The sequence below is a fragment of the Tenrec ecaudatus genome, chromosome 1, assembly GCF_050624435.1.
Source record: "Tenrec ecaudatus isolate mTenEca1 chromosome 1, mTenEca1.hap1, whole genome shotgun sequence".
In the NCBI taxonomy this organism is placed as follows: Eukaryota; Metazoa; Chordata; class Mammalia; order Afrosoricida; family Tenrecidae; genus Tenrec; species Tenrec ecaudatus.
The window spans coordinates 160,170,693-160,239,496 of NC_134530.1; the positions used below are offsets into that span (position 1 = coordinate 160,170,693).

A 68,804-nucleotide genomic window follows, 5' to 3' on the forward strand; every position below is an offset into this window, starting at 1 on the left:
CCCTGAAACCTTACGCATAGCTTCAAAACACTCAGATGCTGAGCCCTGAAGAATGGAAGCAGAACGTTGTCAGAGAGTGCCACAGGATGGGCCCCTTGGGTGGGAAGACACTGGAACTGACTGAGGAGGAGCTGCTTTCTCAAAATAGAGTCCACCATGGTGACGTAAGCGGGGTAAAGCCTGTGGGAGTGGAGCTTTCTGGATCTTCACTTGCTGAGGGAGCAGGACTCAAGGAGAAGCAGCTGCTACACTTTGCTAATGATCACAACTTGGACTGTGTGAAGTGTGAATCTAGAAAACTTAGAAAGGTCTGCAATGAAGTGGGATGCATAAAGATTGCCACCCTAGGCAAGAGCTGAAATGGACTGCTATCGTCCATTTTGAATCAGAAAATCATATGATTTACTGTGCCAAGAATGACACAGTCGAGGAATGGCGTGGCATTCATTGTCAAAAAGGACATTGCACAATCTTGAAGTATAAGATTGCTGTCTGTGATGGGATTATCTCTATCTGCCTTCAAGGAAATACAAGCCATACAACTCTTGTTCAAAAGAGTTTGTAACTTTTATTGGTACTTCATCCACTTACACAGTTCAATAGGTCAACCAGATCATGAAGAGTTGTGCCACAACTTTATTTACCACAATTTTAGAGCATTTTCCTTCCCCTTGTACTCATTGTTAATCACGTGGTTCTTTTTTTCATTTTTGAAAAAATACAAAAACTTCTCCAATTCAACACCTTCTATGTGTATAATTCAGAGCCACTGATTATACTTTTCATGTTGTCCAACCATTATTGATGCCCCTCTCCAAATTGTTCCACCACCATTAAAATGAGCTCAGTGTCCCCTAAGCAAAAACTCTAACTCTTCCACCCATGGTCACCATAGGTCAAGTTTGGTTTCTTTCTTTTTAGTACTTTTCTTGATACCATATATTCACATGTGATACACTTCCATAGTTAAAGCTTTTCTGAAAAGAACTATATATATCACAATCAACTCTAATGATCCCACCCTCCTGCATCTACTGATTGCTCCCCAATAAACCATTACATCAGTTACTGTCTCTGTGGATCCACCTCTGTGCTTCCTAAACCAGAAGCTTAACTGAAACAATAAAAAAACAAAATGAAACAGAAAGAAGAAAACAATAATAATAAAGAATAAGACAGAAGAAACCACCTGTGGGAATTCCGCCCGATCGGATCCCATCACACCGAGGCAAAACACTAAGGATGTGGAACAGAACAGCAAAAGGAACAGAGAAACAAGGTCCCCAGGGAATACCAAAAACAGACTTTGGGGCAAGGGCTTGGCGTCCCCATGGACTCGACTGGAAACACTCCTAAAGGCCAACAAACAGTCCTTGAACTAACTACAAGCTTCTCTTTCTTGTGTTTTGTATTTTGTCATTGGCTTGTTGTTTTATTTTATTGCTCGGTTTTGCTCTGTCTTGTTTTTGTGCATGTTATTATCTCTGTAGGTCTGTCTAAAGAAGATAGGCTGGATGATCAATCTGGAGCAAAAAACAACCAGACTGACAGTTTTTGGGGGACATGGGAGAGGGGGAGGTGGGGGGAAAGGTAGTGGTGTTAACAAACCCAGGGACAAGGGAACAACAAGTGATCCAAATCAGTGATGAAGAGGGTTAGGAGGCCTGGTAGGGTATGACCAAGGGTAATGTAACCAAGAGGAATTACTGAAACGCTAATGAAGGCTGAGCATTATAGTGGGACAAGAGGAAAGTTAAAGGAAATAGAGGAAAGAGCTAGGAGGCAAAGGGCATTTATAGAGGTCCAGAGGCATGTACATACGTAAGTATTTGAGGATGTGGAAATCTATGTGCACATATGTATAGATTTAGTATTAAGGTTGCAGATGGACATTGGGGCTCCACTCAAGTACTCCCTCAATGCAAGAATACTTTGTTCTATTAAACTGGCATTCCATGATGTTCACCTTCCCAACAATCACTGAAGACAAAGTGGGTGCATAAGCAAATGTGAAGAAAGTTGATGGTGCCCGGCTATCAAACGATATAGCATCTGGGTTCTTAAAGGCTTGAAGGTAAACAAGCAGCCATCTAGCTCAGAAGCAACAAAGCTCCCATGGAAGAAGCACACCAGCCTGTGTGATCACAAGGTTTTGAAGGGATCAGGTATCAGGCATCATCAGAACAAAAAATCATATTGTGAATGAAGTGGAGAGCAGAGTGGAGACCCAAAGCCCATCTGTAGACAATTGGACATCCCCTTACAGAAGGGTCGCAGGGAGATGAACCAGTCAGGGTGCAGTGTGGCAATGTTGAAAAAAACAACTTTCCTCTAGTTTCTAAATGCTTCCTCCCTCACTATCATGATCCCAATTCTACCTTACAAATCTGGCTAGACCAGAGGATGTACACTGGAACAGATAGGAACTGGAAACACAGGGAGTCCAGGACAAATGATCCCTTCAGGACCAGTGATGAGATACCAGGTGGGTGGTGTGGAAAGGGGAAACCGATTGCAAGGATCTGCATATAGCCTCTCTGGGATGGACAACAGAAAAGTGAGTGAAGAGAGACATCGGACAGTGTAAGATATGACAAAATAATAAATTATCAAGGGTTTATGGGTGGGAGCGGGGAGCGAGGGGGAAAATGAGGACCTGGTGCCAGGAGCTTAAGTGGAGAGCAAATCTTTTGAGAATGATGAGGGCAATGAATGTACAAATATGCTTTACATGATGTATGTGTGGATTGTGATAAGAGTTGTATGAGCCCCTAATAAAATAATTTTATAAAGAAAAAGAAACCACCAACAATATTTTTAAAAGCCAGAGAAGAAATTTCTTTCTTGGTACAATCTAGAAATATGTGAGCATAGAGCAAATTCAGGTTGGATCAAAAGAGGTCAACTGACCCAAGTATCACGTCATGGTTCGATTCACCATAATCAAGTTTACAATAATATCTGGATAGTAAGCTGTTCGAGTCTTTCAGCTGTGACTAGAGGGAATCTACCAGAGGCCCAATCTGACCCAACTATTCAAATTTATGCATCAATCACAAAAGCTAGTGGTGAAGAAATTGAAGAATTTTACCAATGTCTTCAATCTGAAAGTGATCAAAATGCATTGATAATTATTGGCAATTGGAATGCCAAAGTTGGAAACAGGAAGGAACAGTAGTTGAAAATATGATCTTGGTGATACAACCAAAGCTGGAGATTGTATGATAGAATTTTGCAAGGCCAACAGTTTGTTCACAGCACATGGACTTTTCCAGAAGGAATAGACAGAAATGAAATTGACTACATCTGAGGAGGGCTATCAGCAGCTAAAGCCAAGTCAGAGGATGACTGTGGAACAGACCGTCCGTTGCTCATATGTAAGTTCAGGTTAAAGCTGAAGAAAAGTCCACGAGAGCCGAAAGATAGCCTTGAATCTATCCCACCTGGATATTGAGAATATTTCAAGAACAGATTTGATGCACGGGAACACTAACAGAAGCCGTGGTTAGCTGTGGCAAGACATCGCAAAGGGTCATTCAAAAGAAGGGAAAGGTCAGCATGGACATCAGGAGAGACTGAAACTTATAATCGTAGAGTAGAAGCTGGAGCAAGTGGAAGAAATAATGAAGTTACAGAGCTGAACAGAAAATGTCAAAGGGCAGCTTGAGAAGACAAAGGCAAATACTATAAGTGTGCGAACACCTAGAAATGGGAAGCCACAAGGAAGGAAACACTCTAGGGCCAAAACAGATCAGCCAAGCCCTCCATACCCTGAGAGAGAATCAGATGCTTTGGTAAGCCTCTCAGGGTTGGGGTGGTTTGTGACACACCCAATTTGTAGAAGGCTATGGAGGACAGTGGGAACCCAAACCCCATCTGCAGACTCGCCAGATAGCGCCTCTGGCCAGAGGCGAGGGACTGGAAGCTTTGCTGGCAGAGTATTGTTAACTCGGTTATGGTGGGTGGAACTACAGTATCATGATACCTGCTGAGACCTCCTCCTGACCCAATCTGATTTTGCTCTAGGTTTCAATATTTCTCACTCTGACCTTTTTTTCTTTTCCTGGTGAAACTGCTTTATTAGAACTATTTATAAGTTCCTCTGATCCTCCTTTTGTCGCTCTTCGCCGGGCGCACGACTCGAGCTTGGTATTGGCCGCTCTGCCCGCTTCTGGTGCCACCTGCGCCCCATGACAGTGATCTTGGCGCCCTGCGGGTCGTCCACTCTCACGTCCCAGCGCCTCATGCACCTGCTCAAGGGGCTTCAGGAGACATTCGCGGCCCATCACTGCAACCTCCACCTTCCAGTCCGAATCCTCTTCGCCTAGCTCAGCAGCTCCCAACCTGGGGGTCGAACGACTCTTTCACAGGGGTCGCCTGAGACCGCTCCTCTCTCTGTCTCGAGGCGGGCCGCCCACAAGCAGAGATGCCCAATACGAGTACCTGGCAGAAGACTGCTACCCATGCTACCCCGTGCTTCAAGACACAATGTCACGTATTTGCCATTAGAGGAAGGGTGAGAACCACTGTGTAACTACAGGAAAGAAAGAGAAACACTCTTGTACAAGGGGGTTTGGAAAAGCTCATGGAAAAACTGAAAAGATAATGGAATTGTTCCATGAAGTTTTCCCCTCCAACTGTTGATATTAGATCCACATGTGCACTTCCATAGTTGTTGCTTTTCTGTTTTTTAGTGAAGCTGCTTTAATTTTTTATTATTATTTTTAACATTTTATTAGGGATTCATACAACTCTTAGCACAATCCATAATACATCAATTGTATAAAGCACATCTGTACATTCTTTTCCCTCATCATTTTCAAAGCATTTGCTCTCCACTTAAGCCCTTTGCATCAGATCCTCTTTTTCCCCTCCCTCCCTGCTCCCCCCGAAGCTGCTTTTAAAGAGTTGTATAGACACCGTCACAACCAGTTCTAGTGCTCCTCCTCGTTCCCATCTTCATTATTTGCTCCACAGCCCCTCTCAGGCTGGCCATCCCCAACAAGCCATCAGTTATTGTCTCTGAGCCTCATAAGCTGGGAGCCCTAACAGAAAGAAAACAATACAGAACAGAACACAAAGAAAAATATAATAATTTATTGGGGAACGTTTTCAATTAGCAATCATCACATTTTGGATAAACCTCACTGGCTATGATATGGTCGCTGCCCAAAGCTGCAATAACAGTAATATAAATACAAATGTAAACAAAGTAAGAAAGAAAAGATCACCAGCAAGATTTTTTAAAGCCAGAGAAAAAAGCCCAAAGAGTGTTTTTGGGCTTCATGGCGGAAATGGAGGTAGCACAAAGCAAAGAAGTGAAGCTACTAGGCCAGTGGTTCTCAACCTTCCTCATGCCGGGACCCTTTCAGAAACTTCCTCATGTTGTCGTGACCCCAGCCATCAAATTACTTTCATTGCTACTTCATCACTGTCATTTTGCTACTGTTATGAATTGGGCGACCCCTCTGAAAGGGTCATTCAACCCCCAAAGGGTTCACGACCCACAGGTTGAGAACCACTCCTGTAAATGAGTCATATTTCCAATTAGTCAGGAGGACACTCTTCGATTTGTAGGATCAAGCCAATCGGTGAAATTGACTCCCAATTAGAATCAGCTGGAATGTGGCGTCCTTGTCCTTCCTGTTCCTCTCCAGATACTTCCCAACAGTGGCAGCCTTCTTAATCATCAAATGAAAGGCCCTCAGGCAGGCCAGGATCAAGTCCTTTGGACTTCAGGATCCTCAGAATTTTTTTCCTGCCACAAGTCGCATTTGTGCTGCAACACCTTGTGAATCTCACCAATCTGGGAAGGAGTCAGGCCCTTCTTGGCCAGTTTATAGATCTGCTCCTTCATGTCATTGGACGATAACTTCAGCCGGGGAACGCTGCAGCGATAGGGCAGAGCCGACTGGGACAGGCCCTTCCTGGGAGCATGCAGGTGAGCTGTGAAGGCAGCAGTCAAGCTGAGACAAAGTGAGAGTTTCTTTATGGCTCCAACGTTTGTCCAGCTTCTGACACAAACCACTTGTTCAAAATTAACAAACAAAAAGATGGTTCCTTTTTTCCCTTCAATCTATCAACAGCCTCCTAGGCAAGCGTCTCCACCTTTGAATGTGCTGGGCACTCAAGATACTGAGTGGGAAAAGCTGCCTTTGTAGGCGTGTTCTAAACCCATTTAAAGATTCAATTTTAATGGCTGAAGGCAACTGGGCTTACAAGCTCTCCATTTTCATACTTCCCAGTAATCATTTCTACCAATCATTGTATCAATAACAATAGAAGGAAGAAAAGAGCATAAACCTAGGACAGCCATATCCTAAACTCAATTCTTAAAATGGTTAAGTTCGATCCTTATCTATCTCATCTTAATCCTTATCTAAACTATTCCATTGGTATAAAATATTGCCTTAGGCCTCTGGCTGCATTGCTGTATCTGACCTCTGGCTAGCTGAAAAAGAAAAGCTACCATGAGGCAGAGGTCAAACAAGCATCTGTTTTCTGTCTTCAGGATTTGTTTCTCTAGTACACCACTCCTGGTACCATAATGTGGTAGTCTGGGTTGACAAGAAAAACAGATTCACAGACAAAGAGTAAGTCAAAAGTATTGGTACAAATCATAGAACCTTATGAAACAAAAATTATCACAATAAGAGGCAACTGTTTCTCAACACATCCATTTAGGCAGTGTTGTCTCCAACCCCTCCCCGAAGCATTCTGGATTCTAATTTGCACCATATCAAAACCACAGTTTTGGCATCCATGCACTTAAATCGGGTTCCTTTCCAATGTTCTTTGAGTTTGGGGAACAAAAAGCAGTTTGGAGGGGCAAGATCTGGGCTGGGATGTAGCTGGGATAAGATTTTCCATTGAAATGTTTATAGGACAGCCTGTGCCACCCCAGAAAAATGAGAGGGTGCATTGTCATAAAGAGAAGGGAAAAAAAATCCCTCTGCAAAATGCTCTTGTTTTCCTAGTCTTTTTCTCATCAGCGCAGCTTCCAATTTACCTAGAACTTCTTCATAATGACCTCCACTGACATCCTGTGTTCTTTGAGACAAACCGTCGCTTACCCATTGTCACCCCCAAAATATGTGCTATAGCCTGAGCAGACTTTTCTGCCTTGAAATTTTTTTATTCCCCCCCCCCGCAATAAGAATAACAAAGTAAAACAAAAAACTTCAATCAAAAGAAAGCAGAAAATATTAAAATTTAGAGCAAATTAAAATTGATCTTAAGGAAGATCCAATGATGGGTTGCTAAATTTTAACCTAACTTGATCTTAAACAAGCCACTGTCCAATGCAGTCTGCATGTTAGCAAGACTATTCACATCCCTGGTTCATGGTCAGAGGGGATTCAACAAAGGCTTAATCCACGTGTATTTCCTTCTTTTTTTAAAAATTGAAACAGCTTTAACATGTGCCTAAAGGGAGATCAAATGATAGATATTACATTTTGCCATAACTACGTCTGTTATCATCAACTCTGTCTGATAACACATCCCTCAACTATGATGGGAAGGGAGTCCTTGGAGGCTCGATCTAGGTGTGAACCCTGCAAATGGATTTTGAGCTTCTGTCATCCATGTTTATGTGACAAGGTACCATCGAGTCAACTCTGACCCCTATGACTCTATGCCCAACTGAACAAAACACTGCCCGGTCCTGGTCCTGCACCATCCTTAATCGTTCCTAAGCCTGAGCCCATAGATGCAGCCACTGTGTCCGTGCATCTTATTGAGGGCTTTCCTCTTCTTAGCTGCCCCTCCGCTTTACCGAACTTGATGTCCTTCTTCAGGGGCTGCTCTCTCCTGACAACACATTCAAGTATCTGAGACACAGTCTTGCCATCCCTACCGCTAAAGGAGCACTCTGACTGCATTTCTTCCAACACAGATTGGTTTGTCTCTTTCGTGTTCCCAGGTACTTTCAGTATTCTCCAGCATCACAATTCAAATACAGCGATCCTTCTCTGGTTGTCCTTATTCAAAGTCCAACTTTGACATGCATGTGATGCAGTGGAGAACACCGTGGCCTGGGCAGGCGCACCTTAGTCCTCACACTGCCATCCTTGCTCTTCAGTACACTAACGAAGTTAATGCAGCAGATTGACGTAATGCAATACGTCTCTTGTGTACGTACTGTGCGCTAACCGATGATGCCACCAGAGCTCTGCAACATGTCTTTCGATGTCCTGACTGCTGCTTCCGTGAGCACTGATTGTGGATCCAGACAAGACAAAATCCTTGGCAACTCCAACCTTTTCTTCACTGATCAGGATGTTACTTATTGGTCCAGTTGTGAGGACTGGGGCATTATTTATTTTAATTTAATCATTTTATTGGGAGCTCCTGCATATATAACAATCACTAGTTTAATCACATCAAGCAGTATTGTACAATTTCTACCACAATCAATTTGGAAACATTTTCTTTCTTCTTGAACTCCTTAATATCACCTTCCCTTTACGCCCTCCCTATCTCCCCTCCCCAGAAACGCTTATTTTAATTTTCCCCCCTATAATAGTTTGTGGGGTTTTGTGGTATTTTTTACCACGTCTTGCACAGTCCAATATAACCATTCACATGCAATTCTGATGTTCGATCCCATTGAGTGGGGCTGTGCCGTCACCAGTGCGTGCAGCTCCCTACTCTGGCTGATCTAGGTCTTCTTGACATTGAGCTGTAATCCCCACTGAAGGCTACAGTCCTTGATCTCCATCAGCAGGTGCTTCAGTTCCTGCTCACTTTCAGCAAGCAAGCCTGTGCCATTTGCAGTCCGAAGGTTGTTAATAAGCCTTCCTCCAACCCTGATGCCTCAGTCTTCCTAATATAATCCAGCTTTTCTGAGGATTTGCTCAGCCCACAGATTGAATAAGGATACAACCCTAACACACACTTTTCCTGATTTTTGTTGTTGTTGTTAAAAGATCATTTTATTGGGGGCTCTTACAACTCTTATAACACAATCCATACATAAATTGTATCAGGCATATTTGTTTATATGTTGCCATCATAATTTTCTAAACATTTACTTTCTATTTGAGTCCTTGGTATCAGCTCCTCTTTGTTCCCTCCCCCCCACCCCACCTTCATGACCCCATTGATAATGATAAATTATTATCATTTTCATATCTTACACCAACCACTGTCTCCCTTCCCTCATGGTTTCTGTTGTTCGTCCCCTTGGAGGGGATAGGGACCTTTCCTGATTTTAAACCATGCAGTAGTCCCTTGTTCTCCTCATACCACTGCCTCTTGATCCATGCATGTTTCACATGCACAATGAAGTGTTCTAGAATTCCCATTCCTCTCAAAGTTATCCGCCATTTATTATGGTTCGCACAGTTCAATGTCTTTGGCTAGTCAATGAAACACAAGTAACCATCTTTCTGGTAGTCTCTGCTTGGCGCCAATATCCATATGACATCGGCAGCAATAGCCTTTGTTCCACGTCCTCTTCTGCATCCAGCCTGAACTTCTGACCGCCCCTGTCAATGTACTGCTGCAACTATTGTGGGATGATCTTCAGCAGAGTTTTACTTGTGAGCAGTATCAATGATATCGTTCTATAGTTTGAACATTCTGTTGGGTCACCTTTCTTTGGAAGGGGCACAAATATGGATCTCTTCCAGTCAGTTGGCCAAGGAGCTGTCTTCCGAATTTCCTGACATAGACCAGTGAGTGCTTCCAATGCTTCTTCACCTTGCTGAAACATTTCCATGGGTATTCCATCAATTCCCAGAGCCTTGTTTTTGGCAAATACATTCAGTGAAGTTTGAACTTCTTCCTTCAGCACCATCATGTGCTACATCCTGAAATGGTCGAATGTCATCTAGTTCTTTGTGGTACAGTGACCCTATGTATTCTTTCCATCGTCTATTGATGCTTCCTGTATCATTCAATATTTTGCCCATAGAACCTTTCAGGATTGCAACTGGAGGCTTGCATTTTTTCTCGATTTCTTTCAGTTTTAGATATACTAAGTGTGTTGTTCCCTCTTGGTTTTCTAATTCTAAATCCTTGTGCATTTCATTATAAAATTTGGCTTGGTCATGAGCTGCTTTTTGAAATTTTCTTTTTAAAATTTAAATCATTTTATTGGGAGCTCTTACAGATATCATAACATTCCATGATTCAAATAGATCAAGCATAACTGTATGATTGCTACTACAATCAGTTTCCAAACATTTTCTGACTTCTTGAACTCTTTGATATCAACTCCCCTTTATCCCTTTGAAAACTTCTATTCAGCTCCTTGACTTCAGCCTTTCCACCGCTTGCTTTAGCTACTTTATGATTAAAAGCACGGTTTTATCGGTTTATTTATTTATTTTTTTAAAAGCACGTTTTATTCGCTTTTCTCACACCTCCCTTGATGTTCTCTTTCTTTCCTGACTTGATGTCCTCCCGCAGCTCATCAGGTCGTCTGTCATCCATAGCCTTCTGCAAACCAGGTGCTCTCATTTAAGCTCGGCTGCCATTCCTTCCTTTAGGTTAGGATTATATTATCCTTTGATCATACAGGCTGGTGTGCTTCTTTCATGTGGATTTAGTTGATTCCTCACTTAGATGGCTGCTTGTTTAAAAACAAGACTTTAAGATCCCCCCTCCCCCGACTTCTCCCTTCTCTTCTTTGGCACTGCCTACGGAGGAGGCATCCATGTCCCACCGGCCTCGTGGTTGCCCTCAGACCCCTGGTGAAGCCTACAATTTTCAAAAAGAGCACTAAGAAGTCCGACCAGTCCGACTGCTATGTCAAGATTAAGTGCAACTGGTGCAAGCCCAGAGGCATTGACAACAGGGTGTAGAGAAGATTCAAGGGCCAGATCTTGATGCCCAATATTGGTTATGGGAGCAAGAAGAAAACCAAGCACATGCTGCCCAGTGGCTTCCGCAAGTCACTGGTCCACAACATCAAGGAGCTGGAAGTGCTGCTGATGTGCAACAAGTCTTACTGTGCAGAGATCGCTCCCCACATTTCCTCCAAGAATCACAAAGCCATTGTAGAAAGAGCAACCAGCTGGCCATCAGAGTCACCAATCCCAACACCAGGCTGTGCAGTGAAGAAAGTGAATAGATGTCCCATTTGTGAGTTTTATTTGTGTTAAATAGAACCAGAAATGAAAATTGAAAAGAAAAATAAAGACCCCCCAATGCTATTCTTATTGCTAGCTGGACACGACCTAGTTTCTTCACCACACTTTGCTCTAGCACCCATCTCTTCAAGGATCTCTCCATGAAGGCAAACACCAGGCAGGGCATGTCCTAAGAACTAATTATGTTCACTCATCTATGGCTTATATATGTCTCTGGTTCATTAGAGGCACTGTTATCACTTTATTTTGAAGAGCATTAGCAATCATCCCTTCTGGGGCATCGCTTCCACTACCATCAAGTCAGCGTTGAATTGCAGCAACTTTCGAGGGAAGGGTTAAACTGCCCCTGTTCTGCCTTGATTTTAACTGGTCCAGCAGATCCCCTCAGAAGCCACTGCTTTGATGGACCCTTTTAAAAAATAATTAATTTTAATCATTGTATTAGGGGCTCATACAACTCTTATCACAGTCCATACATACATCAATGTGTAAAGCACATTGTGCATTCATTGCCCCCACATTCTCAAACCATTTGCTCTCGATGGACCTTTTTAGGAAGGCATTTTAAGAAGACAGAGAGAGCATATGTGAAATCCACTGATTTCACAGACATGTTTAATCGTGTTTTGCTTGGAATGAACTTGTGCACGCATGAACTGGAACCTTGGGACAGTGCTGTTTGACTTGCCCTGGTGCGTGCTGCCACATGGACATTTGACCGACGATGCTGCTCTCATCTCCTTTTCCAGGTTGTTTCCCACGTTCACATGAACAACTCCCTCCTAGCGCTCCTCCTAGCTGATCTTTTCCTTGCTGCTGTCCAGTTGCTCTCTTGTGCTGGGCTGCTAACTGCAAAGTCAGCAGTTTGAAACCACCAGCTGCTCCTTGGGAGAAAGACAGGCTTTCTATTTCCGGAAGCAGTTACAGTCTCGGAAATTCACAGGGGCAGTTCTACCCTGCCCTGTAGGGCCGCTGTGAGCCAGCGTGACTCGGTGATCATGAGAGGGGGAGGGGGGAGAGCTGCGCGATCAGAATGCTCAAGGTAGACATTCTTCACTAGCTGTGCTTCCCTATTGTTTGGTTCAAAGACCTGGGGATCTTTCTAGTTGAAGGTTTAGTCATACGGTATTTCGAGCCTTGTGGGAAGTTGTTAACGGTACGGGTCCCTCTTGAATGCTCTCTCCCGGCCTTCCTGGAACCCCAGTATCAGTGTCTTTAGGTCAGGTTCTGTAAAGCAAACCTATTCCCATGCTCGGCTGGGGAACCTGTTCCCACGGCTTGTGTTCTGGGTGCTGAGTTGGGGAAAGGTCGGGCATTCTCAGAAACCAGGATGGGCAGCTCATGCCGGCCTCCTGTTTTCAGCAGAATGCTCCTGCCCTTTCTAGAGCACGCACCTCCATTTTTATTTTCTTTCCTTTGCTGGAGTTGCGGAAGGGCAGTCCAGGAGCAGGCTGGAGTCAGACAGGGAATCTGGGTTAATTTTCTTTTCCTCTGGACGCCCTTGTTCCTTGTTCTGCTTTGTATGCACAGGAGGCAACTGCTTACCTTAGCTGTGCCTTACGCCTTGTGCGTGTTTTTTTTTTACAGTTTTATTGGCACATAATACACATATCACACAAGTTGGTAGTTCAATCATATCAGAAAGAACTGTACAATCATTACCACATCAATTTTCGAATTCGCTATATTTTCATCACCTTTAAAATAAGTTGTGCAAAAAAAAAAGAGTTCTGTAATCACAGTTTCTAGAGCTTTCACTTCCACCTTCATTGTTTGCTCCCCAAATCCCTCACCCTCGCTATCCCTGTACCGACCCCTCCCTATAAACCCTTGTATCAACTATTATCTCTATGCATCCTCTCCTTCCGTGCCTCACAAATAGAAGACCTGACAGAAACAATAAAAAATAAAATGAAATAAAGTGGTAAGGATATAATAATACAAAGATAAAAAGATAAATAATCAGTAAGAAAAAAAACAGACCACCATCAATGTTTAAAAGGCCAGGGGAACAATTTTTGTCATGGAACAAGCAAGAAATACTTGCACCTAGAACAAATTCATGTTGGATCAAGAGGGAGGTCAACTGACCAAGTATCAAGTTCGATCCAGCATAATCCAGTTGCCAGTGATCTCTGTCTGACAGTGAAGCTGTTTGAGGCCCTTGCGTGTGGCTAGAGGGGATCTGCCAGAGGCTGAATCTGACTGGATACTCTGAAGATGGGTTGTGGGCTCCCACTGCCTCCATAGCCTTCTACAAATCGGTGTTCACAATTTAAGCTCGGATCCTTTTCGGGTTTTGTAATTGTCATCTTCAGATCACACAAACTGGTGTCCTTCTTCCGTGTGGACTTAGTTGACTCCTGGCTTAGATGGCTGCTCGTTTGAATTCAAGCCTTTAAGACCCCAGGCCCTATTCGCTTTCTTTACCACACTTTGTTAGCAGTCTTATCTTCAGTAATCATTTCACAAAGGTATTGAGTGGGGCCATGCTATCAAAACTAACTGTTTTAGACTGGGGCCCGAGTTAAGTGAGAGCCCAGAATTCAGCTGTTTGTCCATGGGATAACACGACTGGGGTTTACTCTGTCGGTTGTATTATGACATTCTCAAAACCTCATAAGGCCAACTACACCATCAGCAGCAACCAACCAACCAGCAAACAAACAAATGAAAAACCCAAACAATAAATACAAGAAGGAATGAACAAAAGGCAGGAAAACAAAAACCCGTAGAAACAAAAAGCAAGGCCTTGTCAGTCATCCCGGTAAGGTGACTGCACGGATGACATCAACGTTTGACAGAGCACACGGGACACTTGATAGTTTATAAACGTCTCGGTTTCATAATTGACAATGTCCGTTGTCTCCCTTCCCCCATGTTTGTGTTGTTCATCCACCTGGGTGGGGGCTTGTGGGTCGATTATTGTGATTGGTTCCCCTTTCTCCCCCTACCTTTCCCTTCCCCTCATGTTATCTCTACTCTCATGATTGGTCCTGAGGGGTTGATCTGTCTTGGATTCTGTGTGTCAAGAGCTCTTATCTGTACCTGTGTCCATGCTCTGGTCTAGCCAGATTTGTAAGATAGAACAGGGGTCATGATAGTGAGGGGAGGAGGCATTGAAGAACTAGAGGATGCTGTGTGTTTCATCAGTGCCATACTGCTCCCTGGCTGGCTGGTCCCTTCCTGTGACCCTTCTGTGAGGGGATGTCCAATTGTCTACAGATGAGCTTTGGGTCTCCATTCTGACCCCCATTCATTCACCTCAAAATGGTTGTTTGCTTTGGGCCTTCTGATGCTGATACCTGACCCTCTGGACACCTCATGATCACACAGGCTGGTGTGCTTCTGCCATGTGGGCTTTGCTGCTTCTCTGCTAGATTGCTGCTTGTTTAACTTTAAGCCTTTAAGACACCAAACAAACGCTATACCTTGAAATAGCTGGCACCATCAGCTTTCTTCACATTAGCCTATGCACCCATTTGGTCTTCAGCGATCATTTTGGAAAGGTGAGCATCATTGAATGCCAGGTTATTAGAACAAAGTGTTCTTGTTTTGAGGGAGGCCCAGTGTCTCTGCTACTTTAATACTTAGCCTAAAGCTATATGTACACAGCTCTATATCCATGTGATTACATATTAATATATTTACATATGTACATATGCCTATGTTTAAACCTCTATGTCTTTTGCCTCCTGATTCCTTCCTCTATTTCCTTTTACTTTCCTCCTGCCCTACTATGATTGGCCTTCATTCGGCTGGCTCTCTGTACTTCCTCTGGGCTACATGCACTTGCTCGACCCCCACTGTTCTAGAGGGCTGGGATTCTTGACTGCTTTCTCCAGTATCCTTTCCCCTGACCTTGCAATGACTGGCTCAGAGAAGATGCTAAGGGAATCTGGTTGGATTAAAATCTCTCTTAAATGAATGGCATGCTCCCAACAAACGTCTGTTCAGCAAGGGAATCCGTAAATTAGCTTCTGGACCCGTAGAATTTCTCTGCCACTACTTTTGACCGTGGGTAAATCACCCGAGCCAATGTCCGTCTCAGCCATCTAGTGGCACTATGGGATGTGCATGGGCTGCTACACACAAAGTCAGGAATTCAAACCCAAATCCATCAGGCACGCCACAGGAGAAAGAGGAGGTTGTTCCCACAGAGATTTAGTGTCTTGGAAATCCAAAGGAGCAGTTCTGCTCTGGCGATGCATTGGGATCAACTCAGACAGGGGCTTGGGTTAGAACCTGTCTGCTTCATTTTCCTCCTTATAAAATGGAGATAATGACAGGACATCCCTCACAATGGGATTACAAGTTATTAACATAAAGTTTTTGTTTTTTACTTTAAATTACTTTCTCACAATTCTGGAGTGTCTAGACCAGGGTCTTGGCTGAGATAACACCTTCCTTAGCTTGGAGTGCTCGCTGCATCCTGTGGTTGATCCTCACGTGTCCTGTCTTCCCGTGTGCTGTGGCTTTCTGTCTAACCTGCTCTCTTCATGACTTAGGAGCGATTAGATCGAGAAATGACTGAACCTAAAACCAAGTCCTCTGCCACAGTCATTTCCCGCTGTGCTGCCCTTGTGGGTTTCTGAGACGCTAATCCTATCCAGGAGAGGAAAAGGCCTGCTCTTTCTCCTGGTGACTATGGGGACCCACAGGAGATGAGGATGGAATGGCCGTGAGCTTTATTCAGTGTGGGGTTCCAGTTCCTTGATCAGAGGTGACGGGCTGGGTGTGACCTGGAGTAACTGCTTCAACAAAGAAGGTGGCATGGTGGCCTGGGGACGGGAGGGGGTGGGAGTCCCACTTGCCCATCACTTTGCATAGCACGATTACAAGAACAACTCGAGCAGTTCTCACAAAGACCATGTTAGGTAGCAGGATAGGGGCAGGGGGTGTCCCTCGCCTCGTGTCAAAGGGACATTATAATTCCCCTTTCATTCATGAGGAAGCGGGTCCAGGGAGGTTGAGTGACTTGGCCGACATCACTGAAGAAAAGTGGTGGCTTCCGGAGTCCGATCCAGGCGCCCAGATTCACATGTCGGCGCAGTGTCCATCACCCACGCCGACGTTCGGGGCGCACTCGAGAGTCCTGGGCGCAGGGCAGGCGGTACCACCGGAGCCGCCCCGCCCGGGGGGTGAGCAGCTGCGCGTGGCAGCACCTGGACGGGCAAGTGAATGCTGCGAATACTTCCGAGCGAGAATGCAGGCGAGTCATTTTCTGAGCAGCTCCTCCCCTTCCCCGCCCCCAGGGGCGGGGCAACGAAGCGCGGGAAAACTCGGCTGCAGCACCCCTTTCTGCCCAAACGAACCCCAACGGGAAATGGATGTAGGGGCCTCCCTCCCGTATTTAGGAAGCCTGCCGGGATGTCACTCTGGGAAGGGCCCTGGCCACGCCAGCACCCAACGTCACCTCTTCCCCGCTTCCGGCCTCCACCTCCTTCCCAGGTTTCAGGTCCGCTTTCCTGCCTCCCGCCAGGCCCCGCCCGTCGGAGCCCTCCCGCAGGGGGAGGGGCGCTGGTGACGCCATCGCCGCGGAGCCGGCCCGCACGAGGCTCGAGGCGTGAAGACCCCCCTCCGCCCCCTGGGCTGCAGACAGACCGCGGGGTCCACCAAGCCACGGGATGTTGGGGGCGACGTCCCATGCGGTGGGCCCGACGGAGAAAATTGTGCAGACGGATGGATCGACACATCCGGGCTCCACCGAGAGTCCGCGAGGCTCCCCCCCCAACGTGCCCACCAAATCGAAACTGGGAGTTCTTTGCATTTGCATAAATGAACTGCGGGCTTCCCGCGTCGCGGCCAATCGGGAGCGAGGGGGCGGAGATGCACCTGGACTAGTCACCGCCTCCTGGTGGGACAGGCTGGCCTTCTCTAAGAGACAGCAGCCGCCGCCAATGGCTTCTGAGGTGCACAGATGGGGCAGGTGGGCCCCGGCGCAGCCAATGGAGAGCGGGATCTTCCGAGGGACTCGGTCCCCTCGCCCAATGAGAGCAAGCGGGCTGTGCGGAGCTAGTTCCGAGCGGCGGTGCGTAAGGCCAACCGAGCGCCAAGCGGGGCGGGACGCCGCGCTGAAGGACGCAGGCCTTGTCCAATAGGGAGTGTGGAAGCAGGCAGCCCGGACCTGGGGCGCGGAGGAGCCGAGGGAGGGGGGACGCAGAACGGGAGAGAAGCAGGAAGTAGCGGCGGCCGCGGGAGGGCGGCGGCGGCGGCGGCGGCGGCGGCGGCGGCTGGAGCAGGGCAGGGACCGCGGTGTCTCGCCCGCACTAGGAGCGGAGCAAGTAAGCTGGCCGGCGGCAGATACCGCCCTCGGCCCCGCCCCCCGGGGGGGCGGGTAAATGCCCCCGCCCCTCCCCCACAGTCAACTACCCCCTTCTCCGCGCCGCCCCCCTGGGGCGCCTCGTAGGAAGGCCCGACGCTGCCTCCATCCCTTGTGGCGGATGGGCGAAACTCCCAGCCTGTTGAAAGCACAGCCCCTAGCCGGGTAAACATGGAGGGGAGGTTGGGGACCCCAAGTCCTGGCGCCCCCAGCTTTAGGGGCGCCCGAAGCACGGCCCGGGGTCTGGTGGCTGCGGGATGTCGCGACCTAAAATGGTGTCCGTGTCTGCGGGTGGGGGCGGGGAGCTGGGCCAGGCCGGGCCTGCACCCCGACTGGGCGCAGGTCAGCGCCGGGCCCGGACAGGACCCGAGCTCGCGCCCCGGGCCGCCGCGCGGCTCCAGATCCCTCCCCACTCCAGGGGAGCCCCTGGGAGTCGGGACGCGCGGGGGCTGCGCTGCGCACGGTGCGGACGGAAGGAGGTCTGAGTTGGGATAGACCGGCTGGACTGGAGACCTGCGAGTCCAGCAGACGCACCCTCCCGACTCCCATCCCTTCCCTCGGGTCCTCCTGGGCTCCCAGGTGTCGCGTCGCAGCTCCCAAAGCGCCTGGCGTGTCCGAGGCCGGTGCTTCCTTTCGCTCGTCAGTGGGAGCCAGAGAAACGCTGCGTGCCTCAGTTTCCCCTTTAACGTCCCTTGCGCACACCCCGCCCCCCAACCCACTACCCGGACCCGCTCCCTGCGCCAGTCCTCTGGCAGATGGCAGGGACTTAATTCCGCCCGCTGCCCAGCTTGGCCGCAGCCTAATCGCCCCCCGGCCCCTTGCCCTCGGGTTAGCGCGTGCACCGCGCAGGCCCGCATTGGACCTCCCACTCCACCCTCGCCAGTTCACCCTCGCCCTGTCCAGCCCCTTCCTTTGGTTTTTCGGAAAGAACCTCTGGAAAGGGGGATGGGGTGGGTGGGCAGAGGCCCAAGAGAGAGGAGGGCGCTGCAGCCGCAGAAAGGCCCGGCCTGTGCCCGGGCCTCGCGGTGGGGGAGCCTCCTCGGCCCGGAGTTGGGTTGCCTAGTCGTCTGTCCGCTGTGGGTTGTATCTGATGACCTCTAAGTTGTTTGGACGCCCAAGGGGGAGGTGGTTCTGCAGACAAGTTCCCAGTTGCCTCCCTGGCCTGCGCCCCACCAGCCCACTCTTACGAAGGCCCGAGTGGACGGCCTACAGGCCTTTCCCAGTCTGGAGAGGAGCAAGCCAGAGCCGGAGGGGAGTGGGGTGGGATGGTGGAGGGCCGGCGGCCTCCAGGGCAGAGGTAAGGGGTGAGGGGCTTTGTTTAAACACAAGGTCTGCAGAGGTGGGGGTGGGGTAAGGATTCCTCTTTCTGCCTCTAGTTGGTACCCCCTCCTCCCACCCTCACCTTGGCCCAGCAATGCCAGCTGCCACCTGCTGGGTCTCTCTCCAGTTACAGCCTGCAGGCCGGCAGGAGGTGAGGACTGGCTCTGGGAAATGGCTCTCCTCTTGGGCAGGAAATGTGTGAGGATAGAGATTTCTCCGGTTACTTCTTCTGGCTGTATAGAAGCACTGGTGGGAAGACACTGGCCGCCAACAGACCTGAGTCCCCACCAGCTCAAGCTGGCCTCCTGTGCCACAGAAGGCTGGGGGGGTGGGGGGGAGGAGTTTTCCCCTTCGGTGAACCAGGCTGGGGTTGGGGGACTGCTGCAAAGGGAAAGCACAGGCGCCTGGGTTAGGGACCGGGTGGGAATTGCATCCGCCCAGTGCTGCATGAGCCTTCACCCTGGAGTTTTAATCCTGGGAGAGCAGGGTGGGGAGGGAGGGAGGAGGCCCAAGGTCCTCTGGGGGAAGGTAGGTGATCCAGCAGCAGGTGTTTGTGACTGCAGAGGCAGAGGCAAGGGCCCTGGTGACCAGGCTGCTGTCACCACTTTCCCTTCTCTTTGTCTCTCTGCACCTCTTCTTTCCAGTTGAGTCCTGGGGTGTAGCCTGTGTCTCCCTGTTGACCAGTCTAGTTCTCCAGGGGTTGGTGAGGACCTCTAGGGGGCCGGAGGTCTGCCCTGCTCTGACTCCTGGCTCATGTCTCTGACCCTAGCCCTAAGTTTCCAGGTCTTAGCTTCTCTCTGAAGGATCACTGGTGGCGCAGTGTTTAAAGCATTCAGCCCCCCCAGGCGCACCTGGAGTAAGATGTGGCAGTCTGCTTCTGGAAAGATTTACAGCCTTGGAAGCCGGTGGGGGCAGTTCTGCTTTGTCTGTGTCACTATGAGTGTGAGTCCACTCAGTGGCAGTGGGCTGGGCTTGGTTGGGTCTGGATTCCTTCTCCGCTCCTCCTTGACCTGACATGTTCCTGCATGACCCAGCTGTAATAATAAATCTTTTTTTCCTGGGTCTTGCCTCTCAACATGTACGCTATCAGCTCACGCTCAGCCTAACCCTGTGGTGGAGGGACGGCTTGTCCCTTCTTTGCGACAGCAGAAGGAAGGGGTGTGCTCTCGCACACTGCCAGTGAGGAAGCTGTCACTAGGAAACCTTAGGTCTCGGCCGAGGTTGCTGCCTCTCTGCCTGTGGGCTTCTCAGAGCTCCGTGGACCCCAAAAGGTCCACAAAAAAAATCATAGCTGGTTGCACCCTGCCGTGAATGAAGCCATCTTGTACATCCTTCGTGTTGATTCAGGGATGGTTCCATGCTGGTCACCGGGCAGGGTGCTCACTTAACGTGCTCCCCCCTCGGTGCCCCGGCTGTGTTTCTGAGAAGTCCCTTTTCTGCTTCTCGGGGTTCTGCTGACTGTCCTATCTGTGCGCCCTGCCTTTCTCACTTCAGATGCCCCACCCCCACAGCTTTCTGTGATTGGCTCTGTGGCAGAGCTGTGCCCTTGGGTTCTGGGGGCTGGGGGGTTCCCGGGTGCCTGCCTCTAGGGGGTCTCAGTGTCTCTCTTTTTCTATCAGGTCTGGGACCTGCCAAGATGGGGGACATGAAGACCCCTGATTTCGACGACCTCCTTGCTGCCTTTGACATTCCTGACATCGATGCCAATGAAGCTATTCATTCTGGGCCAGAAGAGAATGAGGGACCAGGAGGCCCTGGGAAGCCAGACCCCAGTGTGGGGGCTGCATCTGCAGAAGCTGCAGCAGTAGTTGCTGGGGATGGCCCGGGGGCTCCGGCCCAGGCTTCGGACCAAAGCCTGCCACCTCCGGACATCTCGGCTGTCAGTGTCATTGTCAAGAACACCGTGTGTCCCGAGCAGCCTGAGAACCTGGCTGGGGCTTCAGGAGGGGAAGGGGCCCGGCCTGGGGGGGTGACGAAAGAAGGGCCTGTGGGTCCCCGCCTGATGCAAAATGGCTTCGGGAGCCCTGAGCCATCCCTCCCGGGAACACCCCACTCTCCAGCTCCTCCCAGCGGGGGCTCCTGGAAAGAAAAGGCCATGGAAGGCAAAGCCCCCTTGGACCTCTTTGCTCATTTTGGGTCTGAGCCAGGGGATCACCCCGACCCACTGCCTCCCTCAGCGCCCTCCCCGCCTCGAGAAGGGGCCATGACTCCACCTCCTTTCCCTTCTCCCTTTGAGCTGGCCCAGGAGAATGGCCCCACTCTGCTGCCACCGGGGTCCCCCCCACTGCTGGGGACCCTGAAACAGGAGAGCTGCAGCCCCCTTCACTCCCAGGGTGTCCCTTGCCGAGGCTCTGGCCCCGAGGCCCCAAGCGTGCCTGCCAGCACCTCACCACCCCACGTGGCCGGGGTGCCCTTCTTCAAGCAGTCTCCTGGGCACCAGAGCCCGCTTGCCTCCCCTGAAGTGCCCATCTGCCCACGTATAAAGGAAGAGGAGGAGGAGGGGCCTGTGGACAAGACTCCCCCAGGAAGCCCCCAGAGCCCCTCTAGCGGTGCCGAGGCTGCGGACGAGGACAGCAATGACTCACCCGCCTCATCCAGCTCCTCGCGGCCCCTCAAGGTGCGCATCAAGACCATTAAAACTTCTTGTGGGAACATCACGAGAACTGTGACCCGTGTCCCCTCAGACCCCGCCCCTCCTGCCCCACCAGTGGAGGGGGCCTTCCCGCCCGAGGCTGGCCTCCTAAAACTGTCCCCGACGCCCCCAAACCCCGAAGGCCCCAAGGTGGTGAGCGTCCAGCTGGGTGATGGCACGAGGCTAAAGGGCACCGTGCTGCCTGTGGCCACCATCCAGAATGCCAGCACCGCCATGCTGATGGCGGCCAGCGTGGCCCGCAAAGCCGTGGTTCTGCCCGGGGGGACCGCCACTAGCCCCAAGAGCATGGCTAAGAACGTGCTTGGCCTGGTGCCCCAAGCCCTGCCCAAGGCTGACGGGCGAGCTGTCCTGGGGCCGGTGGGCCAGAAGGTGAACGGGGCCTCTGTGGTGATGGTGCAGCCTTCAAAGCCGGCCCCGGGGGTCGGGGGTGGCACGGTCATCTCCCGGACCCAGTCCAGCCTGGTGGAGGCCTTCAACAAGATCCTCAACAGCAAGAACCTGCTGCCGGCCTACCGTCCCAACCTGAGCCCCCCCGCTGAGGCGGGCCTGGCCCTACCACCCACCGGCTACCGCTGCTTGGAGTGCGGGGATGCCTTCTCCCTGGAGAAGAGCCTGGCCCGCCACTACGATCGCCGGAGCATGCGCATCGAGGTCACCTGCAACCACTGTGCCCGCCGCCTGGTCTTCTTCAACAAGTGCAGCCTGCTGCTGCATGCACGTGAGCACAAGGATAAGGGGCTCGTCATGCAGTGCTCGCACCTGGTCATGCGGCCTGTGGCCCTGGACCAGATGGTGGGGCAGCCGGACATCACCCCCCTGCTGCCGGTGGCTGTCCCACCTCTTCCCGGACCTCCCGCCCTGCCTGCCCTGGGCAAAGGGGAAGGCGCTGTCACCACTTCCGCCATCACGACCGTGGCTGCTGAGGCCCCCGTGCTGCCTCTGAGCACGGAGCCGCCCGCCGCTCCCGCCGCCTCTGCGTACACGTGCTTCCGCTGCCTGGAGTGCAAGGAGCAGTGCCGGGACAAGGCCGGCATGGCGGCCCACTTCCAGCAGCTTGGGCCCCCCACGGCCACCAACAATGTGAGTTCCCTTTCCCTGAGCGGGCGTGGGGGGGAAGAGGGGTGTCAGGAGGCACAGGCCACTCACTCCTTAGCACCTTAACCCTGTTTCAACCCCCCCCTTCCCCAGGTGTGCACGACCTGCCCCATGATGCTCCCCAACCGCTGCAGCTTCAGTGCCCATCAACGCATGCATAAGAACCGGCCTCCCCACGTCTGTCCCGAGTGTGGCGCCAACTTCCTGCAGGCCAATTTCCAGACCCACCTCCGAGAGGCCTGTCTGCACTTCTCTCGCAGAGTAGGATACAGGTGCATGGCCAACTTGGTCTGGGTGCCGTATGGTTTCCCCAGGAGAAGCCCGTGGTCCTGCTGTCTGTCGCCTTCAGCCTGACTCCTGTTCTGTGGACTGCCCCATCCTGTCGGGGGGAGCTGGGTGTGGGCAACCGCCCCTCCTCCCCATGTGTGCCCCGTGTGCCCACAGCCTGAGCACTCCAGGGGGCGAGGTATGTGAGATACCCTGCCTCGCTGCAGCATCTCCTACTTGTTCCCCACCAAGGTGCCCCAGCTGTTCGGTGGTGTTCGGGGGTGTGAACTCCATCAAGTCCCACATCCAGACGTCGCACTGCGAGGTTTTCCACAAGTGCCCCATCTGCCCCATGGCCTTCAAGTCTGCACCCAGTGCCCATGCCCACCTCTACACCCAGCACCCCAGCTTCCACACGCAGCAGGCCAAGTGAGACCTGGAGCGGGGGGAGGAGGCTGGGGGAGATCGGGGGCCCTCTCCCACCCCACCTGACAGCTGTGCCGGCTGTACCCCGCAGGCTCATCTACAAGTGCGCCATGTGCGATACCGTCTTCACGCACAAGCCCCTCCTCTCCTCACACTTCGACCAGCACTTGCTGCCCCAGCGGGTCAGCGTCTTTAAGTGCCCATCCTGCCCCCTGCTCTTTGCCCAGAAAAGGACCATGCTGGAGCACCTCAAGGTAAGGCGATGTGTGTGTGTCGGGTGGGGAGGTGGGCAGAGCTCATGGATGGGTGTTGACCCAGGGCCGGCAGCAGGGAACAGGCCCCGGCGGGCAGGCCCTGCCCACAACAGATGACTCCCCCTTGCCCTCCGACACAGAACACCCATCAGTCTGGACGCGTGGGTGAGGAGACTGCTGGGAAAGGGGCCGGGGGTGCCCTTCTGACCCCTAAGACTGAGCCTGAGGAGCTGGCTGTGTCTCGGGGAGAGGCAGCCCCTGCCACGGAGGAGTCCTCGTCGTCTGAAGAAGAGGAAGTGCCCAGCTCGCCGGAGCCTCCTCGCCAAGCCAAGCGGCCCCGGCGGGAACTAGGGAACAAAGGCGTGAAGGGCGGGGGCGGGGGGCCCGGAGGCTGGACCTGTGGCCTTTGTCACTCCTGGTTCCCCGAACGGGACGAGTACGTGGCTCACATGAAGAAGGAGCACGGCAAGGTGGGGGCCGCCCCTCCCCCAGGGCAGCAGGGCTGGGTGGGGGTGGGGGCCTAGGGAGCGGCTTGGACATCTCTAGCCCTGCCCTCAACAGTCGGTGAAAAAGTTCCCCTGTCGCCTGTGCGAGCGGTCCTTCTGCTCCGCCCCCAGCCTGCGGCGCCACGTCAGGGTCAATCACGAGGGTATCAAGCGGGTGTACCCATGCAGGTAACCCTGGCCTTCCCCTGCCCCGCGTGCCCCCACCTGCCACGTGGCTGAGTGGACAGCTTACCCACTGCTGTGCCTGTGTGCCCCCCCCCACCCCCTTTCCAGGTATTGCACAGAAGGAAAGCGCACCTTTAGCAGCCGCCTCATCCTGGAGAAGCACGTCCAGGTCCGGCATGGCTTGCAGCTGGGGCCCCAGTCCCCTGGCCGCGGGGGTGCCCTGGTTCGGGGCCCTGGGGCCAGAGCCCAGGTAGGCCTGCTGTTGGGGTCACAGGTGGGAAGCTGCAGGCTAGACCCTGATGCCCACGGGCAGTCGGGTGACAGAGGCATCTTCTTCCAGGGGGCAGGACGGAAACGGCGCCAGTCGTCTGACTCTTGCAGCGAGGAGCCTGACAGCACAACGCCACCCGCCAAGTCCCCCCGAGGTGGCCTGGGCTCAGGGGGCCATGGCCCCCTGCGCTATCGGAGCAGCGCCTCAGCGGAGCAGAGCCTCGTGGGCTTTCGGGTGGACGGTGGCACCCAGCAGTGCCTCGACTGTGGCCTGTGCTTCGCCTCCCCGGGCTCCCTGAGCAGGCACCGCTTCATCAGCCATAAGAAGCGGCGGGGAGTGGGCAGCGCCGGTGCCCTGGGCCTGGGGGATGGGGAGGAAGAGGCCCCCCACCCCAGGTCCGACCCGGAGGCTGGAGATTCACCTTTGCCCACCTCAGGAGGCCCGCTGACCTGTAAAGTCTGTGGCAAGAGCTGCGACAGCCCTCTCAACCTCAAGACCCATTTCCGCACGCATGGCATGGCCTTCATCAGGGCGCGGCAGGGGGGCAGCGGGGACAACTAGAGCCCAGGCTGGGGAATGGCCAGGTCTGACCCTCTAACCCAGAACCCGGGCTCCACTGCCACCTGGCCCCTGGGTTGGGGAGCTGCATTGAGATTTACATTGTTTGTCTCCTCCCTTCCTGCACCCTCCCCATCTCCCCCCAAAAAAGGCTTTGGAGGATTATAATTTGCAGCCCCTCCCCTTTGGGTTTGGCACCTGGGTCCTAGTAGAGAGGACCCTCCATTCCTTTTGGAGTCCAACACTAATTACCCCTCTGCTGCAGGCCCGTGGGACGGTGGGACGAAGGACCCGGGAGGGGCCAGTGCTGGGGCCAGCCGGGACACACTCCCACCTCAGGCCCAGGCCCCAGCGGCTCTGGGCTTGCCTCCCTTCATCCCGACCCCCTCAGCACTCAAGGTCCCCCCCTCCCCCTGCAGTGCCTTTCACAAGTCTTTATTGCCCAGAAATCCACGGGGGGTTGGTGGGGAGGAGTCCTGTCTAGGGGGCCCAGGCTCTCAGGAATCCTTTATTCTTGTAGTAATAATACTAACAGTGGGAGAAACAGGAGGGAGAAAACCAGACCATTAAACCTGCTCGTGGTTGAACCCCCATTCAGGCTCCGCTTCTTCTGTGCCATGGACAGTGTGGACTTGAGAGGGAGTCCAAATGGGGGAAACCCCTCACGAGGGGTCCTGCCACTGTCCTCCACCCCTTCCCTCGGAGTCCTTTGCTTCCTGGTCCATTCCTGCCCCCTTCTCCAACAAGAACTCAGGACAAGGATGGCTAACTAAGGACTTTATTTGAAACAAAAATTTAAAAAAAATTGAGAGCTGTTTCCCTGGGCATTGGGGAAGGGATCAGAGCAGGGAATTCCCCTTGGCTAGGCCAAGACCCTTGCATCAGAGGGGCTGTGGTCATTCCCTTCCCTTCCCCAGGGATGGGGACCGTCAGCAAGGGCAAGGGGTCAGTCCTGGGAGGAGCAGAGTCGGGCAGCAGCGTGGCCAAAGGCCAACCACAGGATCAAGTCCTAAGTACCAAGCATCTGCTCGCTCCTTGCTGCTGGGACCCAGAGCGGAAGAAGGGGATGGCCTGTGGACAGAGCCTCTTAGATCCTGAGGAGGAGCAGGCCTCCCGAGCCCCCACTGTCGCCTCTGTTCTCTGTCAGGTGGTAATACTGACACAGCTGGGGAGCAGGGGAGCCCCAGCATGTCTGGCCTCCGCGCTTAGCTCTCCCACCTCCCACCCCTGGCAAGCTCTCATGGTTACCACATGATCCTTTGTATCTCTTGCCTTCCATGTCCCTTGGTTGGATAGTTGGGTGGGTGGGGTTTCCTGGTTTCGAGTTTATCAGCCAAGGGCCTCCCTAGGGGGGTGTCCCCTGGATCTCCCCCCAATTCGTGGGCTGAGAAGGAGGGTGTCACATGATGCCGTTGGTGAGGTACTGGAAGCCGTCGTAGAGCTTGGTGGTGATGGAGCGCATGCTGCCGTCCACCATCTGCTCCACTAGCAGCTGGAGCTGCTCCTCGGTCATGCTCATGTGGAACCGCTCTTTGAGGTTGCGGATGGTGCTGGAGCCGTGGAAGCAGGGAAGCTGAGAACCTGGGAGCAGCAGTGGGTGCGGGAGGCCCCATGAGTAGGTGAACCGGCAAGTAAGGCAAGAGGTATCTGAAGCGCCCCTCCCCTCCCCACCTCAGAGAGCCCCCTGAGTGGGTGCAGTTTGGGTAGAGAATTGGTGGGAGACCCTGTCTTGTGCCCAGCTTCATCCCACACTCCTCAGCCCTCATGTAAGTGAGGGCATGCCCAGAGAGGTGGCGGGGACAGGGCCGATCCCACACTTCCCCAGTGGGAGCTCCGGGAATGCTGGGAAGAGGTTCTGGGCAACGGGCCCTGAGTGGGCACTTATCTGGTTGCAGGCCTCTGCCTACGCTACTTCTGACACTCACAGATGACCTGGGCCACCGTCCTCACGGGGCCAGACGGGGATGCTCCTGAGCAACGGCGACAACCTGTGGGGGGTGGGGGGTGCGGGAGGGAAGGAGACTGACAGCTCAGACCTTGTGAGAGTCTCCAGTCTTAAAGGGCGGGGGAGGGGGGCTTAAGGCCAGAGGAACTGGGAAAGGAGTGGAAACTGGACTGGACAAGAGACTAGGTAGCAGGACAGGAAGGAGACAGCCCAGAGAAAAGGGAAGACAGGGACAAAGGAAGTAATCTGCTGCTCGAGAGAGGGGCAGAGGGGAGGACAATCTGCCACAGTGCAGTGGGAGTGGTGGGAGGAGACGAGATGGGAAGTGCTCCCCCTTGAGTACAGCCCAGGGCTAGTTTCTGCTGCTACAGGGACCTAGCTCTGCCCCGAGTCAGGACTGTCCTGAAGGAGAAACAAGCCTGCCTGGGTCCCCGAGCTGGAACCCACTGGGACCCTCCCTCTCGAGCCTTGGGATGGAGCTCTCTCCCCAGGCCCACCTTGCTGCATGATCTCCACAATCTGCACCACTTTGTCCATGTGTTTCCGGGCAGCAATCAGTCCCTGCAGCATCAGCATCTTGTAGTAGTTGAACATGTCCCCATCCAGGCCACCCATCACCTGGGGAGGGAGGAGAGCGCTGCATGCACACGGCACTGAAGAGTTGGACCATCCTTGTCCCAACAGGCCTATTGCTCAGCCCTGGGAGGCCCTTTTATGTGGGGCAAACACGCCAAATCCCTTATTTCTCACTCCCTCGGCAGGCAGGAAGTCTCCCAGGACCTCCAGCCTCACCCCAACTTCCTGCCGTTTCTGTTCTGTTCTTCCCTAATTGGGGGGTGCCCTCGATGCCCCCCCTGCCATGGCAGAGAGAACACAGCGGCCCTAGAAGCAGCTCTCCCTCCTGACTCACATCCACAAACTCTGTGGTCAGCTTAAAGGCTGAGGTTTCAAAGCCCAGGTTTCGGGGTGAGCTGGACAGGATGAAGCCAAAGTCGATGTGGATGATGTGGCCTTCTGCGTCCAAAAGGATGTTCCCATTGTGTCTGAGGAGGGGACAGGGAAGGAAAAGACAGCACTACGTCTGACTGGAGGCCAAGCTCAAGCTGCCACACGGCAACAGGCAGGAGAGCCCTCCCTGGGTTTTCAGCTTGCCACTGTGTCGCCTCGACCCAGAACCTGCACCCAAGAGTCACAACTAAGGCCGTGGGCTCTGAAGTGGCTACCATTAATAATTTAAGAAAACAGCTTCTGAGTACCCCAATCTTCCTGGAAGCATACTTCTAGTACCCACACTGATCCCAACCTAGCAGAGAACTCAGAACCATGGTGGGAAGGCCTCTAAGGGCCCAGTCACTGTCACAGGCCGAGCAGGTTACTGGGCAGGAGGCCTCCATTCAGACCTATTTACCTGCATTTCATAATTCCTATCAGCCCACTAGGGGAGCACTGGTGGCGTAGTAGTAACTCGCTGGACTGCAATCCGCAAGGTCAGCAGTTCAAAACAATCAGCCACTCCTTGGGAGCAAGACGGGGCTGTCTACTCTCATAAAGAGTTACAGTCTCAGAAACCCATAGGGGCAGTGGGGCAGGGTCGCTATGAGTCAGCATCTGCTCCACTAGGAGTGCGAATGGGATGGCCTGGGTGCTCCATCAGTCCTCTGCACACCAGACCCCCGTTTGAGAGAGCCACAAGCAGAGCAAGGTCTAAACATTGCACATGACTAGTGCAGGCCAGCTGTAGGGGAAGAGCAGTTACAGAGAGAACCCCATGGCTGAGAGCCCACATGTATGGTCTGTGGAAGGAGGAACAATTAACATGCTAGGCATGTGAGGCCTGGCCTAGTCAGCAAAACCAACCTCAGTGTCAATAGGGGCTTTGTTACATCAAGAACGGACAGGCGTAGGCCCACCTTCCTTGGAGCTGGTCTGACCCAAGGAGGAGGACAGAGGGAGAATGGAGTCCGTCCCAGCTGAGTGTTTCCCTTGTGAGAAAACAGTGAAGACTTAGCAAGGACGGCACCCGTTTGCCAGCCAGAACAGCTCAGGGTCTCCCAGTGCCCTCTCGGGGACGTCACCTGTGCCCAACTCCAAGGTTGATGAGGGGCAGCTTCTCTCTTGTACGGCGAGCTGGCTCCTACTGGAAAGCTGGTGGGGCTCATCCTACCACACAGCAGGGGGCTAAGATCTGCCTCCCGCTTGGCCCCACCCACTTCTGCCCCTTCTCAGTGTTGACTCCATTCGCCGCTGAATTACATCTGGTCTCTTTTGAGTTATTTTTCCCTGCACCACTACCACCCCTTGCCCCTTTGAAAGGCGTTTCCCTGGGTTTGAACTCTCCTGAAGAAATGCCCTGGAGCTCGCCTCCCACTCATTCACTCAGCCCCCAAGCTCAGCTCCAGGCTCTCGGGGTTCAAAATCCCGACTCTTCAGGGACAGAGTAAAGCTGGCAACCAAATGCCTTTGGCAGCAGGACATTTCCCCTCCGTGCTCCACCGGTTCCCGTGTGGTGCAGTCGAGGTGGAATGAACACAGATGCGGAGAACTGTCCAGCCCCATTTCCCTTCTCTGCCAGCAGGGACGTAGAACCACCTCACAGGGCTTTCCAGTGGTTCACCTGGGAGCTGGTCAGGCATGGAAGGTGTCTGACAAAAGCTTGACTTTGGCTGAGCTGCTCAGATCACGAGCAATTTCCACGGCTGCTGTGTCCCCGGGCCCTGGAAGCACAGGCCACTGCGGTGCGGCATCCCCAGGACAGCTGCCGGTGCTAGGTGCCACCCACCAGGGCATCACCAAGGAGACTCTGGAGCCTCTCTGAGGAAACCCTTAGGAGGCTGGGCCGTGGTCGTATAACTTTGCGTACAATGTTGTACACCGTGTCTGATTACCCAGCAAGGTTAAGCACGGGCTAACTTGTTCTACTTCTTCAGCTCTTGTGAATGGCTCCACTTTTTTAACCATAGCAGAGATTTTGACGTCATCTGTCCCAACCCAGAGCTCCTTCCTACAGAATCAAAATTGCTTGTCACATATTGAATCCCTGACAGGGGCGCAACATGGAACACTCAGTAAGCAAAGAAAGCAACAGCTTACTTGTGCGGGCTTACTAATCGTGCAGTGAACAGTTTCACACTCCAATACAGCGTAGTAAGCAAGCACAAGTAAGTTCGTGCATTCCCCGCTTATTGGGTAAGCCACCACCCACGTGTCTACTTAGGACCCTCACAGAGCAGGTGAAGGAGCTGACAGCCCTGAGTGGTACGGGCATGCAGCGTTTCGGATAGAGTACACTGGGGTGAGAAGAACGCAGGGCTCCGGGCTCGGAGTTTCAGCTTTCTCTCCACCACCTGGCTCACACTCACCCCTTCCTTTCTGCCCAGTCAATCCCACTATCCTTGAACCAGACCCAACTACCTCTTGCCCTGCTGTGGCCAAAAGAAGGCCTGGTCACATCCACACTCACCAGTCTGAAGGGTTATCAATTCCAGCCCCCTCACCCACAGGTGCCACCCACACTAAACACAGACTAACTAGTGGCACACTTTATTCTACACAACACAACACAACCACTCAGCCTCACGGGGAAGGCCCTACTCTGCAGACCGCCACCTTCCCTTCTGATTTCACCTCCACCTCCCGTGCTGTGCAGTGTCCCCCAAACCTCAGTCCCATGGGATTGGTTCCTCTGCCCAGACAGACTTCACCCAGAGGTCTGCATAATCCCTCAAGGCCCTGCTCACTCAAACCCTTCCACCACAAGTTGTGGCCCTCAATTCTCACTCACAGCCACTGCCCGGGACAAAGCACGGCGATGGCCTCACCTTCCTCCCACAGAGCGGCTGGGGCATTTGAACCAGCATCCTTTTCGTTAGTCAGGGATCCCTTTAACCCAGTGTTTCCTAAAAGGAGCAATCCTAGGGGATGCACAAGCCGACACCTACATTTTATCCTGGATGATGGGCTACCGCAAAAAAAAAAAAAAAGGCTTTAATTGGGGGTGGGAGGAAAATGAGCGATTCTTTTTTTTAGAAAAGGAGGTGGCAGGGGTGGTAAGTTTGGGGCCTAGGGTTTCACCACTGTGCCATCAGAGCTCCTCAAGGCCATCTCCTCCCCTTGCCCACGCTTCCCACCGCTGCCACTGCACCACAGCTCTGCCAGCCTGCCTCCTCGGCTGAATGCCGTAGGGACAAACCTGCCTCTGCTTAAACAGGCTGTTGGCTTCATCTGAGAACGACAGGAGTGGACCTGGAAAAGGGTTAGGATGAGGGGCAGGATGTCACCCACCTGTCCTTGACCTGCAGCAGGTAGCAGACCAAGCAGTAGCCAGCACAACTTTGCACAAAATTGCGCTGGGCACTGAGGAATGCCTCGGTGGTGTAGCTGCCGTGCTCCTGTAGGAAGTAATCGAGCAAGGAGAGCTGGGACTGCTTCTTCACTTGGTGGATGGACACAGCGTTGACCACGGGCTCAATCATGCCACTGTCGGCCGAGATCACGAGAATCTTATATGGCTTGATCCAAAGGGGCACTCGCTCCTGTTCCCAAATGGACTGTGAGGAGACAGGGCGGTGTGGGACTATCAGTGCTCCACTCCACCAACAGGGCTCCTTCAAAACGGAGGGAGGGAGGGGGGTTGCACACGAGAATTCCCTCTGGCCCCACCTCTCCTTGGTGACTCGGAATTCTAGGCAACCCTGAGTTCCAGCTACTGGTCTGGATGTCTAGGGTTCGACAAAGATGTAGGAAATCACACTCAGAGGTCCATGGGAAAGATCCACATACATAGAAAAATCACAGAAAAGCAGAAAGAATAGAAGCTTTTCAGAAAGAATAGCACTATTAAGATGAGCAAAAATAAGAAGCAGAAAAGAACCCACATCTAGAGAAAGTGTCTCAAAAAATGAAAATATTTATGTAAATCAGGAAGTGGATGACAGCTGGAGTTGCCTCTAGGTGGCCAAGCCGGGTGCACTGGGCTTCCACATCGCAGCACATCTGTAGCCCAGGTGCAGGTGCTGCACATGAGTTGGGAGGGCTAGCTAGGGATTAGAATAGGGAGGGTGCAGTATACAAACTGGCCAAAAGAGGTCACTGCGGTACCATTCCCATGGCTGTGCTTCCCAGGGACTGGGCCTCCTGTTGAGTTGGACTCAGCAGGGCCGAGACCCCCAGCAGAGCTCTCAGCAGACCCAACCACCTGTGCGGTCCTCTCAGGTGGTGAGCAGGGAGCAGGGTGGGGGGCTAGGCTGAGTGCCTCTTCCTTCTCCCTTTCTCATACCTGCAGTTGCTTCAACACCTGGAAGGCCAGCAGCTCCTGCCGAAGGTCATCCCCACACTTGACAATGACCGACAGGAGACGCCAGTTGGGGAGATGCCCGTAGGGAGAACCCTCTCGGATCCGCCTGAGGAAGAGAAGGGTGGGGGTGGGAGTGAGTCCAGGGTTGAGGGCAGGGCAGTTTCTATCGCAAGCCCCAAACCATGGCCACACAAAGCTAGTGTCTTCTGGTTTGTCGATGTGCAGGGCCTTTGGGAGGATGAGGGACCACAGATATGGCTGGGCTTCAAGATTCCCGCAGACAACTCACCGTACTTTCTCCTGCCAGGGCTCTTTGAGTGCCACTGCCGACGGGTCTTCGGGGTCCCTTTTGAAGGCTGTGGGGGTGTGAGCCAGCTGTTCTGAAAGGCGCCGTCTAGTAGGAAGAAAACACAGCATTTGCCGGGAGGAGTCATCCGAGCCCCACACTCCACACCCCGACGACAGCTAGAGTGGCACTTCCTTGGTGCTGGGTGCATCAGAGTCTGGGGTGAGAGCGACTGACTAAGAGAAACATACTAGTGACATCCTTGGCTACCTGGGTGGTTTGCAGTCATGTTAAAATGCACACTGCCAGGCCTGCCATTATGCCACACAATTCTGATTGAGAATGGAGTAGGAATCTGGAATCTGCCCTTTACACAGACTAGTTGCCTCCCTGGCTCTGAGACACTCCATCCCTCAGCCCCACTTTGAGAAACACTGCTTCGATTCTCTCCCCGGGGCTTCCACCCGTGTGGAGGCCTTTGCAGAAAGAACTTCCTTCGGTGGAAATTTCTCAAAGCTGAAATTTCTCAAGCTTCACCTCACGGCCTCATGCCTGTGATCATCAGGACAAGTGAGAGAGAGAGAGAGAGGCAGGCTGACACAGAACAGATGGCTCAGGCACAGATGATGGGGACCAAGAGAGAGGCGGTGCTGGAAGTGGAATGGGAATCAGGGGGCAATGTGATCCATCAGGTCATACCGGATGTCCCCTGCTGCAATGAACACAGGCTCCTTGCTCTCCTGGCTGGTGATGCTGTCCACAGAGAACTGGGAGATGTTGTCACAGCTGTTGGTGTGCACTTCAGGGAGCTGGGGAGAGCAGGGGGCAGGTCAGAGGGCCCAGCACAAGCCCCAGTTCACCTCCTCCTCAGGCCATCTCCTGCTTATCTGGGTGCCACCTCCAGGCAATGGTCACCACCTCCCTCCCAAGTTCTAGAAAAAGCTTTTCCTGGTGACAGGCCATCCCAACCATCTCCGTGCTGACACAGTCCCCGCAGCAGTGTTTCTCAAAGTGCCAACTACCTGCATCAGAACGCTGGCCAACATGCAGGTTCTCAGGCCCCACCTGCCTTCCCAGAAGTACTAGGCATAAGTCCTGGGAATCTGAAATGTACACAAGTTTTCCCAAAGTCCCGCCCCCCTCTAAGGTTCGCAAATCACTACCATGGCTAGCATAGAAACCTGCCCTTTCTCACGTGGAGTACTGCCCAGAGCTGGGAAGGCTTTTTCTGTGGCAGTGTAGGAGATGGCTTCCCAGAGTAGGCTCCTCTGGTCATTTTGTCATGCTAAGCCACTGTGGTAGTTATATAATCTGTGGTTAACTTGAGAGGATTACGAGTGAAGGGATGGAGTCTAGCCTGTCAATCACTGCATAGCCAATGAGGGTCTCTGTGGGTGTAGCCGTCTCCTGAGAGTTCTGGGAATTCCTGCATTCCACCCTGGGGGTAGGAGACACACTTTCTCTCAGGTTACTCTCTGAGAGATTCTCTACTGACAAGACACATGGCACTCCGCTGAGAACTGGAGGAGCCGCGTGGAGAGCCCTGCCAGCACTGAGATGCTTACACCACCACTGGATTCACAAGACTCCCCCACCCACTGTCCTGTGATCTGCTACATTCGGCATCATTGCACTGTTTCGTGAGTCTGAAGAGGACTTTATAGATTGGTATTGGACATATGGGCTAATATCAGACTTCTGGACTGGGATGTTTTCTCAATATTCAACTCCTCTTATACACATGTCTATGAATTTGTTTCTCTGGTCTACCCGTATTAACACAGCCACCCAAGCTCCCCAACTCCTGTCCTTTCGTTCTCTTTTGTACCAGTGTTTATCTGCCTTTCTCATCAATAGTCGCTTGTCACACACTGCCACCTTTTACCACTTTTGGTTTGTTTTACATGCCTGTCCAACCTCCTCAATTAGGACTGCAGAGACTGTCTTTACAGAAAGTGGTATGTGGCTGAGACGTGGCCTTGCACACAGTTCTCCTCTACTTTCCTGCTGCCCCAGGATCAAGTCCCCATCACGCTCTAGTTTTCAATTCCTCCCTCTGCTTGGACCTGGCAGCAGCCTTGGCTACTCATTTGTTAGTGCGCCCACCTAACCACATGCATCCCAGCCAGAGATGGTTCTCTGGGTTCCTGAAATGATCCCGGCTCTCTTGGGCCTTCTAGTCTCTGTGTGCTATTCCATCTGCCCGGAAAAATTCTTTTCCCTACCAATCCTTCAGGCCTCAGCGGAGATGTAGCTTTTTCCAGGAAATCTCCTGTGACTCCCTCCCAAAACTGGTGTAAGTGCTACCTTGCCCTCAGGGTGCCCACAGGCCCCACCCTTGCTATCACACCCCGGCTCACACCATCCCAGGAAGACCTGCTCACCGGCCTTGTTCTCTGCCCGTCAGGTGCCCCCACCCCACTGCAGACGGGGCACACTGCACTCAGTTCTGGCTCAAAGGCGGTCCTCAACAAATCTCTCTTGACTGACTGAATATATGTGCAACGTAATCATGGCCAGCAGGTCCACTTACTCCCGAGGTCTAGAAGTTCTTCACATTGAACTTGAATTCCTCCTGCAGCACTGCAAGTCCACCTGAATTACTCCACACCAGAACTGTTCAGAGCACCACTCATTTGCACACTTGCCTCAGCCTGCCTCAGGTGTGTGGTCTGTCTCAAGCACATGGGAAGCTCTAAGAGAACAGGCCCTGGTCTCAGTCTTTTCTTCCGGGAGCGCCCTCCTCACCTCCACCTGCAGCTCGCCTATGTCGTCTACCGACCAGGCCTCATCATCGTTGTCGTAGTTGGGCACGGTGCTGAAGCTGCCTGCTCGCTGCTCATGGGTGATCCCACACTCGGGCAGGTTCTCCACGGACCGTGTGCTCCGAATTCTGTTCTCAGGGATCCGGGCAGGGACACTGGTGGTGTCAAAGTTTTCACATTCAAGGACTTCCACATAGATCAGGTAGGGAGCCTGCGGGGGAGGGGGGCAGTAGTTGCAGCTCATCACCACGCTCTCCTGCAGCACAAGTCCCCTCCCACCCTTGTCCCACCACCGCCACCAACACTGCATGCTGCTCTCAGGGTGGGGTAGAGACTGAGATGGGGGAGGAGTTACACAGCCTTCAAACTCTATCAGCTGAGCTTCACGATGTATGGACTAGGTACCTGAGCACAGCCCATCCCTAGAATCACTGACAGCCCAGTAGAGAGGCCCCAAGCTTTGGACTTGCCCTGAAGACGGGGGCCGGAGGCTGCTGTGAACAAAGAGACTGGGAAAAAGCTGGGCACAGTCGAGAAAGAAGAATCCACGGTCCAGAAAGAAGAAAGACACACTCCATCCAACAACAAAACCAGCTAGAGCTCTCCAACATGAATCCGACATCCTTCCCTCCCTTACCACTAACTGAAAAACAGGCTTAAAAACACACAGTCTTCCCTCCCTCCATTGTTGCAGTGCCTGGGAAGCCTAAGAGTCAGAGGGGGTTCAGAGCAATCACATGGTCCATAGAGAAGACTGGAGAGTGACTCTCAAGTATGGTGGGAGGCGAGCTACCAAGACTGGGCTTCTTTGGTCCAGAAAACAAGGACCCAAAAGAGGGTCTGGTGGGGTGTCAGGCTCACAATAGCATCGAGGGGAAGTCCAGGCTGACACAAGCACTGTGAACCAGGAAGTTCTAGGAGTTTAGGATGATGGCGGAGACATTGCTGGGTATACGGACAACCAGGGGAGCAGAGTCAGATTCCACCTACCTTGTCCTTGGAGTTGAGGACAACAGCCTGGGTGTGGGGGACGCGGACCACGTGGTGGTCAAAGCTGGCAGTGGGCAGCCAGACTCGGGCAGGGAGCTTGTGGTTGAGCAGGGAGAGCTCCGAGATCAGCCGTTGGGTCTTCTGCTCCTTGGTGGGGAGCGTGGCCAGCCGCTTGCCAATTGCCATCAGGGACTTAATGAACTCTCGCTCAGGAGCCAGTCTGATGGGCTATGGGAGGTTGGAGTGAAAAATGAAGAGGGTGAAAAACCAGACAAAAAAGTGGTCCAGCCCATTTATTCTTGGCCATGTGAGCCAGACAGCCTAGTGTTTAAAAAATTCCAGGGTAGGAGCTCCCTTTGGTCCTGGTAGGAGATCTCATGCCACCTCTGCCAGTTGGAGTCATGGACAGGCTATTCCTTAAGGGTAAGGGGCCCCAGAATCCAGATGTGCTGTTTCTGGGGGGCACCTCTCTTCTGAGACATTAGTGTTAGGAGCTGTCCCGAGGTAGGACCCTGCAGGGTAAGCAGGGAATAAGGCCCCAGGGAGATGAGCTGCTCACCCCCACAGGGCTTCTCTCATCTCAAGAACAGGGCTGTCCCTCTCTGAGGCTGGATCTCCCTGAGGGGCTCTGCCAGGGCCCGTGAGGCTAGGGATGGGAGCTCCAAAACAATGTTCCCCTCAAAGACTTGGTGCTTTTTATTCAAATGGCTGCTGCTCTCCATGAAATACCCCAGCCCCCCACAGTCTCTCACAAGGGATCAGTGCACATGCAGGGGATGAGAAGAGGGGGCAGAGGCCACTTCCATGATGAAGAACAAGCAGATGTGGGGAGAGGGTGTGGGGAGGGAATGGAGGGTGGATGGCCCCCCTTTCTGTGCTTGCCGGTGGTCCTGTAGGTCTGGCTCTTTCCTGGGATTCCCCCTTGGGTCTTCATCCCCAACCTCTCAAGGAAGAGGTTCCCTTCCCGAGTTCCTGCTGTGAGCTTAGCTCCTCCCACTGGGCACTCCACTCACGTCCCACACGGGCAAAGTCAATCTGGGACTTGGTGGCAGTGGGAAAAAGGAGGCCTCGGCTCTACGTGGAGGGCTATTTGCCCAGCTAATGCCCTGCTACCACAGGGGTGCTTCTGAAGACGGCCCGACGCCTCATGCCTGCTCCCTTCAGCCGGACAACAGCAGAATCTCCTCCTCCCGTGGAAGCAGCACTCCGCTCACCAGCTGCTCTCTCCCCTGTGTGTCTTGCTCAGTTTCCTGGCTTGAGAAATTCTACTCTCACTCCCTCACTGCAAAAGAAGGTGCTGCTTCTGAAAGCGGAGCAGTCCTGGGCCTGCCTCTGCGTGGGCAAGAGGGCCAGGGCCAGAGGAGCACTTTCGTGGTCAGCGGTGCGGCTCAGAGCCCCACACAAGTAGAGAGAGAGGGTGAGTCCATCAGGAATGCTTTGGGGGGTGGGGTTGAAGAGAGAGAAGGAGACAACAGAATTCGGCTTCTGTGGCCTGTGGAAGTATTCTGGGGGCCTCTTGGAGAAAAAGGATGAGAAAATCTGGAAACGTACTCCTTTCTTCCTCTGACCCCTACCCCCCACACTTATCCATCCCCTCAGGCGGCAAAATGGTCGCCGTCCTGAGGGCCCACCACCTCAATCAATTCACAGAAATCTCAGAGAACAGGTTAAGGCCCGTGTGTCCTCCACTTCCAAATCTGCACTTGGGTCAATGCCCGCCAAATTATTCCAGGAACTGTGACCCCAGGCCTTGAGCAGGGCTCTGCCATGTGGGAGGAGACAGGAATCATGACAGAATGGGGATCAGCACAGAACAGAGAAAATTGATTGGGAAACAAAAAAATAAAACGTAAAAATTATCCAAATTCCCGGAGGGTTCCCGCATTTCCTCTCACGTCTTTGCCCAGCAACAAGGTCCATGACCTTGAGAGTCAAGAGGGTTAAGGGTTAGTGTCGAGGTCATCCAGAGGGGGGAAGGAGGAGACTGGAAAGGGCAGTGAGCTGGAAAAGGGGAAGAACTCACACCTGGAAGAAACTGGGGGAGGATGCAAAAGAAAATGGGGAAACCCAACTTTCCTTGAGGCCAAATGCTGCTTTCATTTGGAGTCAGTGCCTCCCCCACCCCAACCAGGCCGAAATCCTGCTTTCATTTGCAGTCAGCTCCCCAGGCAAGGGCCAAGCATTGAGAAGACCTGGCTCGGTGGCAGAAACTATGAGGAAAGGGTTCTGGGCCGAGCAACAGGATCCTGGAGGTTTCTGCCAAGCAGTTCCTCGCTCCAGTCCCGGGGTACATGCCACCTCTCTTCCAGCTGTTCACTCCAGAGACTGGGGGCTGCCGGCTCAGAGCACAGAACGGACTGAGATCTGCTCAGCCAGCAGCATCGGGTAGGGCCTCTCCAGGGGAGTTGCCCAGGAAGAAAAGGGCCCTTATAACTACAGTCATGGCCTGGGGGCTCGTCAAACCTGGGGACGGGAGAGGAAATGCGGCCGTGGGGGAGCCTGCCACCCAGTCCCAGCCTGGCCCCACTTACGGAACTGAATGAATTATCAATACTCTCGGTGCTGGAGGAGAGCTCCTGGGAAAGGGCCGGAGGGCAGAGGGAGGGAGAGAGACAAAGGCACAGAATTTAGCTCCAATTTGGATTAGAACTGCTTCTTGTGCAGCTCTACCTTTGTTTTAAGGGAAGAAAGTCCACCCAGAAAAGCCAATGGCCCAGATGCTCAGCGGCCAGCTCTGTGCCCAGCAGGCCAAGAGGGCAGAGAGACTACGCGACTAAGTGACCAGCTTTTCACCCCAGCCCCTCCATGCACTGGGGCACGGGCCTGCCTTCTAGGGCAAACCCCTGACACTGGGTCCCTGGGCAAATGAGCTCTGCCAGGCTATGCTCCTTGGCTCTGTATGTACACTTTTAGACTCTTGACCAGAGACAGACTGAATGTACCAAGCGCCACAGCCCCTGCACTGAAAACGCCACATCCCTCCAGCTTCTAGAAAGGTCCGGGAGAAAGAAGAAAAAGGAAATGTGCAGTGCCAGGCACACATCCTCTCCCACCAGTCTGTCTCCCTGTGGGCCCGACCCCTGCCTGGCACCTTGGTCACAGAGGGCACCCCAGGACCGTGTACTGGAAACCTTGGCGCTAGACGAGGGAGGAAGCAAAAACCTCAACTCAAACTGACTGTCACTGAGTCAGTGGATGCCGACTCCCAGCGACCCTATCGGACAGCGAGCACCTGTCCTTGTGGGTCTCTGAGGCTCTACTCTTCAGGGCAGTAGAGAGTGACCTGGCGGGTAGCATCCCCACATGTAACCCACTAGGCCACCAGAGGGTCTAGGTGGGAGCAAGAGATGTACAAGCCCCACGTCTGCTAAGTTTCTTGAGGCTTCCTCTATTGAACTATTTCACAGGACACTCAATAATACCACCGTTGTTGTTTTTTGCCTAGGTTGGGGACCAGCTTCCACCTACAGCCACAGACAAGGCAGAATAGCTGAGCAGTGCCTGTCCCTTGTTATCACCCTTCCCCCAAACCTGCTGGGGCCTCCTGTCTCTGGGAGCAAAACAGGACAAGGGGCAGTGGTCAAAGTCTCCTGCACAGCAGTCACATTCTGAGGCACAGCCGGCTTGGGTTCAGTCCGGGGAGGGCTAGACAGGTGGAGAGGGCAGACAGCCTCAGTGCACTAGTCTTCAAGAGGGGAGGTGCTCCCCCTGACTATCATGATCCCAATTCTACCTTGTAAGTCTGGCTAGACCAGAGGGTGTACACTGGTGCAGATAGGAACTGGAAACACAGGGAATCCAGGGCAGACGATCCCTTACAGGACCAGTGGTGTGAGGAGCGATACTGGGAGGGTAGGTTGGAAAGGGGGAACTGATTACAAGGATCGACATGTGATCTCCTCCCTGGGGGCGGACAACAGAAAAGTGGGTGAAGGGAGATGTCGGAAAGTACAAGATATGACAAAATAATAATTTATAAATTATCAAGGGTTCATGAGGGACAGCGAGCAGGGAGGGAGGGGAAAAAATGAGCTGATGCCAAGGGCTTAAGTGGAGAGCAAATGTTTTGAGAATGATGATGACAACGAATGTACAAATGTGCTTTCCATAATTGATGTATGTATGGATTGTGATAAGAGTTGTATGAGCCCCTAATAAAACCATTAAAAAAGAAAGAAAGAAAAGAGGGGAGGTGCCTGCCTTAAGAGCCAAAGTCCTGAGAGCTCCCAGGGCCATGGGGCAGCAGTCCCTGAGCTTCCACTCTGGAAGCCACCATTTAACTGGTCTCAAGGCCCTGGTGCCAGTTCTATTCTTTCTTGGAGAATCTGGGAGATCAAGCTTGGAAACACTCCCCCAAGGCTTCAACTCTTCCACTTGAGTGTGGTAGAAGGGGAAACTGAGGCAGTCGGGCTGCCAGGGTAGAGTTCCGTTTATACCCAAGAGCTGGCTAGCGAAGGGACAGCAGACAGGACAGTGGATCCTCGAGGCCCACTCATGCTGACTCTCCTAGACAAGTCACAGGTCCACTGTCTGACTCACTCCCAGCCTCAGGGGGTGGGGAGGTGTGTGTGTGTGTGTGTGTGTGTGTGTGTGTGTTATGACCTGCCCCCTCTCCTCTGCCTCCCCAGGCCTGAGTCATGCATACTGAGTCAGCTCCAGGGAGCACAGCTAGGTCCAAGAAGCTGACATCACATTATATCAGGCCGAGGCCCACCAAACCTGCAGAGTGGCCCGAGCAGCAGATTTCTCTGTACAAAGGTTGCTGTCTGAAAAAAAACACCATCTACTGAGAGTGGCATTCAATGGGGTGGGGTGGCACTGAAATCATTCTCCGCACTCTGCTTCACACCAAAATATTTCGCATTTGGTTACAAATGGAAAGGAAAACTGCCCAAGCAGAGCTGCCTGACTAGGCTGCTAGGAAAATGCTTTGCCGGGAAACCAGTGGGAGAGGGAGGCACTCTGCTGCAGCCCCTGTTGGGAGTGGGAGGAATTCCTCAGAAGTCTGGGAAGAAAAGAGCTGGGGGGAGCTGCTGGGCAGGAAGAGAGTTAGACGAGCATTCCAGACCACTGTCCTGAAGTCTCTCCTCCCCTTGGGGTTCTGCTAGTTGGGGCAGAGGGCCAGGCAGGTCTGTATTGGGAACCTGGAAGGCAAGCATTTGGGAGCAAAGCGCCAGGTCCTACCTAGGGACTTGGGCCTTGGGAACTTGTGTGCTTGGTTTTAGTAACCTGTGTGTTTCTTGCTTTAAGGGCAGAAAACAGCTTTTCAAGACAGTCACATGCGTAACAGTTGCCTAGACAATGGGGCTTCCCTATGGCTTTGTAAGTTCCTCGAGACAGGGACAGGGCCTCCTCTACCTTTCTCAGCCCCTTTCTCTTGCACACATAGGGCTCTGCACGCTGAGCGAACCCACTAAGTATGTGCTGAATGACTGAATACTGCAAGATAAGGGAGGAGAAGGTAGAGAAGGAAAACCAATCCCCTTGTTATGTTGGTCACGGCGAGGCTCGGACAGATGTATCCTCAAAATGCTCCTGGCCTAGTAGCATTCCCTCCCTCCTTCTCTCTCCATCACAGTTCCCAAGGAGCCAGAGTGGATTCAGGTGTCTCATCCTACTACCATCAGCATCCTGTGAGGGCCGGGGGATGAGGCATCGCTGCCCTTTCCTGGAGGTTGTGAGCTGAGAGAAAGCCATGCTGGAAAACGATGGCAGCTAGGGAACCCATCTTAGGGCCTGAAGCCTCATAGACTAGCTGCTGGCCAGTGCCATGCACGGTCTCATCCTGGAAGAGGGGAGAGAGTGTCCAAGGACCACCACCGAGGCCTCAACGTTCCTGCCCTGAGAACTACAGGATACAGAGAAAAGCCAACCTGCCAGGGAACACCTAGCTGCTCACAGTCGTATGGCCAGGGGTTTGGGCCCAAGAGGGGACAGACAGCTCCCCAAACCTTCCTGACACGAAGGCCATCAGGACCTAGATGATTGATTCGTCTCTGTTCTGCAACCTTTAACCACCTTGGGCTCCAGTGCTGAGGTAGGTAGTTTATTGTGCCAGCCTGGACGATAAACACATGTGGGATTAATTGAAGGGTGGAGAGATAAATGGCTTGGCAAGCCTCACCTTTCTTGTCTCTAGCTCTTTGGTCATCAGACCAGTGTGTGGCTGCCTTGCTTGTTCTGTGCCTCAATTTGCAACTACAGTACCTGTGGGACACCTAACCTGTGAACTGTTGCTTTAAGTTGAGGTTCCTTCAAGACCTGCTTCCCCACACCATTGGAATTTACATCTCTTGAGCTGGGGACTGTCGGACCCTGTCATCTGGCTGACTGTTGGTGACCTGCCTCACTGTTTGCAGCCTGTGCCTGGATAGCCTGAATTGCTCTACAGAGGACGATGACCTGACGGCCCAAGACTTGAAGGACTGCCAGTGTCTCACAACTGTCTCACAGGAGTGAGTTGCATTGAGCCATCTGTACTGCTTTATAGTTTAACTGTTTATTTCTTGTGTTTATCTATCTATCTATCTATCTATCTATCTATCTATCTATCTATCTTATTAGCAATCTGGTTTTATCTCTCTAGAGAATCCTGTCTAACACATTTTGGTACCAGGAGTGGTGTGTTGAAGTAGCATTACTAGTGTTAAGACTAATCAGGCTGGAGAGCCAATTTAAGCAGCCCATATTTAGGATTTTATTTCTCTAGAAGCACTCCTGGTACCCTGTCCAACACACTGCTACGCTCAGGCAGAAATGAAAAGGGCCAACCCTGGCTCCTGAGAGCAGCTTGGGCGGAAAGCTGGACAGCCAAGGCCGTAGTGACGTTTACTCTCTCCAAATGGCCCGACAGCTGCAAGGCCATAAAAATCTAGCACAGGGGGCCTGGGAAAGTGGACACAGAGAAATACTCTGGGTGGTTTGGTTGAACGACTAGGTCACCAGGTCTGCATTTGAATTCTGGTCTGACAGTCACTAGCTGAGAGGCCTTGGTCAATCATCTACCCCTCTGAAGGCTCTCACTGCTTAAAAAAAAACAAAACAAAACCTACCTCTTATGAAACTCAGGAAGTGGAGAGCAAATGTTTTGAGAATGATGAGAGCAATGAATGTACAAATGTGCTTTACACAATTGATGTATGGATTGTGGTAAGAGTTGTATGAGTCCCTAATAAAATGATTAATTAAAAAAGAAAAGAAACCCAGTATTGATGAACCTATAGGGACAGCAAATAGAAATAAGGGTTTTGGGGGGTGGGGTACAGTGGTGGTGGGGATAAAAGGGAGACATGTCAAGGAGTCCAGGAAAAAGAAGTGTTTGGAAACAGATTGTGGTAGCAACTCTACAATTCTGCTTGCCATAATTGAACTAAGGAATGACACATGTACTAACTCCCAATTAATCACAAATTACACACACAGGTTGGAACAACTGACTCAAGCATATGAATGATGGTGAGAGGGTGCCCCATTGGGGAATGTGTTTTGTTCTGGGTACATGGGGGTGGGTCGCCATGTGTCAGAGACTGTGTCGGTTTATCCAAGAAACAATAACCAGGCTTCACCACCCCACCACCACCTCTCTAGGTTTGTGTGAGGAAGCAATATAATGTACCTGACACCATGTCTAGCAACCTACTAAGTTGTTAGCTCTACTGTTACTCACTCTGGGCCAACTCCGGGACCAAATTATTAAACTAAAATACCTAGTTTCCAGAGGGTGGATTCTGTAGTCTCCTCCCTCCTGCCTGTCCCTCTCCTAGTCACTCTGACCTCCCACTGGTTGAAAGAAGTCCCACTGTATCCGAAGCGTGGGTGGGGTATGTGCCCCACAGAGGCAGATGCCAGGCTGCGGCTGAGAGATTTCCAACAAGTGCAAATTCCTTGTTCCATTCTCTTTCTTCTGAGGCTGGCAGCCAGATGGGAGCTGGGCCAGTGGAGAGTCAGAGGGAAGGACTGGGGCACCATTGTCTGGCTGGGACCCCAGGTCAGCAACACTTGGCTGTCCAGTGGGCAACTTCTGCCTAGTAGTGAAGTAAGGGGTGGGGGTGGGCGCCTGCTGCGCTCCTTTCTTCCCTGTGGTCTATCCTTAGCTGGGCAACCCCAGCAGCTGCTGTCGCCTCCGTTCTTCCCAGCCCCCAGGGCCTTGACTCAGCACAATTCAAACTTGATTTCTTCCCTCTTCCCTTTCTGCTTCTCCCAGTTGACATGGAAAGATGCCAGCATGGCACCCCTGCCCATAGGAGAGACAGGCTGGCAGGGTTTCTGAAGATACCTCGAGCGATAGTAATGAACCCTCTCCTAATGTCAACAAGGGCAGGATCGTCAGGGGTGAGGGGAGAGGGGTCATGAGGAGTGAGCAGGAATGTGACGTCGATGTCTGAGCTGATGTCCTCCCCACTCTTATACACAGACAACTTTGCACACAAGCTGAGAGGCTCTGGTAGATATGTCAAGTGTCATGTTAGGATTAGGAGGGTCTCTACCACACTTCTTAGTAAGCGGATAGTTAATGGAGTGCCCGGACAATCTAGGAAAACCAACATTGGGTAGCCTGGCCCTCAAGGAGACAGATGACCCGAGGCAAGTCACTTTCTCGCTCTGGGTCTCTGAGTTCCTTTGTAAAATGAGGCAGTTGGAATCATGCATTCTAAAGCCATTTTCCATGGCAACTTTCCATGCTGCTATCACAGTGAGATGAAACAGAGGGAAGGGGAGAAAAGGACAGAGTTACCCCATATCACACAGCCTGGCCCCGCCCCGGAATTTTACCTCATCTTCGTGTTCCACTTTGGGGTTGCTGGCTGTTCGTTTCAGGTTGCTGCTGAGACTTATGCTGGCGGTGGCATCTGACTTTGAGCGCTGGTGAGTCCTTTTAGAAGGAGACAGCCCGGTGTCCGGGGCTGGGCTCAGGGAGGGCAGCTCCCTCTTTCGGTGAGCTGGCTTCAGCTCATCGGAGAGGATCAGCTTTCGCAGCTTGGTCCCACGGGAGTGTCGTTGAGTGGAAATGTGCATGTCTGAGGAGTAGGCCCCGAGCAACAGGGCACACTGGAGGGAAAAGTTGATGCTCTGGCGGCAGCGGTGGACGATGTAGGGCTTGATGGCGTCGCCTACGTCCTCGTCCATGTGGATGTACATGTTGAGCAGCTGGGGCAGGTAGAAGTCCACATCCTCGTTGCGAAAGCAGAAGAGCCGGTTGCCGATGTAGGCCTGCACTCCCGGCTCCTTGGAGTTATACAGGTAGGAGATGGCCATGGAGATGTCAAACAGTTTTGACTCAAACAGCCTCAGCAGCCAAGACTGCTTTGCCGAGTTGTTCTGCCGCCGCCTTCTCGCTCCCTTGCCCGTGCCAGAGGCCGCAGCGGCCCCCATCTCCTCTTCCTCCTCCCGGATCTGGGCAGGTGGATCATCGAGGCAACGGATCTCACTGTCCACACTGTCCCCATTGACTAACTCCAGCGGGGCGGTGTCCCTGCTGGAGACAGCCACGCCTCCGTGCAAAAGCTTCACTTTCTCCAGCACCTCCTGGCAGGCCTTCTGGGCTACCTCAGGGTCAATCACTGAGAGCTCCCCGACCCCCTCCGTGATGACACTTAGCAAGGAGCCCCCATTATTCCCAGGCGGGCTAGGAGTGGGCTCAGAAGTTGGCTTCAGAGGGGCAGGCTCCACTACCGTGTCTCCCATGGCCACAGCCAGCCTTCCAGCGTCCAAGCTACAGGAGGAAGGAAGGAAAAGGGAGAGAGAGGGCGACACATACACACACTCATTAGTGGTCCCCTCCTCCGGTCCCGCCTTCTCTGTGAAGCCTTCCCACGGACCGCCTCTCTTTTTGTCCTCCTGGACTAGCTCCACTCCTGCTCTTCATGCCCGCGCTACTTGGCGACTCGGCTTAGCCTGGTCTTCGGCAGTACTGGCAAGATGCTGCTCTACCCGTGTTACCGTTATGTAGCTTTACTACTCTTCAGGTGGGCTGTGGAGACATCCCAGGTTCACTCCCTTGTGCCTAGCTCTTTGGAGACTTTCCTATATAGCCTGGGCCCTCCCGTCTCCCTTTCAAGGCCTTCCACCACCATTTTCTTTCCCTGCAAGCAGTTGTTTCCTTCATCCCAGGCGACCCTATACACATGCCCTGCACATCTCACCTTGATTTCACACTGCAGTCCTGATGTATTTCTCCCAGTGGCAGATACAGTTCCCCACCCTCTGCACACGCAGAGCTCCCAGGGAAGAGCAGCCAGCAAACCTCATGCCAGGCTTCACTGAGAAGGCAAGGGCCCTACAACACCCATCGCCAACCCTGCTAACACTGGGCCATTTGAACTGCCGGTCCTTCTTGGTGGCATTATGACTGTCCCCTCCAGTGCTGAGAGCCGGATGGGCTGGCACACACATATATTAAAAGTTTTTAAAAGGAAACGAATTGAGTTATGCTCAGTTTTAAAAAATCTTCTAAAACATTTAGCTAGCCCAAGCCCACTCTAACATTACTTTCCCTGCTATCATACACACTCACTACGAACTGGAGGGGCTTGAGCGGTGGTCTGAACTCAGGTGGGGACTCTGAGGCTCTGGAATGTTCGACGAGCAGAGAACCGGAAGTGTGTAACTAAGGCTGGAGGAGCTTCAGTGAAAGAACAGTGCTGACAAAAGCCACTGCCCTCTAAACGCACTGTTCCATGCTTCAGAGCCTCAGCAGCTCCAGAGAGGGGACTCGGAGAGGAGCAGGGGACGGCTGTGAGAGAGTGGGCGGTTAATATCACATCACCTGCAGCTCCTAAGTCTAGAGGTAGCCAACAAGGGTCTCTGGGGCATTTTCACAAGGACACAAAGAGAGGAAGTCTAAGACAAATTCTAAGGCTTTTAGAGAACTGGATTGAAAGTCATTTCCAACTCTTAGTGACCTTACCTTTTGACCCTGATGGCTCTGGGTGCGTATATTTTGAGGAGGTGGAAGAATAGCTCCAGCTATGGTTTCTCCAGGCACTCATTCTCTCCTGGAAGCCCTCCTTTACACTGCCACCCTTCCAGCGCCTCTTCTGACATCTCTGCAAGGTTAAGTGGCAAGGCTACTTTGACCTGCCCAACATCGTTCAGTCCAGCTCCCTGACTCCCACTAGTCGCCATGTAAGACTAGCCAGAATGACAGGTAGGGAGCTCTTCTGTTCTCAGAGATCAAGGGGTTCTGATGGCTCTGTCTCCCAACTCTTGTCAAGCACGGAGTTTATCCCTGAATTCAATCCCCCGAATGCAGTGTGAACTTGGAATCAGTAAGGTGGCAACTTTCCCTGTGCTCTCCCGACCATTAAGAGTACCCCCTGAGCAGTAGAACCAGTGAGACTGCCTATGGATCTGTCTCTACTCGCACCTGGGAATTACACAGGCACATGAAACAGAAACCTTAATCATTCCCCAGCCACACCTTTGCAGGGTCACTGTGAGTCAACTGGGACCCCCTATGACTTAGGTCTGCTTAGAAACTCACATGCTAGCTGAGAAAAATCATTCAATACCACCAGCTCTTTTTCTTAATCTACATAGCCTTCCATTCTCCTCTATTCTAGAAACTTCTAAGTCACTGAAAGCTTTTAAAAGTCCTCTTTGCAAAACTGCCAAAGAAAATAAAAGTTAAGATGATTTTCCCACATACAACCTCAGATCCTACTAGGAAATTCATTAGGTGGGTCACTCCAACTAACCACAACTGGCACAAGGGCGGTAAAGACACCATCACCTCTTTTATCCCACAGGCAAAAGGAGGCTTCATCTGGGAACCACCTTTCCCAGCACCCGGAGGATTTCGCCACACAGCAGGCTCCCCTGTTGTACAGCTTTGACTCTCCAGGGAAACAGATATGCCAGAGGTGTGACAAAACCAAGCCTCTTTCTCCAGAGGAACCACTCAAACTGGAAACTCACGCCGTCGGGTCGGCCCGACTCCTCACAGCCCTAGAGGACAGGTTTCCATCCAAGACTGCCACTCTACGGGAGGGGAAGGGAAAGCTAGATCACTGAGCTGTGGCTGGGCCTTCCCTCCTGGCCTCTCTGGGACACAAGGACTGCCTGCATATTGAAGAGGGTTAGGGTTTTTGTCAATTTAGACAATAAGAAATTTAAAGAAGTCTCCAAAACCTAAATTCGGATATGGTTCTCAACATCAATTCCTTCATTCGTTTCAAGTACAAAGAAAATATGGCTTTTGTGGGTAACCATTCTAAAGAAAGTAAATGGCATGGAAAAGCAAAGAAAGCAGGAATAGGTCCAACAGTCATCACCCTGCCCCTTTGCAGTCAGAGGAATAAGGAGGGACACGAGAAAAGATCACTTGAATACTTCATGCTAAATAACTCCTAGCTTTCAGGGTCAGTACTACCCTCCACCTGCCATTCCACAAGGCTGTTCAGACAACTGCTCCAAGAGGCTCCACACTGTATACCGCAGCCTTCTCGACTAGAAGGGAAGGGAAGCATTCCCCAGCGGAGCAGCTGGCTTCTAGGAAGGAATGCTGACCACTGATTGGACTCCCTAATTCCTGTCTGGGGACTAGAGGATGCCCTGCTCGGAACACCAGGGGTTGTTACGGCTCAGCTATAGGGGCAGGCGACGTGCTTGCGTTTAAACTCACATTGTTCCTCGAGAAGGACTCTGCAGGGAGGGTGCATTCACTTAGCCTGGCTCTCACTCCTCAAGAACTCAAATGATCCTAGGCAAACAAGCCCCCCCCCACATACACACCCAAGTCTCCAACTCCAAAAAAGGACTTGCTGTACTGGTCTCTGCTGGGGCAGGGCGGTAAAGGACCCCTCCTCTATCCCCTCACCCTGTTAATCACCATTTTCTACTTCAAAACCGTAGGCAAACATGCATTGGTTCAGACAAATCTTGATGTCTTTTTTAATCGGAGCCTGCATGCCCACAAAAGGTCTGTATGAGACCATCTGACCTCCAGCTTCACCTCCATGCAGGCCGAGGAGCTCAATTTCCCTCTTCCTTGAAAGAGATCCCTTTGAGATATCGCTCACGTGAGGTGGGGTGAGGTAGCTACCACCTTCATTTACAGAGTGGGTCGTGAGAAAGAAGGCTCAACATCAATGAGAACACCAAGAGAAAGACAACCCCAAACTCACCGCCAGGAAGCTGATTCTAACTCCAGAGACACTGTGTAGTGTTCCTGAGACTATGACCCTTTACAAAGCAAACCGCCTCATCTTTCTCCCAGAGTGATTGCTGGGTTTGAACAGCAAACCTTGCGGTCAGCAGCCCAGTGCCTACCTCAGGGCACCACCATGCCTCTCAATGGAAAAGAAATGTGCTGCCATCTAGTCAAATGCTGGCTCAGAGAGACCCCCTGGGGGTTTCAAGGCTGTAACTGCTTCCAGGAGAAGAAAGCCTAGTCTTTCTCCCAAGGAGCTGTGAGTGCTTTCAAACTGCCTACCATGTGGATCGCAGCCGGATTCGTAACCACTACATCACCAGGGTTCCTTACAGGAAGAGGGAGGTTCAAACATATTAGAGTCACACTGGTGGCCAGTGGAAGAAAGAAAAATAATGATATAATTATACGAGGGAGCTTCAAAAAGTTCATGGGAAAATTCCACTTTTCCCATCAACTTTTTACAGTCATATAAACAGGAGTTATAAATTTTCTAAAGCAAAATTCTTTTGTAATAATGAAGAAATATGTACCCAAAGTAGTAGCTATAACCTTCAGAACGAAACACTGCAATAATGAAAAGTGGTTCACTCCGAGGGAGTAGGAGTACGGAGAAGTAGAAAGAGACCGATGCTTTGTATCACAAATTCTGAAAAAAACCGTGGGATTTGTTTTCAAGTGCATGTGCTTCTTTAAGGGTACTTTTTTTTAAAGGAGTTGCTTTTCAAGAGAGATCCTGTCATTTTCGGCTACCTGTTGTGCTGAGAAGGTCCTCCTCATGTCTGAAGGTCTGACCCAAGCCTTTTTTTTAAAAAGGAGGCATCTCTGACCTCAACAGTCAAGGTGGAGATGGACCCAGGGCCAAGAAGTCAAGCAGGCTCAAGCCCCACCAGGAACTAGGTAATTGCTTACCCGAGGCCCCGGGGGTGGGGTGGGTGGGGGGCATCAGGGGAGAGGGCATTCTCAAGCTGCCGGCAGAAGGGTAGGGAGGGCAGTGGTCTCAGGGTAGTTAAACCAATATTGAATCAGGCTGAGAACTCTCTGCACAGGGCCATGGAGCTGGTAGAAGCAGATTCCAGCCAGACAGCCCAAGCCAGCTCTGGGAGCCCCTGCTGCAACAGAAATGGTAAAGGAAGCGACCTGCACTCTCACCTCTTCCTGAACTGTTCCTCCCTCACCAAGCCCCAAATGCACTTTGACTAGGCCCTTTGTTTCATGCCAGTGATGAAAAGATTCCTCTCAAACCTCTTTCCCAAATCAGAGATATTCCATTTACTGCTTTGGATGATGTTCAGCAAACACGATGATGTTCAGCAAACACGTTCTCTCATTCAGTGTGAATCTGGTGCTGAGAAGCAACCAGGGAAACTAGAGAAAGTATGATCTTTGGATGGAGAGGTTTCCAAGGAGTGAAGTTACTCCCCAAAAGGAGTATTCTAAGGAGACTGCACTGTGCTAGAGAAAAGGAAGACAGGGATAAGTGGGACAAGGTGGCACAGCCTAACGTTAAAAGATGACTAAAGTTCACATGTCCTCTTCACCACCACCACAGGCCAAGTCAGCGGCATGGCCCATCCAGAAGGCGCACACAAGTACCTGTCTGAGCCCCAGAGCTCTCCAAGCTGTCACTGCCAAACAGCTTCCTCAAAGGCTTCCCCACACATACATTCTATACATAGATTCCCTACTGAATATGGGGTTGTGGATTAAGGCGATACTCCAGGGGCCCAGCTTAATGGAGCAAGAATAAAGAGCCAGTTGAAAGCAGCAGGCCTGTAGCCTGCCTTTCAAACATGGCTGAAGACTACAAGACTAGGAAGAACCAACAGAGGAACCAAGCCGAAGGAAAATTCTGCAGGCGACTAAGCCACCGCTAATAAATACCTTTGTCTGAGGAACCTGAGATATTTTGCAAACAAATAAACCAAGTCTAATTTTTCTCCCAACTCACATCCTGCTATTAACTTATTACTGCACAAATGCCTACAGAGTGGGCCATTTTTCCAACAAAGGTCATGCTAGAGATCAAGTAAGGAAGTCACATGCTGAACCCAAGAGTCCTAGTTCCAAAGGTGTAAGCTCTTTCCATTGTCTCATGTTTCTTTTCCCAGTTCTACCCACCCCCCTTCCTCCAAGCCCTTACCCCTCCAGTCCAGATCTGTGTTCACCTGGAACAAACCAAAATGACTCTAGTAAGGAAGACATGCCATTCTGTGTCAGCACTTAAAAAAAAAAAGCCTAAAGTTAAATGATCTGAAACAAAAGTTCTCACAACCTCATTCAGTGTCCAGGCCTGTCCACCCCTGCTAGGGGTTGCTCCTGAGCAGTCAAAGTGGACTCTGAGAGGGACTTCTTCCAAACGGGCTCCATCCTTCAGAAACACCCTGCTGTCTGCAGAGAAGCCTGAGCCAGCTGAGGCTCCCCTCTTCCCAATGTATTTTCTTCTTAGTTCAAGGTTTAGCTGATCCTGGAATAATGGTTTGTGGAGAGAAAAGTGTGACACAGAACAACACACAGATTCCCACGGGGAAAGAGACACAAACGCCACAAGGATCAGATGAAATCCTTAAAACTAGGGAGTTGTCAAATGTGGAAACAGGCGCTCCCTGTCGGATCTTTGATTTCCCTCAGACACAAACCACCAGGGGTTGGGGACCTGAGGAAGGGGTGAGAGAAGCTAAATACAGTGACAGGGATCACACAGCAGTCCAGAGAAGAAGGGGGAGGATGATGGTGCCTAAGTAAAAGGCGAAGAGCACTTTGGGAGTGATGATGAGGGCCTTGCCCCCCCCCCAAGGAGAGGGAGATGGTCAACTCTTGGGAACCAGGGGACGCTGGGTGGGTGAGTTGGGAAGAAGGGTGGTACTGAAGTAAGGAAATCAAAAGAGCAGCAGAAGAAGGGGCCACGTCTTCAGGCCTGAGAAGCCTCGGAGCAAAGGGGCCCAACAGGAGAAAGGAGGCTGTGTGTGGGAAAGGGTTGGGGCAGGAGGGCAGGAGATGGCAGCAGAATAGGCAAGCATGGACAGGAGGGGAGGCAACCCGGCACGGAAAGGGTTCAAGACTTAGAAAATAATTCGGGGAGAAGGCAACAGGGATAAACGTGAGGGAGGGGGGAAATCCCCGGGGCAAGGGGAGGAGCTAAACAGAAGAGGAAGCCAAGAAGCAGAGGAGGGTCCCAGGCCTAAGAGGCCAGGGTGGAGAAGGAACCTGGGGTGCAGCTGCCACCCGCGGGCAGTTTTCTAGTCGAACCCAGTGGGGGGGTGGGGTGTCGGCTGTGCGGGACAGAGTGGGAGAGCACCCCTCCCCACCCCGAAAAGGGAAGGGTAACTTAGGGAGGTGGAGTCGCTTACCTCCGGGGGACTCCCCGCGGAGGGGGTACGGGTGGTCGGGGTTAGGCTGCCGGCACCACCGCCTCAGCAGCAGCGGCCGCTCCCAGGCTCCATTGGCCGCCTCCGCTTCCCTGACAGCGGCCGCGGCGGCTGCACCAGGCCCCGGCTGCGGGGCTGCCCTCGGCGCTGCCTGAAGGGGCCTTCGCGCAGTGTCAAGTCCGACCGGGCCGCCCCACCTTCTCTTCCTCAATCCGTACAACCGAGGGGAACAGAAACCCCCGGCGGGTGTCGGCGCGGGATTCCTCTCCTAAATCCAAGCCCTTCTTTCCGAGGTCGGCTCCCTCGCTTCCCGACGTTCAGGACCCAGCCGATCCCATAGTAACCTAAACAGTCAGGAGAGCTGCCCGGAACACGCCTGTTCGGAAATTTAAAAGGGGGCGGGGACGGGCTGGTTGGAAGCGAAAGGAGCGGGCGGAGGGCGGGGCCTACGGCGGGGAGGCGGGGCCAATCCTTGGAGGAGGACCCGAGAGGCGTTTCGCAGGCTAAGGAAGCCGGGAGGGAAGGGAGTGCGCGTGCCGGCTGAGGGGCGGGCGTTCCCGGCCGGCCGGGACCAGACTCGCGCGGGGGGCACACTGGTGTGCAGTCGTCGTTCAGAGGCACAGAACTTCCATAAGTACACGAGCTTCTGTGTAAGTGGGCCCATGGCAGTAGCATTCCCACCTTCCCTGTGGCCGTGGACTGCCTCAGCAGACCAGGCCACTGCGGGGGACAAGGGCAAGGGAGCTAGCTAGTCCCCGGCACTACGATTTTCCCGTTCATCTTAAGAACGATCCGAAGGTTACCCCTGTTGTCGCTAGTGGGAACAGTGCGACCCACCCACCGTAGCCGCCCGATGCGGGGCAGCGGCTTTGCTTCGGAGGTTGCCCCCTGCCTAAGCAGCCTTCCGCCACCAGCCTCGGAAGGGGTCAGTGGAATGGCCAAGACTTGGAGGGCACCACCCTTCCTTCAAAACAGAACAAAATAAGCCCCAAACCAAACCGAACCCGTTACCATCCAGTCGATTCAGACTCGGCAATCCTATCCGACAGAGTAGAACTGTCCCACAGGGTCTTTAAGGAAGCAGACTGCCTCATCCTTCTCCCCAGGAGTGGCCGGTGGGCGGACTGTGGACCTTTCTGGTGGCAGCCAAGCAATGCTGTTGAACTAGGACTAAGCAAATGTACAAAATGTGCCCCACCAGGGGCGTTGGTGGTAGTTTCATTTGTAGGTTAGCATCCCTGATTGAAAGCTCTCCTTTTTCCACTTCTGTCCCAACCCCCCTTACTTAATAGGAGGGGGCTTCAAAAAGTTCTGGAGAAATGCCATTATCTTTTCACTCAATGATTCCACAAACTTCTTTGAAAAGCCCTCAAATCGAGACCTTACTGTTAATTGAAGGTCAGATCTCTCGGATGCTTCCCTGGCTCAGACTGACTGATTTGTAATGACCGATTTACCTCTGAGCCTGCTCCTCTGAGTGCAAAGAGGATGCATTCATGCTAACATATAACAAGAATTTAGTGAGGTTCAAGAGACTGCATATTACAACTGTGCTAAGAGGGTCGTTCTTCAGTGTTGAATTAGAAGACAAAATCAAGAGTGATGATCTGACAATACACATGGGAAACGTAACATATACAAAAGTAAAACAAGTGGTATCTGCATGATTGCAGAAAGCACATAAGAGGAGTTTGGGTTGTGTGCATAAACAAATGTGAAAGCTAATGGTGCCCGGCTACCAAAAGATACAGCGTCTGGGGTCTTAAAGGCTTGAAGATAAACAAGCAGCCATCTAGCTGAGAAGCATCAAAGCCCACATGGAAGAAGCACACCAGCCCGTGTGACCACGAGCTGTAGAAGGGACCAGTTATCAGACATCAAAGAACTAAAAATCCTATCAGTGGGTGCCCATCTTCCTGATACGATCAATGAAGACAAACGTGTGCATAAGTAAATGTGGTGAAGAAAGTTGATGGTTCCCGGCTATCAAAAGATATAGTGTCTGGGGTCTTGGAGGCTCGAAGATAAACAAGTGGCCATCTAGTTCAGAAGCAACAAAGCCCACATGGAAGAAACACACCAGCCTGTGTGACCACGAGCTGTCGAAGGGACCAGGTATCAAACATCAAGGAACAAAAAAAAATCATTGTAAATGTGTGAGTGGAGTGGAGACTCAAAGCCCATTGGTAATGGGTGAGTGCAGAGTGGAGACTCAGCCCATCGGCAGCCAGCCGGACACCCCCTTACTGAAGGGTTGGGAAGAGATGAGCCAGTCAGGGTGCAGGGTAGCAATGATGAAACATAACTTTCGTCTAGTTCTTAAATACGCCCACCCCCCACTATCATGATCCCAATTCTACCTTACAAATCTGGCTAGACCAGAGGATGTACACCTAGTACCAGACAGGAACTGGAAACAAAGGGAATCCAGGACAGATGTGGGGTAGAAAGGGGGAACTGATTATAAGAATCTACGTATAGCCTCCTCCCTGGGGGGTGGACAGCAGAGAAAAGGGCAGGGGGAGACATCGGACAGTGTAACATGACAAAATAATGTTATGAATTATGAAGGGTTCATAAGGGAGGGAGGGGAAAACAAACAGCTGATATGAAGGGCTCAAGTGGAGAGCAAGTGTTTTGAGAATAATGATGGCAACAAATGTACATACGTGCTTCACACAATGTATGTATGTATGGATAGTGATAAGAATTGTACGAGCCCCCAATAAAATGATTTTTAAAAAAACAGGGGAAAAGTAGTTTGGTTAATACAAAGAGCCTTGCTGACAGATGGATGGAAGGCTTCTCAGAAATATTGTGAGCCATGTCTTAAATGCTAGAATGATCCAGAACAAAGAGTTGGCAAGTGCATTCTAAGACTAAAAGACTGTATTATTGAAGAACAGGAATAGGCTAGGGCAAGCAGATTACCTATATTGAAGCAAGAGTACAGTAAGGAAATATAAGCAGAGTCAGAAGCGTTGAGGCCAGATATCTATCACCACTGGTGTGGCGTGTAGGGAATCACCAGTCCACCTGTCAGACCTAGCCTGTGGGCAGCTTCCAACCAGCTGTCAGGCGTGTACCAAGAGGCAGTCAGCCTGCTTTAGCCTAAAGTTTAAAATACTATAACCCTTTAAGGGGTAGGGTTTTGACTAGCCATTTGAAACATTGCAGAGAGATGGGACATTACTACTTTTTATTGGAAGCTTATTTTATGAGAACAGAAAGACAAGGTATCAGGAACACCTCTGTTAGGACAGAAGGAACTTTTTTTTATCACTCCAGGCAGTTTTAGGTCCTATATTCCAGCACGACGCCCCGTGCCCCTTTCTCTAATTATACACACACAAGAACAGTGTTACATAAAGAGTTTATTTCAGGTTTTGTTTCTCTAAGGGTTCATATACATAGAAGTATGTTTCTTTGCATCTCCATGATTTTGCTTTTCTGCCTTTTGCTGGAGTTTATTACTATTTTTAATCAAACTCTTGTTTTGTTTATCAGTGTTGAATCCCCTCTTGTCCTAAGCGTCTTAAGGCAGGAAAGGATTTATCTTTCCATCCTAGCCTTCTCTCTACTTTCCACCACTGGGAAGAAAACAGGTATTTGCTGATAAAGCAAGATTGTATACAGAAGCAAATATGAGAATCCAGTTGTTCATTTTAGGCATTATAGCAGGGGTCCTCAAACTTTTTAAACAGGGGCCAGTTCACGGTTCCTCAGACCTGTTGGAGGGCCGGACTATAGTTTTTAAAAAAAACTATAAACAAATTCCTATGCACACTGCACATATCTTATTTTGAAGAAAAACAAAACGGGGCAAAAACACCCGGCAGGCCGAATAAATGTACATTAAAGAAATAACAAAAAAAAAAAAGAAAGAACCAAAAATGTTGAAATAAAAGGAAAATTTTAAAAATACTTTTTAAAACTTATTTTTCACAAAAATACTTTGATTCAGTTATTCTTCTCCCTCCCCCACCTTGCCTTTCCTTTTTCAAGGCCTTGTCAAAATATAAAGTTGAAGGCTAGTTTTCCATAAACCAAAAACAAACTCCCTGCCATCAAATCAATGCTGACTCGTAGCGACCCCACTGTGGGTTTGTGAGACTGTCGCTGTTTATGGAAGTGGAGAGGCCAGCAGAGCAACTGTGATACTAGAATACCTCACCCCATTGAACCTTCTCTACAGTTGACTTTGGCAGAAAAGGTCTCTCACCTCTGGTAGGCCCTAGGGTGACACTGCCCGCTATGTGATGGTTTCAGATAGATGGCATGTGACCCTGTGAGAACCCATAGAGTCTTGGGTGTGTGTGAAGCCCCTTCCTTGCTGGGATGGGTAAGTATGTAGGTGGCACATTAGGGCAAAGGGCGGGGGCAAGAAAGTATGGAAAGGACAGAATCATGTCATTTATGAGGTCATTTAAATTGCAACAAGTGGGGGAAAGACAGCTTATTATTCAAAAATTAATAAAATACAAGATGCATGCTATGAATAGGTTAAAGAAATGATAGAGAAAAAAATTTTTTTCCTTCTAAACCATGTTTTTTTTCCTTTTGTTTTTTTCCCATTTTTTTTATCCTAAGGGAACAAAATGCAGGCAGTTATTGTTTGAGCCCTGAGTGTGTCTGAGGAAAAATAATATCTCATTTGTTCTTCATTCTACCTCTGTGAAATAGATTCTATCTCATTTTGTAGAAAAGTTAACTTCAGCATGATTGTCATTGTTGTTCAAAATTGTTTGACTTCAACCCTAGTACATTTTATATTATAGCCACTGAAGATGTCTTAACTGAAATAAAAGATTCATAAATCAGTACCTGCCCTTACTATGTGCAGTGAACCTACCTGTCTGTCTTTCCCCGTTTGTAAGCTGTGGAATGGGTTTCACGCCCCACTGAGTGGCAATCTATAGTTGGAAAAAACACAGTGAAATAATATGTTCAAGATCACATGGTAAGTGGTAAAGCTAAGATTTGAGCCTACTGAAGATCCTTCCCAGTAAACAGTTGCCTCCCTATAAATATTTCTTAGGAAAGACAGCACTGTATTTGTTTATGCTTCGCTTTATCCCATTGGGTGGATCAGTGAGATGATCTTCCAGGAGGAACGGGCTTACTGGGGAATGAACCACGAGGTAAACCAAACAAGTGGATACTGGCAGCCGTTCCTGTATGAAGGCAAATATGACACGTGCTTTCAAAAAAAGAGTAAATCAATTATTTGGGACCACAGATTAGAGATGAAGAGTTGGCCTTGGTTAATTCGTAGTAAAGGGTTATTTCAAATTTTATCAAATTCCAAATTATCTTTAATATTTGTGATATACCTAAAATGGCCAAAGACGATTGAGGGGGTTGGGCAGGGATTGTAGAGAAAGGAATGTTAGCAAAGAAGTGATAGGTAATTCCCCAAATCTTAGTTTAGCCCTTCATCGAATAAACTGAAAATCCCTTGGATTGCCGAAGTATGTTTCATGGCAGAATTTTCAAAATATGTGGAAGGGTTCCCTTGTAACACATGCACAATTCCAAATCCTTCAGCGCTTTAGTCTCCAAAGTGAATGGCCCTGTCCCCAGCCCCCAGCAGACTCAAGGTAGTGTTTCCTGGGATTGTCCTATTTTTTCCACCAGAGGCATCTTGTTCCATATACCTTTTACCTGTCAGCAGCCTGGCCCAATCCCTCATCTCATTCCACAAGGACAGTGGCAACAGCTGCCTGGCTGGCTCCTTTGACTCCAATACTTCCGTCCTCTATGGGCAGATAGAACCACCCCATCAGTTTCTGAGGCGATCAGTCTTTCTCCACATTTAAACTACTGATCTGGTCATCAGTAGCCCAAACACAACAGGACACCAGCAGGGCTCGACCAAGCCCCACTGACTGTAAACTCATGCTGCCCTTTCCCATGAAGCCAGCCCAAGTTCTCAGCCCTGCTCTGAACGACAGGTGCTGTGCAGCAGGGGGAACCGGGCAGCAGCTCCTTTACGCCGTTCTTTCCTTGCTCGACCAATTCAACGTGCTCAGCTAACTCTGACTCACCTGTACTGGGAAGCCGTCTCCCAGCCCTGCCTGACCTGTGTTACTCTTCTGGCTCTCATGGCGCTCTGTGCTTACTTTGAACATAGTGGACACTTGTGCTAACAACATTATTTGTCTTACCAGCTAAAATGTTTGAAGGCAGCCTATGCCTTACCAACTTTTTATGCCCAGCACCTAACAGTGCCCAGCGCTTAAGAAACAGGAGGAAAAATAGTAAAAATAACAGCGTGTCTTAGCATACTGTTGGGTTCATTCGAAAGGGAAAGCCTTTTTTTCCCCCAAAGGGAAATCTTGAAGAAAAAAACCAAAACATTAAGCTGACCCCTCAAGGAAACCTGAGCTGCATGCAGTAGAAGCAGGATTGCCCTGGGGCCCAGTGCTAATTATCAGCACTATGAGCTAAGCTTAAGCCTGGGGTCTAGCCAAGGAAGAGGAGAAAAATGTAGGATCCTGAATTAAACCTGGACTCTGGAGTGGCGCTGACATGGTCATAGGTCAGGAGCACCCCTTAGCTTGTGGAGAAGCAAATGTAAATCCTTTCTGGAAGAAAGTACCCCACTCCCATCCAGTTTAGAGCCCAGGAGTCCCATCCATGAAGTGTCACAAAATATGAGCTCATAACCCCACATACAAAATATATAAGGAAACAAATTACAATGCGTATGTGTCAGCAGATAACAAATAGTCCAGATCAGTTACAGAATATAACAATCCCAACAAACTTCAAACTGTTGGTGTAATTGAAACCATATTCTCAGAGCATATGTAATTGAGTTGAGATCAGTATCAAAGAAGATACATTTTTAACTCTCCACAGACCTTTGGAAATGCATAAGGCTTTTCTAAATAAGTCAGGAATCAAGAAAAGTCATACAGGAAATCTACATAGTCAATGACAATACTGTACAATATAGGCAAACTTGTGGGATGTAGAGAAACAAGTTCTTGAAAACTTACAGTAGCAAAGACGGAAAATTAGTTATCTTAAGTGCCTAAATTAAGATGTTATAAAGAACATAAAAATCAAGAAAGCAGGAGACACTCTCGGTGAAACCAATAATTAACGGAAGGAGAACAAGCACATAAGGAAGATTATCTACAAAGCTCCAAGCAGCCTCTGAGGCAGACAAGCGCAGCACACACATTCCTGGTGCAACTACGCCGAGAAGAAAGAAGACACACAAGTAGTAGAAATGAAGGAAAGGGCACGATCACCCAGAAAACAGGCAAAACAAGTGAACCAACCAGAACAGCGGTGCGCCAAATAGAAAGGCATGCACACTGTGAGAAAAAGTCAAACTAACAGCAGAAGGCACCACTAGCCTTTAATTAATAAGCTAAATGAACGGTTTTAATCCCACCCCACCCCCCCACCCCCGCCCCAGAGTGGCAGGCTCAGAAAGCTTTATGGGTGACTTAGCACACTTTCAAGGAACACTTCATTTCAGTCTGGTGCAAACTTTTTCAGAGAATAAGACAAACGAGGGGCCAGGCCCCAACTCAAAAGGGTATACACAAGAGAACCATCTTAGAAACCTTCTCAGAACTCTTACTAAAAGGCACTAACGTACACGGATGTTTGTAGCAGCATCGTTTGGAAGAGCAAAAAACTGGGAACTACCCAAATGCTCATCAAAAAGCAACTAACCAGTTTGTGGTTTCTGTACTTGATGGAATTGTACACAGATGAAAATTAATCACAGCATTCTAGAACGACAAAGGTGAGTTTTTAAAATGCTGTGAAGTGACAAAAGCAAACTGCAGAGGACCATCAGAAGGTAATGTTTTTGTAAGGCGCAAAAATAATACATTACTTAAGGATATATACACATAAGGTTAAATATATATCTGTATCTGGCGATTAACAAACAGCGTGAAGCAAGGGACAGGTTTGGGGAGGGAACAAAAGTAGCTTCAATGGCATTTGTACTGTTTTGAAATGTTGTTAGGTGATGGGTTTTAGGTATTTCATCATTATGCTTCATAATCTGGTACATATAATCTTTATAGATATAAAATATTACACATATTTTTTTAGAAATCAGCTCTGGTGGAAAAAAGTGGCCAAGTGAAGTCTCCCTGAAAAACAACAACTGTATTTCTTGGTGAAAACCAAGAGTCCCTGACAGAAGCCACTCCATGCAGAAGAGAGAGCAGCTCCTCGATAAATGCTGGTTTGCTGCTTTTCCCCAAGGACTGCATTCTTTCCCCAGGGCGCCCCCGCACTGCAGAGCTCCTTTCTGCCTCGCATCAGTCTGGCCTAAACCCCACAAACCTGCCACATGGATAACGAGACTGACACCTGGTGGATACGGAATGAATTTAATGAAATGATGAGGAAGTCAATAGCTTTACTTTTCCTGGTGAAAGATGGTGGGGGTGTGTACTGGTAATGAGGGGAAAAGGGAAGTTCAGAAACACGAAAGGGCAGCTGCTCCACTCTGAGAATGGAGATGGAAGCAAGGGATTGTCATTCTTCATACGGAGCCTAGAGAGCGAGTCCCTAAGGGAGAGTGATCCCCTTCTTGTTCCTTCTGAGACCCGATCAAGAGGAAACAGGTCGCCAACCGCACAAGACTATGCTGGATAAAGGAAGTAGGTCTCGCTGATCACTTGTCTTTCTTAGTAGCATCCTCCTCTGCAACTCCCCCCTTACGGTTTTCAGTTAGGCCTGGGTGACTGAAGAGACTGGCCTTTTTAAAGAAAGTATAGTGTAGTCCATGGTGCAGAGTAAGCAAATGAGCATGCATCGTCCTCAGGCCACAGTGATTGGTTAGGTATGGATGTGTGTCTCAGGCTGGCCTGAGCAGAGTGGATCTGAAGGGCTTATGCTGGGAGCCCCGTCACAAAGAGCCCCCACTTAACGAGGGCACATGTAACCCCAGGAGTGCTGGCAGTCACGAGGTGGCCAGCCTTAAGGTGATCCTACAGAAAGTGGAGCATAAAGAATAAAATAAATTAGGTACTTTGACATAGACTGAGCTCCTGGATCAAGCTTCACCTGGAGCCAGCCCTAACCTCTGAAGTTTACAGGTATCCGTGCCAATAAAGCCTTTTGATTCTTAAGCCAGTTTGAGTTAGTTTTTTTTATGATTTAAAACCAAGATTCCCAGGTGGCTCCGTAGCGCAATGGATAGCGCATTGGACTTCTAAAACCAAGATTCCCAAGCTTTACATTCATCATACTTATCCTACCTAGCCCTAGCTTCCCACAGGTTAGCACAGGGATCCAGGTAAGGTCACTAGAGCTGTTAGTGACATGGAAGGCAAAGGTATCAAGCTGGTGGGGTCAGAGGCAGGACGAGGTGACTCAGCAGCTGTACAGAGAATGGGCCAAATGAGAAGCAAGTGCAAAGGGGCTTCTACTAAGCAGGCAGAGTTGACATATGTATGTATACACACTTAAATCCTCTTCCCCTCCTTTCACGGGGGGGTTGCTTTGGGGTCCTTCCGGTCATGGGGTAAGGGACTTGGAAGCACATGCCCCTTGAAGCCTTTGCTACCCTGTGTGGCACTCTCTGCCTCTCCCTTTCCCAACGGAAGGGCCTCTTTTTGGCTTCTACTGCCCTTGATGACACTCACTTTGGGTGTGACAATAATTTTCTCCCCTGCTTCTTTGGCATGTCGAGAACTAGAGCCCCTTACTCCTTTAGGAATAGCACCATCTTCCTGACCCTGGGCAAGCACTGTCCCCCTCTCAGCCTCACCCGCTAGCCCTGTCCCCTCTGACCCTCCCGAGGAGTGGCTTGCCCCTCCAGAGCGCCATGTCTCCAGTGGTAACCTCGGCCGGGCGGAGTCGGGGGCAGCTGCTGACTTCTCGGGGGTAGAATTCCTTTCCCCGCTTGCACCTGATTTTTTCCGAGGACGCCCCCGCCTTCTTTTGGCATCAGCTCCTGCATCCTCTCCATCCTGCTTCGCTGCTTTTGTTGGCAGGCCCTGCCCCCTGGCCTCACTCACAGGTACTTCAGCGGTCCTCTTGATGCCCTTATCATGGGGTCCCGGGTCGCTCGCTGTGCCTACCTCCCTGTTCTCCATGCTTCGGGGCTGAGGGAGACCCACAGGTGGAGCTCGCCCAGTCCCAGGCAAAGGAGGGACGGCTGGTAAGATCATGTTAATGATGGGCACTGCCGCCTGAGGAACCCCAGCCCTGCTGGGCAAAGGCAATGTAGCCACTTTTAAGGGGCCTTGGGAGAGCTTAGGGGCCAGAATAGGTGAAGAGACTCGAATTGGCTGGATATGTGAGCAAGAGGTCCGGGGGAGGAGCAGAGGGAGTCGAGCCACCAGGGCCTTAACCTGGGGGTCACTGGCTGCTGGGGCCGGGCTCTCGACTACACTCTTCTTCCGTTCTCCACGCGCTAGGGGGACAGGCCCAGGCCGGGCTTCCAGTTCCTTGGAAGGCTAAAAAGTTAAGAGAGGACCACTGTCAGTGTTGGAAGCTGGATATGGACGGCAACACGAGCCGAGCAGGAGAAAGAGTATGGGGCAAACCAGGGGAAGGGTCGGGTACGCCCCCAGCCCAGGACAGATGAGCCAACCTGGGCTGGTCTCTCTGGTTTCTTCGGGGTTCCTCCCTCCAGGTTCTCTACACCGTTCTTGGATTTCGATAACCGCTCTCGAGGGCCATGTTCGTCCTCTTCTGCAGAGGGAAGGTAATAGTGCGACTGAGAAAGAAGGTGAAGCACGGAAGAGGGAGGCCGGCTAACAGAGGGAGCAGAAAAGAGATGGTCTGAGGCATGTCCTAGAATGGCCTCCAGGAATAGAAGGGCCGTCCAAGGTGTTGCTATGCTAGAATGTGGGGCTTTGGAAGCTGAAAGAGGTTGAGGGCTCCTCGGAATGGAGGTGAGTCCACTTACCAGCAAGCCCCGTGGCCTGGAGCACATGAGCATGGGCGGATCTGGCAGAGATGAGGTGCTGCTGGAGCAGGAAGCGGGCGACCTCCACGATGGAACTGAAGGACCGTTTCAGGATTCGCTCTGCCCAGTCACAGGTCAGGGCGCAGGCTGCCTCTACCAGTTCATCCCGAGGTGCCTGGGTCACTTCTGGGCCCATTTCTGGCTGCAGTGGGAAAGGACATGCCCAATCACATCCCAAAGCCAGGGACCTCTGGACCTTCTCAATACACTAATACATACTGCTCATAGCCAACACCAGACCAAGGACAGGAGTGACTGCCCGTTCCATTCTGGAAGGCCCCATGGTTGGCAGAAGGGCCTATCTTGTATACCCACGAAGCTAAGTCTATAATGACCTACGTAAGCCCTGTTAGCTGTCAACAACTTGCCTCAAAGACTTCTGGGAGAAAGGATGGGAATCAGAGTGATTTGTTACTTACGCTCTCAGAGCCCTTCAGGTCAAGTCCGGGCAGGGGTGGCATAGAGACCAAGGTCTTTCTTCGTATGCCACTGTAGCAATATCTGATGCACATTAAGGAGCAGCCAGTACACAGGGATCTCCGAGACTCTTCAGAAGGTTACGCTGCTTCCCCTCCTGCCTCTCCACTTCCCATGTGTTCCTCCCTCTGGCCCCAGCCCCAAGCGCTCCAGTCAAGGATACTTGGACTGGCCCCGGCCACCCAGCCTCCGGGCCTTGATGTCAGGGAAAATCTCTCTGATGATTTTGCCAAAGTTGGCTGTGCTGAGTGGGCGGCAACCGGCGAGGCTCTCACAGTACTTCCTGAGTGAATGGGGAAAGGACGGGGAGATAATCAGAGGTGTTGGCTGGGGGCTGGGGGTGGGGTACGGAGGGTTCCTAGGGATCAAGTTTGGGAAACCCTTCAGGAAACCAGGGAGCCTCTGGGGGCAAGAGGCTAGTCCACTCACCGATAGGCATCGTACACACTTTGCTTTGGCAGACAGGTGTCCGTGTGCTCTTCCAGGTGGTTACGGATCCACTTATAAGCATACATATACTCCTCATTGCTGAGTGTGCTGGGCTCTGAGCTTCAGGGAGACAGAGAGTGAAAGGCAACAGATGTTACTACTGAAACCCCAACACTTGGCCTGATCCTACCCAAACTAGCACTTCAGTTGGTGCTGGACCACGTGAGTTCACCCAGCATCCATCTGTCCTTGGTAAGCCAAACCAGGATAAGAGGTCTTCCTTTTTCATGGAGGATGACAGTTGTTAGTCTTCCTATCCACCTGGCCCCTTCCCAGAGAGCCTGTCTCTAAGAGTCAGGAAAGCCTGACACTCGGAACTCTGTAACAAACCTACCTTTTGTCTCCAGTGCTGGGCCCTGAGGGGAGCTGAAGGTAGAGATACAGCTTGTCATTGTCTGAGAATTTCTGTACATCTTGCTGAGTTGGTAGAGGACACAGGGAGAATTAGTAAAGGCAAGAAGTACCCACCGTAGAACCCCATGCTCCTTATCATAAAAGGCTAACTGATTTATAGACTGTCAGACTGAAATACGATCTTAGAAAGGGTCCGCGGCTGGACGCTCACCGTGCTCTGAGGACCTCTATGGGCTACCACGTGGAAGGGGGAAAGGAAGGGACCCCCCCCTGGTTTATGTGTGCTGGCCTTTTATACAAGAGGTCAGGGTGACAGGGAGAGGTTCAAGGTCAAACTGGTAGCAAACTGTGAAGTCAATTCTCTTCTGAGAGGATGGAAGGCACAACCTTTCATTTTGCCTATATCACCCCCATCTCTCTCACCCCCTCTTCCATCCCCGTCATACTTACCAGAATCCCCTCCACTTTGTTCTGCACGGCCTTGCTGTAGGGAAGAGGAGAACATGGGAATTGCACAGAGATTTTTTCCCTCCTACCTTTATTGGACTGCTAAGGGTGGGAAGAGGCCTGAAACGCCTAGCAGGTGCTCAAGAATGGCTTCCCCGAGGGGAGGGGAGCTGTCTTGGTCAGATGCCCTTGCTCCAGAAGAGGCAGTTTATCTGCAGAGGATGGGAGGCGCTATGGGGATTTACACCTAGGTTTGGAGCACGAGGTGAAGGGGGTGATGAGTACTTACGAAATGGTACCTCGGAGCCTCTGAAGAAGGGTGGTGGGCTCACCCGTCTCTGCATTACCTGGGGGGGCTCGGGGAGCCCTCCCCCCAGCCTTCGGGCTCTTAGAATCAGGTTCATCTTCTGCCATGCCAGCATGAGGGCTAGGGTCAGGAGAAGACAGGCATGAAGACTGAAGCCACACTGGCCTTCCTTCCCCTGAAGGCGACCTCATCCCTCTATCCAGACAGACAGACAGACCAACAGGTACAAGGACTCTGAATTTCCCCCAGTGGTCTAGGGGCTCACCACTTTGCCTTCTCCACAAATTCTAAACCATCCCATTGACCTATCCTTTACACCCACAGAGATCTCTGTCATCCCCAGTCTATCTGCCCCCACCTTTCTGAAGGCTCCCAGATCTGGAAGGCTTTAAAGGATGAGATGGGGCATCAGGAATTCCGCATTTGCAAGAAATCCATGCCTGCCTCTGATCTAGTACTGCCCTCCCCGCACCCACCACCACCACCACCACCACCACCACCACCACACAACAAAGTTCTCCGAGATTCTCGAATGTGCTCCTCACCATTTGCCTGGGAGGTCAGAAAGGATAGGGTCAATTCCCGCCCTGGCAGGGTGGAAGAACCCGGGGCCCAAGTTCTCACTTCTTCATCTCGCCCAGCTTTCCCCGCGGGCCCCCCTCCTCACGTCTCCGGCCCCTACGTCATCTCCCTCAACATCCCATCCCGAGGCGCGCCCCCTCCTCCCTCTCCTCGCCCTCCCGCCAATCCTCGGTGACAGGAAAGTGGAGGGGTCAGGGAATCGGAACTCAGGGGCTGGTGGAGGAAACCTGGTTAAAGAATGGGGTCCCAGATTCGGGGCACGTGCACATGGGCGAAGAAGCTGTTGGAAACACAGCCCAAATCCTGTCCGGCTCTCCTCCCAACTCAAATGACGCCCCCTCCCTACCTCTGAACAGTCACCCCCCACACAAGCGGCAATCCAGGTAAGGGAGAAAGAGGAACTACCTCGTCGCCACCTTCACTCCAGCCCAGCCCCACGGTCCTGGCCCAGCGGGCTCGTGCGTTGCTTTATTTTCTTTTTTTTCTGAATGGTCGTCACAGCCCCAATCTGCCTAGTTACACGGACGTCCCGCGCTCTCATTGGTCGCTGGAGCCACCCGGAGACAGAAGGCGCCCGGCTCGCCCCGGCAGCCGCGCAAGTCTGCCTGGTAACAGAACCTGATTCGTCAAGAGGAGAGGGAAAATCCAAAGTTGGGCTTATTTGAGTCAAGAGGGGGAAGTCCGGGTTAGGTTTCGGTTAAAAGCGGGGTCGGTTGGGACTGCCGGTCCCAAGAGAGTCTCCTCTTAAAGGGGCCGCAGGACGCAGGGTCGGGCGCGCGGCTCCCTTAGGAGCCCGGTTTTCTTTGGCCTCCCCCCCTCCTGCGCGTCCGTTTGGCCTTCCTGGGTCGGAACCGCCGAAAGCAAGGCGGCGGTAGAGGGACGAGCTAGACCATCGCGGGGCCGTCGGCACCCAACCCCCTTCGGGTGACAAACGCGGTGAGCCAGTCCTCTCCCCGCGCCTCGGCGCCCCGCCCCCGCCTCGGGCACGCGCGCACGAGCCGTCGGGCACGCGCAGACGCGGCTCGTTCCCACGGGCGGCGCGCTCCGAACCCTCCGCGCTGGTACCACCTGGAAACAACGCCGTCCCCCGTCCGCGACCGAGCCGTGGCTTCCCGCGAGTACTTTCCTTCCTCCCTGGGAGTTGATAAGCATGCGCATTCCCTTGGGTCCACGCTCAGGGAACACTGGAGTTTTGACGGACTCTCCCAGAGGGGGGCTGGATGCCCCCGGTGGTTGGTTGCTTTAACCCTTAGGGAATGCAATTCTTTACTAACGTTTAGTTAAGACTTTTCTAGGTCTTCAATCTGCGAATCTCTGGGTCTCCTGCCAGGAGAAATGAACACTTACACACAGCTGGGGATCAGGTTTTGCACCCAATATCAGAGAGGTCACTGACTCCAGGTTAGCGACTTCTTGAATGGCGCTGTTTGGTTTTGCAGATTCAGTTAACGCCCAAAGCCATATTTGCAGTCCTGACTTGGAATGCATTCTCCAGTCTTACTAGCGTAGTGATTTTATAAAGATGGCAATGTAGCTCAATGTCACCCCCAGTGCCCTCTACAGTCCCCATTTCCCTTTCACCAACCTGAGAGTTGTGGGACAATCACAGGCTAATCTTCATGCTGTGCGTCTGGTACACATTGAGCTGAAAGCTTGCTGAGGCCAAGATGTTCATAGATAGATAGATAGATAGATAGATAGATAGATAGATAGATAGATAGATAGATAGATGATAGATAGATAGATAGATAGATAGATGATAGATAGATAGATAGATAGAACCATGTGATGAGTTGACACCAAGGGCTCAAGTAGAAAGCAAATGTTTTGAATGATGAGGGCAACAAATGTACAAATGCGCTTGACACAATGGGTGTCTATATGAATTGTAATAAGAATTGTACAAGTCCCCAATAAAATGATTTAAATTAAAAATAATAATAAACCATGTCAAACCGATGGTAATTCTACAGTCTTCTTTCACCAGCTTCTGGATTAGTCCGTTCATTTCTTCAGTGAGGTTGACAGTCTTTCCTCTTTGGGCTCACCTTTGCGTCTTCTCAACCTTCCCCAAACATGTGATCCATTTAAAAACTATTGTTTTATGTGGGCAGAATTCCCATGAACTTGCTGCAAAGCTTTGATGATTTCAGAGTATGTCCAATTGAGTTTTGTTAGAAATTTAATAATACTTTTGACCTCAAAATATTTTCCTCCATGGCCTTAAAAAAATACACCTTACTGAGACTATGAGTTGAAATAAATTTGAAGCTAGTGGATTTGGTGTCTGCTTTTAATTAGACTAATACTATCACATTATTGAATGGATGACTACAGACAAGTTCTCTTAGTAATCCACTTGTCTTAGGTTTGTTATAAACCAAGTTTGTAGACATCCACTGATAGCAACATGTTTAAACCCATTTTATTTGAAATTGTTAGAGCTTAAATTCTG

The 68,804-nt window shown here is 51.5% G+C and overlaps 3 protein-coding genes and 1 non-coding gene across 14 annotated transcripts; 1 reads left to right on the top strand and 3 right to left on the bottom strand.

Annotated features, from left to right (window-relative positions):
* Nucleotides 1-5,034: 5,034 nt before the first annotated feature.
* LOC142438122 (U4 spliceosomal RNA) lies at nt 5,035-5,177 on the bottom strand. Its single transcript, XR_012782556.1, has one exon. It is a non-coding gene; the product is annotated as a U4 spliceosomal RNA (small nuclear RNA).
* Nucleotides 5,178-17,263: 12,086 nt separating this feature from the next.
* ZNF687 (zinc finger protein 687) lies at nt 17,264-25,529 on the top strand. 5 transcript variants are annotated; one of them, XM_075561905.1, is made up of 10 exons: nt 17,272-17,383; nt 19,511-19,683; nt 20,361-22,474; nt 22,583-22,761; nt 23,009-23,185; nt 23,274-23,436; nt 23,577-23,906; nt 23,983-24,110; nt 24,216-24,357; nt 24,448-25,529. In XM_075561905.1, the coding sequence occupies exons 3-10, from the start codon at nt 20,378-20,380 to the stop codon at nt 24,937-24,939; spliced, it is 3,708 nt and encodes a 1,235-aa protein (XP_075418020.1). In that variant the 5' UTR covers nt 17,272-17,383; nt 19,511-19,683; nt 20,361-20,377; the 3' UTR covers nt 24,940-25,529. The 5 variants fall into 5 exon arrangements, with proteins under 5 accessions (XP_075418011.1, XP_075418020.1, XP_075418029.1 ...); XM_075561914.1 differs by lacking the exon at nt 17,272-17,383 and adding an exon at nt 17,423-17,586; XM_075561896.1 differs by lacking the exon at nt 19,511-19,683 and having other exon boundaries at nt 17,264-17,383.
* A 167-nt stretch (nt 25,530-25,696) lies between these two features.
* PI4KB (phosphatidylinositol 4-kinase beta) lies at nt 25,697-53,126 on the bottom strand. 7 transcript variants are annotated; one of them, XM_075561952.1, is made up of 15 exons: nt 52,716-53,126; nt 51,641-51,832; nt 51,509-51,533; nt 47,122-47,260; nt 44,988-45,927; nt 38,747-38,791; nt 36,216-36,443; nt 35,209-35,436; nt 33,160-33,269; nt 32,464-32,568; nt 32,157-32,280; nt 31,163-31,428; nt 27,792-27,924; nt 27,379-27,499; nt 25,697-26,517 (listed from the first exon to the last, which is right to left on the bottom strand). In XM_075561952.1, exons 5-15 carry the CDS (start codon nt 45,897-45,899, stop codon nt 26,336-26,338), a joined length of 2,454 nt encoding a protein of 817 aa, XP_075418067.1. In that variant the 5' UTR covers nt 45,900-45,927; nt 47,122-47,260; nt 51,509-51,533; nt 51,641-51,832; nt 52,716-53,126; the 3' UTR covers nt 25,697-26,335. The 7 variants fall into 7 exon arrangements, with proteins under 7 accessions (XP_075418067.1, XP_075418057.1, XP_075418076.1 ...); XM_075561942.1 differs by lacking the exon at nt 51,509-51,533; XM_075561961.1 differs by lacking the exons at nt 51,509-51,533; nt 51,641-51,832.
* Nucleotides 53,127-60,173: 7,047 nt separating this feature from the next.
* On the bottom strand, nt 60,174-66,941 carry RFX5 (regulatory factor X5). The gene is made up of 10 exons (XM_075562002.1): nt 66,755-66,941; nt 65,750-65,887; nt 65,464-65,497; nt 64,994-65,076; nt 64,600-64,719; nt 64,334-64,453; nt 64,113-64,194; nt 63,634-63,835; nt 63,316-63,416; nt 60,174-63,178 (listed from the first exon to the last, which is right to left on the bottom strand). Exons 2-10 carry the CDS (start codon nt 65,872-65,874, stop codon nt 62,204-62,206), a joined length of 1,842 nt encoding a protein of 613 aa, XP_075418117.1. The 5' UTR covers nt 65,875-65,887; nt 66,755-66,941; the 3' UTR covers nt 60,174-62,203.
* Nucleotides 66,942-68,804: the final 1,863 nt, after the last annotated feature.

Coding starts and splice junctions, on each gene's coding strand:
- RFX5 (XM_075562002.1), bottom strand. CDS start 65,874: ATGGCAGAAGATGAACCTGATTCTAAGAGCCCGAAGGCTGGGGGGAGG. Junction 65,498..65,749: donor AGGCTCCGAGGTACCATTTC/GTAAGTACTCAT, acceptor TCTTCCCTACAG/CAAGGCCGTGCAGAACAAAG. Junction 64,454..64,599: donor AGTGTGTACGATGCCTATCG/GTGAGTGGACTA, acceptor CCATTCACTCAG/GAAGTACTGTGAGAGCCTCG.
- PI4KB (XM_075561933.1), bottom strand. Junction 36,444..38,746: donor TTGATAATTCATTCAGTTCC/GTAAGTGGGGCC, acceptor AACCTCCCATAG/CCCATCAGACTGGCTCCTGA. Junction 32,569..33,159: donor ATTGCAGCAGGGGACATCCG/GTATGACCTGAT, acceptor TCTTCCTACTAG/ACGGCGCCTTTCAGAACAGC.
- ZNF687 (XM_075561896.1), top strand. CDS start 20,378: ATGGGGGACATGAAGACCCCTGATTTCGACGACCTCCTTGCTGCCTTT. Junction 23,186..23,273: donor TTCCACACGCAGCAGGCCAA/GTGAGACCTGGA, acceptor TGTACCCCGCAG/GCTCATCTACAAGTGCGCCA. Junction 24,111..24,215: donor AAGCGGGTGTACCCATGCAG/GTAACCCTGGCC, acceptor CCCCCTTTCCAG/GTATTGCACAGAAGGAAAGC.